General features: G+C 33.7%; 6 protein-coding genes, 1 long non-coding RNA gene and 1 pseudogene across 10 annotated transcripts; 3 read left to right on the top strand and 5 right to left on the bottom strand.

The window, feature by feature from the left end:
* Window positions 1–2,260: 2,260 nt before the first annotated feature.
* On the bottom strand, window positions 2,261–2,642 carry LOC120183325. Its single transcript, XR_005521938.1, has 2 exons — window positions 2,596–2,642; window positions 2,261–2,543 (listed from the first exon to the last, which is right to left on the bottom strand). It is a non-coding gene; the product is annotated as an uncharacterized LOC120183325 (long non-coding RNA).
* A 13-nt stretch (window positions 2,643–2,655) lies between these two features.
* On the bottom strand, window positions 2,656–5,792 carry LOC120183366. The gene is made up of 4 exons (XM_039188082.1): window positions 5,686–5,792; window positions 3,003–3,117; window positions 2,800–2,889; window positions 2,656–2,691 (listed from the first exon to the last, which is right to left on the bottom strand). Exons 1-4 carry the CDS (start codon window positions 5,751–5,753, stop codon window positions 2,656–2,658), a joined length of 309 nt encoding a protein of 102 aa, XP_039044013.1. The 5' UTR covers window positions 5,754–5,792.
* Window positions 5,793–12,540: 6,748 nt separating this feature from the next.
* On the bottom strand, window positions 12,541–13,112 carry LOC120183352 (transcriptional regulator TAC1-like). The gene has a single exon (XM_039188066.1). It carries the CDS (start codon window positions 13,110–13,112, stop codon window positions 12,606–12,608), a length of 507 nt encoding a protein of 168 aa, XP_039043997.1. The 3' UTR covers window positions 12,541–12,605.
* Window positions 13,113–20,078: 6,966 nt separating this feature from the next.
* On the top strand, window positions 20,079–24,229 carry LOC120183329 (annotated as a pseudogene).
* Window positions 24,230–30,623: 6,394 nt separating this feature from the next.
* LOC120183358 (CWF19-like protein 2) lies at window positions 30,624–35,910 on the top strand. 4 transcript variants are annotated; one of them, XM_039188073.1, is made up of 12 exons: window positions 30,624–30,845; window positions 30,946–30,994; window positions 31,082–31,472; window positions 31,571–31,716; window positions 32,071–32,274; window positions 32,377–32,544; window positions 32,671–32,879; window positions 32,964–33,057; window positions 33,455–33,534; window positions 33,837–34,200; window positions 34,491–34,703; window positions 35,545–35,910. In XM_039188073.1, the coding sequence occupies exons 2-12, from the start codon at window positions 30,950–30,952 to the stop codon at window positions 35,872–35,874; spliced, it is 2,244 nt and encodes a 747-aa protein (XP_039044004.1). In that variant the 5' UTR covers window positions 30,624–30,845; window positions 30,946–30,949; the 3' UTR covers window positions 35,875–35,910. The 4 variants fall into 4 exon arrangements, with proteins under 4 accessions (XP_039044004.1, XP_039044002.1, XP_039044003.1 ...); XM_039188071.1 differs by having other exon boundaries at window positions 30,625–30,845; window positions 32,671–33,057; XM_039188072.1 differs by having other exon boundaries at window positions 30,625–30,839; window positions 30,945–30,994; window positions 32,671–33,057.
* A 2,581-nt stretch (window positions 35,911–38,491) lies between these two features.
* Window positions 38,492–41,722, bottom strand: LOC120183320 (DNA repair protein XRCC4-like). Its single transcript, XM_039188044.1, has 5 exons — window positions 41,499–41,722; window positions 41,267–41,409; window positions 40,597–40,725; window positions 40,293–40,415; window positions 38,492–38,938 (listed from the first exon to the last, which is right to left on the bottom strand). Exons 1-5 carry the CDS (start codon window positions 41,650–41,652, stop codon window positions 38,696–38,698), a joined length of 792 nt encoding a protein of 263 aa, XP_039043975.1. The 5' UTR covers window positions 41,653–41,722; the 3' UTR covers window positions 38,492–38,695.
* A 5,143-nt stretch (window positions 41,723–46,865) lies between these two features.
* LOC120183319 (protein WVD2-like 3) lies at window positions 46,866–51,252 on the top strand. The gene is given in 8 exon segments (XM_039188043.1): window positions 46,866–46,929; window positions 48,684–48,973; window positions 48,976–49,205; window positions 49,605–49,690; window positions 50,071–50,164; window positions 50,252–50,323; window positions 50,492–50,602; window positions 50,763–51,252. Coding segments are annotated over 7 exon segments (1,188 nt in total). The 5' UTR covers window positions 46,866–46,929; window positions 48,684–48,687; the 3' UTR covers window positions 51,072–51,252.
* A 15,495-nt stretch (window positions 51,253–66,747) lies between these two features.
* On the bottom strand, window positions 66,748–71,159 carry LOC120183312 (CRM-domain containing factor CFM3A, chloroplastic/mitochondrial-like). The gene is made up of 9 exons (XM_039188036.1): window positions 70,119–71,159; window positions 69,286–69,775; window positions 69,077–69,207; window positions 68,090–68,440; window positions 67,804–67,960; window positions 67,431–67,723; window positions 67,284–67,343; window positions 67,098–67,187; window positions 66,748–66,996 (listed from the first exon to the last, which is right to left on the bottom strand). The coding sequence occupies exons 1-9, from the start codon at window positions 70,989–70,991 to the stop codon at window positions 66,916–66,918; spliced, it is 2,526 nt and encodes an 841-aa protein (XP_039043967.1). The 5' UTR covers window positions 70,992–71,159; the 3' UTR covers window positions 66,748–66,915.
* Window positions 71,160–72,089: the final 930 nt, after the last annotated feature.

Here is a 72,089-nt window from a genome sequence, read left to right on the forward strand (position 1 = left end):
AAAGAAAGTTAACTCAGGGACTGGAATAAAAAAGAAATAGTAATAGATTGATGACTATATATGAAGTTTGCCCTATAGAAAGTATGTGAAGAAATCAAATTGAAAATGAGGAGTTGCTTCACACGTTTGTTATGATTCCCAATACTAAAGTGTCATGCCTCACTTCTTTATTCAATTTTGTTCCCATTAATTGAGAAAAGATGAACCTGGCTTATTACTTTATTACCCACTGGCCTGCGTTCAGATAACTCACCCAAATCAAGCATGCCATATAATTAATGCACATCGAAATCTCATTCAATATCACTTGTTTCATTTTTATTATTAATATTTTCTATTTCAATCCAAAAAATATTAAACATTTAAATTACTTTATTAGGCAATTCTTATCATTTTTAATTTTAATAATTTTAGATTGAATTTAATTTTTTTTTGGGGGCATTCTCAAGATTTTAGTCGCTCACTCTTTGTTATGTGGATTATTTATTATATTTAATATTTATGAATCTAACTTTTTGTTTGAATATATATATATATATATATATCGGTTTGACTTTGGATGTATTTCATTTAATAATTAATTCCATGTCGACCAAACAACAAATAAATAGGGGAGCCAGGGAGGTATTTATGAGAATGGCGTCAATGGCAATTGAGTAGTCAACTGGAATTTAAATGATTTTTTTTATTGTTTGAATTATTGAATTCTAAATGGATTTGATTTTAAATTATTTTATATTTAAATCCAATTAAATGGAATACAAATTATTTACTTATTCAAATGAGGCTATATGGAGTTTGAGTTAATTTTGTTTCGATTGACATGTGTAAAAAGAATTTGGGTAATAATCCAAAAGTCATTAAGATATAGGCTTGATTATATTTGATCATTGAGAAAAATTATCAATTAAGTCACTAAACTATCAAATTGGTGTCAATGAAGTCACCGTCTGCTAACTGTTAACGAAACTATTGACATGATAATTAAGTAAATTTGTATAACAGTAAATTTAGTTATATTTACTTATACATTTTAGTATTTTATCATTTTGATCTTAATTTTTGATTAGAAATAATTCAGTAAATTTAATTCATTGATAGGATGATGTTGTGTCATCATCTCATTGATGAAAAATAAAGAAATAAATAGCAATGAAAAATGGAGATTCAACGTATAGAAGGTTAAGGCACGTCTAACAATTGAGCTAAGTTCAATATTGACCCATAATGGACAATGTTTATATACAAGTTAATATATATTAATGCAATCGGAGGAAAATAAAGAAATAAAATGGAATCTGTCAACAGTATGATCGAATGGAACCCACCGCCGATGGAATGGTACAAGATCAATTCGGATGGAGCCGGAAAACAAGCACGAGTGTAGCAGCTTTTGATGGAGTGATTCGAAATTCAGACGGCCGCTGGATCATGGGATACACGAAAGGTAATAAGAAATACTTTGTCCTAGATGCAGAACTGTGGGGTGTTTACGAGGGTTTACGCATTACATGAGAACTGGGAATAAGGGCTGCCATTGTAGACACAGATAGTAAAGTTCTAGCTCTCCTGGTACAAGGTGAGGCATGAATGGTGCCTCCTCAGTCCTCACTTATTCCTCACATTGTGATCTTATTGAACCAATATTAGCAAATACGTTTCTGTTATAGAGCGCTGGCTAGGCAATAAAGTGGCAGACAAGATCGCGAACTTGACATGGAATCCACCTACCTCATTGGGTGACTTCACCCGACCTGACCCAAAACCCGATTTGTCTTTTATGATAAAACCCAACTCGACCCGACCTATTACCAATACATAAAAGAAATTTAACTTTATTCAATAAAATAAAGATTTAATTGAAAAAATATATAGATATATATTATTATAATTATCCCTAAACATATAAAATATAATTACAATAATTTTAAAGTTGGGTTTTTTTAATCCCAAACCAGAACCTATCCCAAACTTATCCTCTAAAAAATTCAACCCAAACCCTTTTTTTTTTTAAAAAAAGACAACCCAATAAAAATAAGTTAGAACCCGTCTAATTCGAATCCCGTATCCATCCCTAACCTGAGCTAATCAACAAAGTGAAAATGAAGACAAACTGCCAAAGTAGGTCATTGAACAAACCCATCAGTGTTTTAAAATTATAAACAACAGTCCAAATTGTCTATCAAAATGGCTGCATGAAACGTTACAAGTCTAAACAAGGAAATACAAGAATATGATTTAAACCCCACTTCATCTTAAAACAAAATCAAGTCGTCATATAAAATAAACATGGGGCAAGAGATTAAAAAATGTTCAAATGTTTCAGTGAATGAAAGACTGATCAAACCTAAGAATAAAAAAAAAATTCCTATTGCAGAGTATTATCTGGTGTTGCACATCCACTACTGGAGATTGCAAAAAATTTAATTCTTCGTTTACACCTAAGTAGCTTTTTGCTTCGGGGCCTTCTTCCTTAGTTGTCTCTTTGGCATTGAGTTCTTCATCCCCGTAAAGAAAACTAACGCACCGCATTGTGCAACACACTGCGAATCATAATGCCTAGGAACACAACTTTAGGTATGCATTTGTAAATACCTGCAAGAAATCTCCCAGCAGAACACTGTATCTGGCTCATCGGAACTATAATTGTAGAAGTCATGGAGAAGCGGTGCTAGCCACCAAGTAGACAAACTATGGCAAAAGATATGACAATTAAAAGAGACATGAAAACAGAATCAGAAGAAAATGCTAAGTGAAATTTCGAATCAAACAAAAACTGAAAAGAGATGAAATTCTAACCAGTAACAAGGCTCCCAATCCATGGCCAAATACAAATACAATAGCACCAAGTCCTTTCAAAATGATGGCAGTTGAAACTAATTGTCTAACCTGTGTAAACAAGTCTCCATATCAGAAATGAAAGTAAACATAGAGCAAATCAAACTAACATAAACTTGATATTAAAAAAAAAATCATTACATCATATGCAAGATGATTCTTACTTCGATATCTGGAAAATTTACATGGAATCGAGATGATATATGTTTCTTTGCATCATCAAGCTTTGGTATCAACTCCTTCGCAGCAGGCCCGCCATCAACCCCGAATTCATTGAACCTACCAACATGTTGAACGGTCAATAACATTATATCTATAAGATAGTTTCAGTGTACAGACACCAGTGCTGATGAACTCTTTACACAGTCTGGCTACAATCACGAATTAGATAATAGTCGGTAACTATGTGGCACCAACATATAAGACTCAGTACAGGGTCAATCACCGAAATTACATAGGAGAAATGTCCGCTATTTGTGAGTACTATAGATGGGTGCGGATATGTGTGCAAGTATACACAATCGAATAAGTAATAAAGTGATAAGTCGAGTATCGTCTCCACAGGGAATTAGGGAAATCAAATAGGTTTGTCAAGACACTTTACTTTGTCACCTAAGTAAAGTTAGTGATGGTATGTACAAATGAGAATGCTGTGACAAATGGAATAGCTGATGGGGAAATGGAATGATGGTAGGTGATGGTAATTGAAAATTGTGGCAAATTAAATTGTAATACGTGCAAGCAGATGAAAATGTCAAGACAAAATAAATGTAAATATATATTTAATAAATAGGCTTAGCTTTCTCAAATGACAAGCAGCAATGGAAATGAGTGGAAGGAGTTACAAGGAAAATCTAAGTCTATGTCTCTGAATGGTGTTTCTTCTAAGCTTACCCTGCCCGACAGAGTCTACTGAAATGCCCTATGCTATCTCTAGTAAGGGACTCAACAGATTAAAGTTGTCCTGACAAAACCGATTGACGTAAGCCCTTGCAGTGACCCTATTGGTTCAGTTAATAGGATATGTCTCGGCAATACCTTTTTGCGGCAGCATTAACTTCTAACCTATCGTTTATACACACCCTTTTAGTCGAATGAAATCCTATCCTTATCTCTAAGGTGGATTAGGCCTAGTTACTATGTAGAACCTCTTGTTTGTGTAGTTCCTCCCTAGCTTCTCTCAAAGACTAAAGATATTTTGCCAATGCATTCTCTCGAACCCTAAGCACCTTCTAAGGAAAGGCTACTCTCGTAGCTCCTACAACCTTAAAGCATTAAGTCTCACAAACAAAACAGAATAAAGCATAAAACAACAACCATTCATTAAAATAAAAACTTAAACATCCAAGTGAACTCCCACCAAATAGGATTAGTTCATGGTGGGGTTCGAAATCAACAAACACAAAGCAAGATTCATTCGTTCCTTACAACCCAACAACAAAATATAAAAGCAAAGGACTAAGGGGAGGAGAGAAAACCTTCGACGTGCACTGCCCAATGCTTCCCTCGGCCACCAAGATCTGGTCCTAGCGAACTATCTCCTCTCGGATGCTTAGAACGCAATTCCCTTCGGCTTGTCAAAGAGAAATGTCACGGCAAGTGGGATTGACGGAGAAAGATGAGACATTCTCTCTCTAACTTTTTAAGCTCAAAACATTGGGGAACTAAAGTCCTCTTCATTGTGGCTTCCTCCTCTATTTATAGGGGAAAATTAACCCTAAGACTTAGTGTTAACCATCCTAGAAAACCACAAAACCATGGTTGATTTATTAGGGAGTCGGGCAAAGCATAGCAGTGATCCAGCCTGGGTTGCTGGTTGAGACCCGACATAATCCCGTTGCAGGCATCCAATGACAGATAAGATCTGCAGGGTCAGACGGCATCATCAGCAGGATCGACGGTTGCAGCGCCGATCCCTCCAGGCGTATCTTCGAGGTGGATTTCTCGGGCAGAGGGCACGGAGAGTTGGAGACAACTGGCTAAAAAATATCTTCTTTCACCTTTTGCGTTCTCAAAATGCTAGTCGAACTCGGCATTTTCATTTAGCTCAGCAATCTCCTTATGCCACGGCATTTTCTTTCCTCTTTTCCTTGCTTTCAGCTTTCAATACCTGCACATCATCAGACAATGCAACTAAATGCTTCTAAATGCATCTATATGGTTCTAAATGGGTCTTTAAACATTTAATAACTTAAGTAAAAAGTACAAAATATGACCTTTTACGGAGTTATCAAGAAACCAGAATGGTTATGATTACCGAAATTACTTAGGCAAATTACAAGATTTCGGCCCCTAATCGGCAAAGCATAGAGGAATTCAGAGCATTGAATCATCCGCTTGATTCAACAATGACAAGAATCAATACCATCACATCTATTAACATTTCATGAGACTCGTTTTCATCTTCTCGAAAAAAAAATGGCATTGCCTACAGAAAACTATTCTAAAATATTCAGTTCTGGACTTGGAAATGCTAGTCCTATTAAACAAAAAAATGGAGGTAGAAAAGGTTTTTCATAACAATTATGTATCATAACAACTAATAACATTTAAAATACGAAATATAATTTATAAACACGTCAGTTTCCATTTATTCTAAAAAAAATTAACTCACCCGCAACTCACAAATTAACAATATTGTAAATTGGCCCAGATCCTCAACAAAAGTATCATTAACCAGAGATACAGATTAAGGATAATAAATGCAAGACCACCCAAAAACTACTAAATTTAGCACAAACAAAAAGTGAAGAAAGGAACAGATCTAAAAAACATTAAGCATATTTCTTAAACAACCCAACAAATAGATTAAATAGATAAAAAAGAGAGAGAGAGAAGAGTGATTACATTTGCCAATCGGAGAGAATGAAAATAGAAGCGAAGAAAACTCGTCCGGAGAATGAAGCAAAACCCATTGGGTTTCCCCTCCTTTTCAAATTAAGCAAGAAGAAAAAAAATAGAACAAATTTCTGGGTTTTCTTCTCTCAAAGAAGTGTAAGATACAGAAATTTTGTTTCTTTTTTCTTTTTGGCTTTCGAGGTAGTCGGGGACTTGATCGGTCAATTATTCATATAAATTAGGATAAACTACGCAATTGGTACCTAAAGTTTGACTTTTGATAAGTTTTAGTAATGAACTTTTAATTTTTTTTAAAATCATACCTAATATTTAGTTTTTATTTCATTTTAGTACTCGCCATTCATTTTTAATTATTTTTTTAATTTTAAATTATTATTTAATTAATTTTATTCAACTAATAAACAAAACAAATTTTAAACTCCCAAAAGGTGTGCTCACCAAGATCAAACCTGGGTCTCCTAGGAGGAAGAGGAAGTGTTCAACTAACTGAGCTACCAAAGGTAATTGGTTTCAGATGCCAAAGTATATATTTAACTTATATCAAACTATCACAATAAAATGAAAGAAATTTGTTAGATATATGATTCCAACCTAGAATATTTCAAAAATATTCAAGCATTTAATCACTAAATAAGATTAAGAATTAAGTTAATACATACCAAAATTACTATTTAACATATAAAAATATTAAATTAAAATTAAATAAATTCTCATTTTAATTTAAAATAAAAAATAATTAAATAATTATTTATATATTTTATAAAATCAATATTATTTTATTTTAAAAATTACATGTATTGTATCATAAGTAGTTTAAAATATATGTATTTAATTATTTAAAAATTAAATTAAATTATTTTTAAAATTAAACTTCTATTTATAATTATTTATGAAAATAATAAATAATTTTATTTTAAATTACTTTAATAATTTTAAGGATAGAGTATAAATTTTAATTTAATAATTTTCATTAAATATTTAATTAAATAATAAAATAATTATTTTAATTATTTCTTATTTCTAAATAATATTTTAATTGAGGAATTATTTAATTTTAATTTAATTTTTATAATTTAAATGAAATTTTGGTATGTATTAAATCAATTCTTAATCCTATTTAATAATTAAATGCTTGAATATTTTTGAGATGTTTTAAGTTGGAATCATAGATCTATAAAATTTATTTCATTTTATAGTGATAGTTTGGTATAAGTTAAATACATACTTTGTCGTTTAAAACCAACTAATCTGAGTTGAATGAGTCCTTCCCCTACCCACTATGAGACCTAGGGTCAACTCCCGGTGAGCACTCCCTTTGGGAGTCTAAAGTTATTTTCTTTCTAATCAGCTCTGAAGTTAAGGTTTTAACGGTGGAGTATTAAAATGAAACAAAAACTAAACGTTAGATATGATTTTGTAAAAATTAAAAGTTTAGATATTAAAATGTATCAAAAGTGAAATTTAGATACTCAATACGTAGTTATCCTATAAACTATTAATAAACTAAAGAATAATTACACAATTCATCACTTAATTTTATTCTCACTCCTATTTTAGTCACTAAAATTTAAATTTTTTTAATTTAACGATTAAACTTTATACATTAATTTTTTTATCACTCCGTCGTTAACTTTGTACCAATGTTATAACATGGTTAAAAGTTTTATTACCCTTGATTTCAAATCGTTGACTGATTAACAAAGTTGGACCTTGTTGAAACTCCGAATTTCTGAGAGCCCTTCATTTCAGCTTTTTTCTTTCTATTATTCCATGTTGTTCTTTTGAAGGGCTAAACTCTCGACATAACGTTCTCGAACAAATTATTTCACGAGATAATGCTCTCTCAAGATTAATTGCTCAAATATGGTGAAATCTTGCCGTAGGTCGCCATGCCTTCCGAGTGACCTACTACGTGGCCAGCCATGCACGTCCCCAAGCATAGGTCGTCATGCCCTCCGGGCGACCTTGTAGGTCGCCATGCACTCCGGGCGACCTTGTAGGTCGCGATGCACTCCCTCATGCTCCTCGCGTGATTTTTCCTGCTCGGATAGCCTCGGTCGGATGCCCTCGGATGGCCTTGGATGCCCAGCGTGTTGGAACGTGCATGACATACGCAATCTCTCTCATAGCTTACCTGGAAGACATGGCGACCTAGTAGGTCACCCGGATGGCATGGCGACCTACGACCAACACTGTAGATTTCACCCTATTTGAGCAATTAATCTTGAGAGAGCATTATCTCGTGAAATTTGTTCGAGAACGTTATGTCGAGAGTTTAGCCCTTTTGAAGGGTATCTGGATTTAGTTTATTCTCAAATGATTTTCTTTTAAACTTATTTTCTTCTCATCGTCGCATCACCGATAAAGAAATGTTTCTCTTTTTTAATGATAAACTAATCTTAGTAAATTAATCGAAGAGTGATTAAAAAATTTAATATATAAAGTTCAATTATTCAATTGAAATTTTTAAATTTAAGTGACTAAAATAAGAATGAGAAAAATATTGAATGTTAAATTTTGTCATAGATGTGGGCTCTTGGGATTAAGCGCTAAGATTTTATAATAATATTTATAAAATGCTTTTAGGATTTAATATTATATTATTATTATTATTATTATTTGTAGTATAAACTTATACAATCTGTAATTACAATTTATACAACCAAGCATGATAAGATGAATTAAGATGTAATTGTCAAATATATCTACGTAATTAGAATATTTAATAATTACGTGAGAATATAAATAATATGGTAATTTATTAATTTTGCATACGATGACAGTGTGATGTCCAAACATACTCTTAATATGCAACTTAAAATAAATAAAATTAATTTTGTGTAAATATATATTAAATTCTAACTTAATTTAGTATTTTATCTACCTCTAATATTATTATTATTTATTAACGATGTCACTGGCATTTACTTATTTAATAAATAAATAGTTATATTTATCTAATAATTGAAACTTAAAATAAAAGATTTAATTGTGTGTGTCTATATGTATATATATATATATATCTAATAATTGAATTAGAATTATTGATTAACGATGCCACTAATATTTATTTAATATATAAATAGATATATTTATCTAATAATTGATATTTTTAAATATAAAGGTGGAATCAAATTTTATTTTAAGATTTATGATTAATAAAAAAATGGAATATAATTTTAGTAGTAAATATGTAACACCCTAATTCAGTCTGATCCGATCGAAGGATTAAAGTATCACATGGGATCATCGAAGTGGCTAACCCAAAAATTTTCTTTTAAAATCGATTGTAAATCATCATATGAAACCATCCATAGTGAAATAAAATAAAACATAATAATATGAGTTTACAAAATACTAGGGAGCTCCAATACATCTAAAAAATACAAATACTGAGTTTAATCAAAATGGAGTTACGACCGAATACAAAAGGGTCTATAAATAGTACATGTCTTCTAATATAATCAAGATGTACTCTGAAACCTCAGCTAAACTGGAATATATGGTGATGATAACACTCCACGGGCGGTCTCCTAAGAACCTGCTCACGGAAACACATTCCGAACGTTGTGGTTACGAGCTTAGTGCCACACTAATAATTGTATTGTACTACATGCATTCACTACATGAGCATGCTTGTGACATAGGTATGAAGACATAAGAGTGTTGTCAGGAAATGCTGAAATAGGCATCATGGTATGGCGGAGGGTTCTGCATCTCGGAGCACATACCCCTCCAGCTTTCCTAAAATACCCTCAGGTATCTGGGGTGAGATTTGAAACTGCATCGAAAATGTACACCCGACCAATTTACTCCGTTGAGTTTTGGGGCATCTGTGCACGATCGTCAACTAAAATGACTTGGCACTAACTAGGATATATCCACACAAGACGATCGTATTCTACTAAAGTAACTTTGGCGTCCTGGTTGTTTTCTCGAGCATCAAACAAGACTAATTTTATGTAATCCTAAATGTTATTGTTTCTAGCTGTATTGTGCTTGCTATTGTTTCTAGTTGTATTGTGCTTATTATTGTTCTTACTTGTAGTTTTATTACAAGGCATTCTGGTGTTATTGAGCCCCTCAAGTCTAACCCCTTAATCATTTGGATTATTTATCCAAACCTATACATTGGTACCGATACTGAGCCCTGCATTATTAGTATTGGCCCCTGAGTATCGATACCTACCTTTTGGTATCGATATTGTAATAACTATTACACACTGAGAAGGGACGATAGTATCGATACTTTTGTACTAGGGTATCTATATCAAATTTGACTTCGATGTTTTGAAAAGCCTTAGTATTTATATCCCTACTGAGAGTATCAATAACCTACCCCCAGTATCGATACTCCCATGAGTACCAATACCAAAATTGGCTACTAAAATTTGCTAAGTGAACCCGATATTGATACTCCTCCTGATAATATCGATACCCAATGAAGAAGTATCAATACTTGTATCCTAAAAACCCTTGTTTGAACCATTTTACGGATAATATCGGTATTGTTATTTCAGTATTGATACTCAAACCCATAAATACCCTATTTAAACACGAAAATGACTCATTATTACACCCAAAAAACTTACTAAGATTCCCAAACCTTAATAAAGTTTTATGTGTGTTAAACATGGTCATAATAGGTCTATAAACAAGCTGGAAAAAAAATCAAATGTTGAGATCTACCATGAACACGCTTTATAACTCATGCAACCTACCAAAATACACATAGCGATCTACATGTGGTAGAGTTGAGTTAGAAATGAGTTACCTTGAGTCCTAAGCTACTGAGAGCACTCAAAACTTGACCAAATGCTAGCTTCACCTTTCCCTTGACCTTGGAACTTTCTCTAACTTCTCTCATTAAGCAATAATTAAAAACATGAGTTACTAACTGGATTGGAAGATTAGAAAATGATTTAGAACGTTTATAAAGGCTTAAATCTCCTAAAAACATACTAGTTATACTTAGGTTTCTAAACCCTCATTAAAGACCATATTTTGGAAACCATGATGGAACAGAGAGATTGAAGGCTTGAATTGAAACTCTGAAAATGGAGGTTAAGATTCTTACCTTTAGAATCTCAGATCAAGCTTGATAGGTCACAAAGTGATACTTTTCTTAAGTTACAATAAAAGACAAATGAGAGTTTGAATGGAAGAAGAAGATAAGGATGAAGAAAAAGAGATATGAGCGAGGGGTGCAGACGTGAGATCGCCATCCTTAATGGGTATTCAGCCTTTGAAATTAAAATTGATATAATTACTTATTTGCTCCTTCAAGCTTTGGTCAAAATTCAAATATGCCATTTTTAAAGCCAATTGGGCTCAATTCAAATTCAATTCCACTCAAACTAGGGTCAAAATTTCCTACAAACTAAGAGATTAATTCAAGGCCCTCTCGGATTAACTCAAAACTCATAACTCAAGATTTGAGGCGTTACAAAATATTTGATATTGTTTATTTTTATAATTTTCTGTTGTCACAACATAAAGTTGATAATCCTCATAAGTGGGAGTGGTGGGGAGATTTCGAAGTCCAAACTCATCCTACCCGGAACAATGAAAATAAGATAATGGAATTTTAAAACTGGAAAATATATATATTTTTAAGGATTATTATACTTTTTATTGGTTAAAATTCTTAGAATATCTAACTAGATTATTATTTTAATAAATTAATCGAAATTTTTATGTGGAAATTATATGTATATTTTACTAAAAACTAAGTGCTCACCGCCCGAAGTGTGCCAAGATGGTACTAAGGAACATTAGTATAAAGCTATAAAATTGAAATTATACCATTTTTATAGTTGAAAATGGTTCACATGTGTCTCACTCTATACATTTCCAAAGATATCGTGGAGTTAACTCTAGGAACCCTATTTCAAATTACATCAAGTTGGTCTACCATTGAAACAACTTTAAGTTGGGACAATATCAACGGCAACATATCCAAGATTTTATGTTAGTGATAAACTTACAAAATTTTAAAAGATGAATTTATAAAATTTTAAAAATGACGAAAGTAGATTTTCAACATAAATTAAAAATAAGATATCTAAAACATATAGATAATTAAAAATTTTAAGAGGCGATGCACTCATCTGCCTTCACCTCGGTCCATCCCTAAGTATTAGAGATGAAACCATGTAATGCTTGGTAGGGACTCTTGCCCCTCAAATATTTTTATCGAATGACTTTTTAAGTTCTTATTACTTTAAATATTGAGTAAATTAATTTGTCTCCAGTTTTTAGGTTAAACCCTTATTGGGTACTTGTTGTTTTGAAGTTAACCAATTTTTAAGATTCTAAGTTGTATAATATATTGTTTCTATACGTATGTTGCATTTATCACAAATTAATGTTACAAGGTTAAAAACTGTTATGATCACAAAGCAAGGATTTGTAGTTGTGATTTAAGGATGTCTTGTATGACCATTTTTCTTAAATAAAATTCAAACATTGCTGAGAAAAAAATTAAGGATGAGTTAGTTCACTAGCTTTGACAAAACTTATCTAACATTCTATAAATAAACTTCACATGCATGTAAAAACCCTAGGATCGCTAGGCACAACGAATTGAAGACCAAAAATAAAAGAAATTTACAAAAGTTTCATATAATTTGAAGAGAAAACATCAAATGCACATCTTATATACCAAAAAGAAGAAACCAGAACTATGAGTTGATAATAAGAAGTATAAAATGGAATCATCTGTGCAAAATTAAAACTAATAATGATTGGTTTCTACATAAACAAACTTAAACAGCATAATTCCTTTACCAAATCATTAAGGGGCCATTCTTCAATCTCTATAAACATCAAAAGCTTGTTAAATCCAGTGAAACTGTACCTGTCAAAACAATTTCTTCACTGTACAGCATAATTCCTTAGTTATAACGTTATGGATGGTGACCCAGTCGAAGCTCCAAATCGACTTCATCTTCTTTCATGATTCCCTTTATCGTCATTTCAGTGTTATCTACATTTGTAGGGCCAACTTGTAAGCTCAAATTTGCACCCAAAAGCTCTTCATAATGACCATATGAAGAGTACTTTGATGGTTCTTGAAAATACATGTGATCATTCCCTTGAGCTTCAGCCTCCAAAATCGGATAACACTTTGATGGGTCAAGAGTTGGGATTGCTGGAACGTATCTAGGGTCCATGTACTCCTCATTCGGTTGTCGACTCGGAACCGACGAGCTCGTCGGTTGCTTAGCCTTGGCTCGATCTTTCCGATGTATGTTCATGTGGCCTCCCAAGGCTTGAGCGTTGGTGAAACCTCGTTTGCAGAAGATGCACTCGTAGGAGCGTTTGGGGGTCACGGCGTCGCACTTGACTCGATCGACCGGATCGTTTTCTTCGCTCAAAGAATCGGAGCTCGGTTGCTTCATGGCTGATTCCATCCTCAAAGAAAAAAAGAAAGTGGTCAAGGGTTAGAGAGAGAAGAAGAAGGAAACGAGGAGACAATTGGAAGACATAGGCTTTGTCATTGCATTTGCTTTGTATTTGTTGACAAGTGAAGACTAGGTTTTGGCGTTTGTGTTAGGATTTTTCCCTTGAGTCGGCTTTATGATGGATCCATTTTCTCTTATTTTACTTCGTAATATAAAATAGGATAAACTGCACATTTAGTATTCTTACTATCACTTTTATTCCATTTTGATACCCAATTTATTTTCTTTTCAAAATCATACCTAACGTTAAGTTAATGGAGGAAGGTAATGGGCAAGTGTAAAAAAATAACACATACACATACATACATACATACATACATACATACATGCATACATACATACATACATACATACATACATACATAAAGATGCACTCGTAGGAGCGTTTGGGGGTCACGGCGTCGCACTTGACTCGATCGACCGGATCGTTTTCTTCGCTCAAAGAATCGGAGCTCGGTTGCTTCATGGCTGATTCCATCCTCAAAGAAAAAAAGAAAGTGGTCAAGGTTAGAGAGAAGAAGAAGGAAACGAGGAGACAATTGGAAGACATAGGCTTTGTCATTGCATTTGCTTTGTATTTGTTGACAAGTGAAGACTAGGTTTTGGCGTTTGTGTTAGGATTTTTCCCTTGAGTCGGCTTTATGATGGATCCATTTTCTCTTATTTTACTTCGTAATATAAAATAGGATAAACTGCACATTTAGTATTCTTACTATCACTTTTATTCCATTTTGATACCCAATTTATTTTCTTTTCAAAATCATACCTAACGTTAAGTTAATGGAGGAAGGTAATGGGCAAGTGTAAAAAAAATAACACATACATACATACATACATACATACATACATACATGCATACATGCATACATACATACATACATACATACATACATACATACATACATACATACATACATACATACATACATACATACATACATACATACATACATACATACATACATACATGCATACATGCATACATGCATACATGCATACATACATACATACATACATGCATACATGCATACATGCATACATGCATACATACATACATGCATACATATGCATGCATGTATGCATGTATGCATTACATGCATACATGCATACATGCATACATGCATACATGCATACATGCATACATGCATACATGCATACATGCATACATGCATACATGCATACATGCATACATGCATACATGCATACATGCATACATGCATACATGCATACATGCATACATGCATACATGCATACATGCATACATGCATACATGCATACATGCATACATGCATACATGCATACATGCATACATGCATACATGCATACATGCATACATGCATACATGCATACATGCATACATGCATACATGCATACATGCATACATGCATACATGCATACATGCATACATGCATACATGCATACATGCATACATGCATACATGCATACATGCATACATGCATACATGCATACATGCATACATGCATACATGCATACATGCATACATGCATACATGCATACATGCATACATGCATACATGCATACATGCATACATGCATACATGCATACATGCATACATGCATACATGCATACATGCATACATGCATACATGCATACATGCATACATGCATACATGCATACATGCATACATGCATACATGCATACATGCATACATGCATACATGCATACATGCATACATGCATACATGCATACATGCATACATGCATACATGCATACATGCATACATGCATACATGCATACATGCATACATACATACATACATACATAGATACCAAAATGTAACAAAAATAATAGTTTAGGTGCTAAACTTGTAGTTTACCTTATAATATAATCTCTCATTCACACATACTCTTACAAAGAGACTTTGAAGGATATTTTATATTATAATTTTTGGTACAATATTTCTATTTGTAATATGATACTATCGTGAAGGATGATGGGAAACCTAAATAAACCTTTGAGCTTCACATTGTAAAAATATACTTCTTGCATAAAACATTTATAGTTGAAGAGAAAAACTAAAGTCAACAACACGTGAATACAAATGATGAGAAACAAATGCTATCATGAAACCGCGTATAGTTTGATATTATTTTCACGTAGGGTTTGAAGGGCGAGCTAAAATTATCAGAGTTCTTAAACCAAAGGAAAGTGGGGTTCCATGGCCTCCTCCTTTTACCCTATTTAGATTCCCTTCTATGAATTAGGATTTTTCCCTTGAGTCGGCTTTATGATGGATCCATTTTCTCTTATTTTACTTCGTAATATAAAATAGGATAAACTGCACATTTAGTATTCTTACTATCACTTTTATTCCATTTTGATACCCAATTTATTTTCTTTTCAAAATCATACCTAACGTTAAGTTAATGGAGGAAGGTAATGGGCAAGTGTAAAAAAAATACATACATACATACATACATACATACATACATACATACATACATACATACATACATACATACATACATACATACATACATACATACATACATACATACATACATACATACATACATACATACATACATACATACATACATACATACATACATACATACATACATACATACTACATACATACATACATACTACATACATACATACATACATACATACATACATACATACATACATACATACATACATACATACATACATACATACATACATACATACATACATACATACATACATACATACATACATACATACATACATCATACATATATACATACATACATACATACATATACATACATACATACATACATACATACATACATACATACATACATACATACATACATACATACATACATACATACATACATACATACATACATACATACATACATACATACATACATACATACATACATACATACATACATACATACATACATACATACATACATACATACATACATACATACATACATACATACATACATACATACATACATACATACATACATACATACATACATACATACATACATACATACATACATACATACATACATACATACATACATACATACATACATACATACATACATACATACATACATACATACATACATACATACATACATACATACATACATACATACATACTACATACATACATACATACATACATACATACATACATACATACATACATACATACATACATACATACATACATACATACATACATACATACATACATACATACATACATACATACATACATACATACATATAAGTTTAGATACCAAAATGTAACAAAAATAATAGTTTAGGTGCTAAACTTGTAGTTTACCTTATAATATAATCTCTCATTCACACATACTCTTACAAAGAGACTTTGAAGGATATTTTATATATTTTTGGTACAATATTTCTATTTGTAATATGATACTATCGTGAAGGATGATGGGAAACCTAAATAAACCTTTGAGCTTCACATTGTAAAAATATACTTCTTGCATAAAACATTTATAGTTGAAGAGAAAAACTAAAGTCAACAACACGTGAATACAAATGATGAGAAACAAATGCTATCATGAAACCGCGTATAGTTTGATATTATTTTCACGTAGGGTTTGAAGGGCGAGCTAAAATTATCAGAGTTCTTAAACCAAAGGAAAGTGGGGTTCCATGGCCTCCTCCTTTTACCCTATTTAGATTCCCTTCTATGAATTATTGAGTAAAGGGGCATATTTTCCATATTTCAAATTTATCTCTATGAAGTATTCATGTACTATCTAATATAGGGACCGACATAAGATTTTATATTATGAAATAAAGTTAGTAAAACTTTAGGAGACGAATTTATAAAATTTTTGGGAATAAAAACAAATTATCAATAAAAAAATAAAGAAAATACCTACGTTATTTGAGAATTTAAAGTTCGGTGATTCGCATGCAATAACTTAAGTCATTGAAAATATGAAGATATATCAGTACATATCTACTCGTAAGAATTATCTTAAATACACTTATAGTGAACTGTGCCTCTACATTGGCCGTGCACCAAATAAGAATTCATCTTAAATTATTTTTTCAGGCATTGTATTTTAAGGAGCTTTTAATGAGCGCTAGGGTGTGATTCATTGTTAAAATAATTCGTACACGTTGACCGTAGTGACGAAGCAAGAAATTTTATCTCGGGGACAAGATAAAATTTAAAGTCTTTAAGAGGCCAAAGCAAGAAAAAATTATGTTAAAATGACTGAAATTAAATTATTAAAATTTATAAGAGAAGTCAAAAAATGAAAATTAGTCACATAACTAAGAGTTCATAGGGATTGAATTGAATTCTTATATTTTTGGAGGAGCTAAAACACATTTCGACCATTAAAACAGGGAAAGGATACTGCTGGCTGCCTTGGCTATGTCTCTGATTCGCCATGCATAAAAAAGGAACTCATCCTAAATTATGAAAATATTGGGAAAATATCATAAACCCTTCATTGGAAGGATTCATGTCATGCATGACGTAACGGCGTGCTTCATCAGATGGAAGGAGGAAGGGTTCACATCGAGGGCCATGTCTTCTTATATCCACACGCTTTGATGTGATTCATATATGCAAAGCTATCTCCAACTAGACGAGAGGGGAAAAAAGAATAAATTGACGTTAACTCATTTTAATTAATTTTATTTGCATTCTGACGATATCACTTATGTCTTTTGGTGTATGCTAAATTTGAGACACTTTAATTTTTTACCCTTTCCTTAAAACAACTGGTTTTAGTTTAGGAATTGTAATTACAATTAAGAGTTAGTTGTATTCTACATCACCAAACAATAACTCTTATTCTAAATTAGTCCCTAAACTTTTGGACATTCTTACTTCATCCTTAAATTGTGACTCTAATTATGAATTGGTCCCCAAACTTTTGAATATTCCACATTTATTCCTAAACTGTGAAGCTCAATCTAAATTACTCCCTAAAAGTTTGAATATTCCAATTCCGTTCCCAAACTTTTGAACAATCTTGAGAGATGTTATTGGAATGTTTAAATGTTTGAGGATGAATATAGAATGAGTATCATAGTTTGGGGATAATTTGAAATATTCAAATGTTTGCGGACCAATTTAAAATGAGAATCGCAATTTAAGGCAAACGTCTGCCGACCCTAATATAAATAAATCCCACTCCTTTCTTTCTTTCTTTTTTATTGAATAGTACTATTAGATGCAAAATCCAGAATTGAAATTCAACTTTTAAAACGAAACTCTTAAATATTAAGTTCCGTTTGATTCTAAGAAACAGAAATTATTTTTAAAAAAATAAAAATACTGAAGCAAATTTATTTAATTAAAAATTTTGAAAATGTTTTTAAATAAAAATAAATAACAATTTAAAATAACAATTTTTATTATTTAAAAATTATTTATAAATTGAAAAATATAAACAATGAAATGTTAACTTAATAATTTTAAGGTGATTCAAAATAAATGTAAAATATTCTTTTTTAAGCAACTCTTAAATATCAAACTTATAATTTTACTTCAAATTCATATAAATATAAATAAAATACAAAGTTATATCTCATATTTTTGTTAACAGAAAAATTTCTTTATGTATTATATATTTTTATTTCTAATTATAAAACATTTTTTAATCTTCAAAAATAAAAATAAAAAGAAGAATTTTTTTAAAAATGAAAATGAAAATTTAGAAATCAAACAAACCTATTTGCCCTTTTCTTAATGCTAACATTCGTTTATTTATTACCCAAAATTATTTTGATTCATCAAACCCGCTTATGAGAATTTTGTCGCCCTGGGAAACTAAAAATTTAGATCTTAATCAAATATTTAAATTATAATTTGTATTTGTGTCTTCAATCGCATTTTGTTTATCATTATTGTGAACATAACAAATGATATTGTGGTTATGTATTTTTAATAACATATACTATTGTGGACATAACAATTGTTGATATCGCAGTTTTTGACAATGTCGTTACAACTGCATAACATTCATTGTTGTGATTACATACCATTATTAAATAATTGTTCATAATAATAAGTGTCAAAAAATAATTTGTAAGGGTACCTTCATAATATTAAGTATAGGAAAAAATGAGTCCCTAATAACAAATATCAAAAAAAAATAAATTTTAAGAGTATGATCATAATAACAAATATTAAAAAATTGAACTTCCAATAAAAAATAATGAAAAAAATTAGATTCATAACAACAAATAAATACTAGAAAAAATTGAATTTTAAAAGTGTGCCCCTAATAATAAATATTAAAAAAATTAGACTCTTGATAATAAGTATTGAAAAAATTGAGCCTTTACTAACAAATGTTAAAAAAAAATATTGGCAAAAAATTATACACTTTACTAATATTAGAAAAAAAATAAATTATTAAAACAAGTCTCTAATAATAAATATTAAAAAAATTATTAATATGCATCTGATATTTTGTGATTAAAATGGACCTCTCTCTGTTTTTCCTAGACGTTTTCTTTGAAAATTGCAAATTTTAGAATTGTGTACTAAATGAAGGCTGAAATTTCTTCATTGGGACTTTGGGATTTGCATTCGCATTCTCTTACATAATGCATCTGTATATCTGCATGATGTGTCCAGTTGACATGAGAACTCTATCCGAGATAGTATAGAACAAAAGTGTGTTCCTACCAGCTAAATATATTTGTTCTAGAAATAGGGCATTGTCTTGTTTCTGATGGACGTTTATGTGCACAAATTTTGGTGGTAATGCGCAGTTACACTTGATTTTGTACTCCTTTATATGACTTTTTCTGTCAGCTTAATGGAAAGCTTTGATTCTTATTTTTCAGTGTTTCGAACTTCTTTTCAGCCATCTCTGTAGGATATTACTGAATGATAGTGATGCTTATTGGTACCCATAGATGCCCTAATTTTTTGTGATTACATACAGCAACAAGATTGAAGTTGCCTATCAGGAAGCTGTTGCTTTGAAAATGCAAGAAGAACTCATTCGTGAAGAAGAAGCTGCCTGGATGGCTGAAAGCGAGCAGAAGGCTAAACGAGCACAATCTGAAAAGGAGAAAAAATCAAAGAAAAAACAGGTATAATCCTCGTTTATGGCATGATAGAATCTTGGCAATATCCTGATATACTCTCCATGGACCACCTGAGCGAACCTAATCTAATAAAATAATGTTTTGCATATTCAAATTATTTTATTTGGTTATTATCTGAAACATTCCCTAATTTACTTTGGAAGCAATTTGAAGTGTGTGTGTGTGATGTTCATATATGTATATATATATTCCATTTTGAAAAAAAGATAAGATCGTGGAGATTAATTTTGTGTCGCAACCGTCTTTCGGTTGGGCCCCGGAATTGAGCTTCGACTTGAAAAATGTGATTGGAGTCGCCACCGATTATTTATTTAAAAAAAAATAGGTTAATCGGATACCTTATATCTTACCTGATCTGCGTCTTACCAAAGATATGTCGGATTCGGGAGTCGGTTACGATTAAGGAAGGATTAGCACCCTTGAACCGCCCTTTCGGTACTACGTAATTTCCAGTTGTTTTAAATTAAGAAAATTGTAAGTTTAAATTAAAAGGTAAAATTTGACCTTGATTACTTACCTCTGATTGTTTTAAAAAACACCCTTGAAAAGTCAAGAAACACGTTAGATAAAAAAAAAGATAAAACACAACAAAAATGAAGATGTACATAGTATTAAATAAAAATAATAATAGAAAAATAAGAAATATATATAGAAACATATAGAACAAAATATAATAACAAAAAATATCTACTTATACATATAAATAATGACATAATATATATATATATAAGAAAAATTTTAATATAATATAAATAATTCGAAACAAAAATAGAGAAATATTTAAATGAAAAGAAAAGTATACTTAAATATATATATATATATATATATATATATATATATATATATATATACTAATATTATTAATAAAATAAATAAAGGTAAGAAAAGAGAAAAATATATATACATGTGTAATAAACACTAGGAAGACAAAATAAATAAAAATATATATATACATGAGAAAATAATAATAAAAAATAGTAAACATAAAAAAATGTGTATATAATAACGTGAAAGTAAATAAATATAATAAAAATATAATAAATAAAATGAGGGAAAAAAGTTGGATTTCAAAAAGTGACTAAATCAAAAGAATCGAAACGTGAAGGTCCAATTTTGAAGAGAAAACATTGATTTTGGGGGGCAATTAAATACTTTAAAAAACAGAGGGGACTAAGAGTGAGATTACCCTTTTTCACACCCATTCCGAAAATCAAAGTATTTTTTCAAGAAAAGAAGCCTCAGGGGCTAAATCTATAAAAATAGATCTCGAAAAATGCCCCTGTTCATCGGCAAAAAAAAATCGTTTTCTTTGGTATTTTTCGAATACAAAATGTAACAAGACACAAGCATGCAAGCATAAACTCGAAAAAGATACTATATTTACCTTGTATTTCTCTTCGAAAATTTGCAACAACAAAAAAAACTCTAATTTCACTCTAAGATTGCTCGTAATTTCTGCTTGTATTTCGTATCACAATCCGTGTCTTACAAATGGGGAGGATTACATGTATTTATAGTGAAAAAAACCTAACTATTCTTAGAATCCTATCAACAATAGAATCTTAATGTAACTAGACTCATTGCCCGGTTGTTGCACGTTTGTTGGTGTAATTGTTGATTTAAAAGATATGGTGGTGGAAAAGTCCCCTTAGGAGAGAAACTCTTGCTAGTTATATCTTTTAATAAAATAGGTGTCTACATTTTGTAAAGTTCTTTTCTGAATACGATGCATTTCCAATGCTTACATACTGCAGTCTAGGCAAAAACGGAATAATCGGAAAAGCAAATATAAGGGGAGGGAGGAGAAGGCTATTGTGGCAGCACGGGAGAAACACCAAGAGGACCACCACAATGATGAAAATGAAGCCTCCGTGATGGTGGAGCTGACGCTAGTGCCTGTAATGGTTGATGTTCTGTGTGATGTTTCTGATTCAGTTGATGCTGCCACGGACGTTCTTCAGCCAGACTCAGAAGACAGAGATGCTAGTCCTGTTAATTGGGATACAAATACATCAGAAATTCATCCTCCTGCAGAAGTCTGTACCAGTGGAATAAGTGGACTGTCATGTGTACAGAATGGAGTAGCTGATAAGAGGAGCCCCTCTATAATGGATGATAGTTCATCGACGTGTTCGACAGACTCAGTACCATCAGTGGTAATGAGTGTTACCTATAAAGGGAACTCGTTTTCAAACCACAATAAACAATCACTGAGCAGGTAAAGTATTGCTTAGGTTTATTTCATTTCTTCTAGATGATAAGACAAGGTATTTATCTCATCCGGGTCTTCAAATTTGTAGAGGAAGGAACCAGGGAAGTAAAACAGTAAGCGATTGCAGTAGTTGGACTACAGAATCTGATAATCAGCCTTGTCCGGCATTAGATTCAGGGCATCAAAATGATGTTTCTGAAAGTAGTAAGGCTGGTGAGTTGGAGTTCGAGCCTGCTGGTTCCTTGTCAGATCAGAAAATTGGGCCGAGCAGGATACTATTTGGAAGGTGGTGTATATTTATGTTCCATCTCAGTGAGTATTTCTGCCATTACAAAAGTTGTATTTTTATGATTGACATTTATATTCTCAATGTGATTCAGGAAGAAGTTTTGTTACAAAAGAAACCAAGTGCCCAAGATTCAGTTGATTTAGAAAGACCTAAAGAGAACATGGCTCCTATACCATCCTCTCTAAGAAGCCCTCCCAGAAATCTGCCATCCGTTCAGTATAGGTCAGAGTACAAGAGTGCAGGTAGAGTAGATTCTCTGCCGGTTAGGAAGACTTCATCAAACTGCATGCAACATAGTGGTCAACCTGCATCTTCAAGTATATCGGTCCAAATAGCTAGTGTATTAAAATCAGAGACTCAGAAGGCTGCAACTCTGAAATCAACTGAAAAACCTACAACCCCACAACTCCCTGTGATGTCAAGGCCCTCCAGTGCTCCTCTAATTCCTTGTACTAGGCATACTGCTCCTTTTATTTCTATGGTTCAAACAACGCCTTTACTTGCTCGATCAGTTAATGTTGTTGGCCGTTTAGGTCATGATCCATCCCCAGAGGCTATTTATGTTCCTCAATGTTATAGAAATGCTATAATAAGTAACCATAATGTTGTTTCTAGTTCAGCTGGTTTTACTCATTCCAACTCCCCTAGCTCAGCAGTCAACCCATCACCAATATACTAGCAATCGCCTGCCTTTGTTTCTACTCCAATGTATATGCCCTAGAGTTCTGAGAGGATGGAGAGAGATTCTATCCAATCAGGCCTTCCATTAGACATGGTAATTGAGGAAGCCTTTCGTGATGTTCCCCATTCGATGGAGAGGTTTCGTAGGGGTAGCACTAGAAGCATGCACTCCGATCCTTCTTTACTTGGTGAGATTGAAAATCTTGTTTTGTACAAGTCTGTGCATGATGGATCCAGGGAACACTTGACATCAATGGAGTTTCCATCCTGTACTTCCAGGCGCCAGACCCAAGGTGTGTTGGCAGATGAGTTTCCACATCTTGACATCATCAATGAGTTGCTTGATGAGGAACACAATGTTGATGGGGCAGGAACATGCTTCCCTACACTTAGAAATGGGTCACATTTATTAAATCAGCAATTTTCTTTTCCATCCAATTTTGGCTTGTCAGGTGAAACGGGATCTTGAGTGTCTCATGCAGGTTTGAGCGAGTACGGGGTTACCACTGTGGCAGATTCAAACGAGGTTATAGTAGTTCCGCGAGCAACCATTTCGATACACTGAGGGAGTTTATTCCACAAGCTAGCCCCCTACCTTATGCCGGTGTCCAACAAATTGATGGACTGGTCCCAACCCAGTGGAAAATGTCATCCGCCGATCTGTCTTTATATGGCATGACGAATGGAGATGGTGGAAGTTAACCATACTACAGCCCAGAGTATCAGAATATGGCATGTGACATTGATGACTATGCCATATTTCGACCTTCGAATGGGCACTGAATGTTGCGAAAGACGGCTATCGGATAGAGCAAAATCGCAACTGATAATTTGAGAAAATAAAAATGAAGATAAAAGAGACAAAATTTACGTGGAAAACCCCTAAATAATATAGGGTAAAAACCACGGGTAACGGTAGAAGAATTTCATTATGAGAAAATAAGAATTACAACTTCTCTCGATCTAACAAGGAGAAAACAATAATAATTCTCTCTTGATAAAAAGGAGAAAACAACTCTCAAGAAACTCTCTAAATTCTCTAGTATTGGAAGAAAGCTAGAATGCTTTAGGATGGTCTTTGCTGCTATCTTTTAGCCTTTCATCACCACGAGCGCTCCACGGAATACCTTCATGATTCCTTTCTGTGTTTCAATCTTGCTTGCATTATTATCCAACAATCTGTAGGATAATTAATTTTTCTTTAGGCCTTTCACGTGTCGCACATCTCGGACAACTTTAATCGTTTCATCATACATCTTCAATTTGATGGTTCCCGCGCCAACGATCTCTAAGGCGTGATCATTGCAACTATACACAGATCCTCCTGAGACAGGTTCATAATGATGAAACCATTCTCTTCTTGAGGTCATGTGATATGTTGCTCCCGAATCAATGAGTCATATATCTGCAAATCTTTTTCTGCCTTCTACGGTGGTTGATGCTTCACAACATAGAGCATCTCCATCATCTGAAGTGTTTGCGGTATTGCCTTGTGGGTTGGAGTTTTTATTTAGACTCCAACAATCCTTCTTTGAGTGACCATTCTTTCCACAGTTGTAGCACTTTAAATTTTTTTTGCTCCTCGACTTTGATCTACCATGTTTGTGACTGCTGCTTTGGCCACGTTCTGTTGATATCCCTCTCATCGTTGTTAACGCTTCTGCTTGTTGCATATTTACTTGTCTGTCTTCCTTGTTCTTGCGCCGATTTTCTTCTTGGAGAACAACAGCTGCAACGTCATCGAAGACTAGACTGGTGACATTACTGTTTGTCAAGTTGATGATGTGTTGATCATACGAATCAGGTAGACTTTGAAGTAGAAGTTTAGCATATTCTTGTTCTCCTATTGTACATCTTAAGGATGTAGGCTGAGAAAATAACGTGTTCAGTGTGTTTAAGTGCTCCGTTACTGAAGTAGATTCTGACATATGGAGAGTGTACAATTTCCTCTTAAGTAAAATTTTATTGTGCATCGATGTGACCTTATACAATTTGGTGAGATGATCTCATATCTCCTTAGTTGCCTTCTTCTCCTCGATGCTTGACAATACTTCATCTGCTAATGCTAGATGAAAGTTTGCCATAGCATTCCCATCCATTTTGATCTATTTGTTGTCATCTGTGAAATCCACCGACCTTTCACTGATAGATGCTAGACAACCGTCTTTCCTCAGGATGGCCTTCATCTTCAATTTCCACAATGAGAAATTTCTCCCATTGAATTTTTCAATATCAAATTTCGTTGTCATAGCTTCTTTTACGGATAGCTCCCACTATTTCACTATCGTGAATAGTTCTCTGGAACCTTCAAAGAATGGGTAATAACTTCTTACTTTATTATGTTGGAGGATCTACCTTTTGGTGGTAACCACAAAGACAATAAGCAGATATTACACACTCTAATCTGGCTCGGATACCAATTGTTGCGGAAGAAGGCTATCGGATAGAGCAAAATCGCAATTGATAATTTTGTTAAAATAAAAATAAAGATAAAAGAGACACAAAATTTACGTGAAAAACCCCTAAATAATATAGGGGTAAAAACCACGGGCAACGGTAGAAGAATTTCACTATGAGAAAATATGAATTACAACTTTTCTCGATCTAACAAGGAGAAAACAATGATAATTCTCTCTTGATAAAAATGAGAAAACAACTCTTAAGAGACTCTCTAAATTCTCTAGTATTGGAAGAAAGCTAGAATGCTTTGAGATGGTTTTGAAGCTAAATGAGCTAGGGTATTTATAGTTGAAGCTTAAGGACTAATTTGTAAATACCCTAAATTACAATAACTAAAATTAAGATTTTACCATCCATGAAATTCAACAATTTCATGCGCCTAATTTTGACAATTTCGATTGCTTTTCCACCGAAAGTGGCCAACAATTCCACCGAAAGTTGGCTTTACTTTTCAATACTGAAGATATAGGTAAACAATAGAGCTTGTCTACAAATTTGAATGGTGTCTGATATAATAATTGATTCGAGGAAAATTTGATGGGGTCTTAGATTTGGAGTGAGTTTGTAATCTTTTCTTTTCTCAAGGAAAACATTATGTAAAGTGTTCTTACAGCTACCTTCTTTTTCTAGTTTTTAATCTTATTTTATAGTCTCTCTTCAACCCAAAGTTACCCAAAACTATCATGCTTTATTGATCTCCCTTACTAAATATCAAAATCATTCCATCGGAGATAGTGATTAAGATAAGAAAATTTCTTATTGTTTTAGATTTCTTGTTGACTTTCATTCTCTGTACTTTTTTATTTTCTATGCTTGTCTTTCTTTTCTCTGTTCATTCTTATTATGTAAAATTCTTTCAATTTCTTACCAAATTTATTTGGGTTCGTTCTTCATATTTTCCTCTATTCTATAAAAAAATTCTTTAAATTTGATTAATTACTAAGGATTTTGAGATTTGTCTCATCGTTGCATTGGGCATCTTGTTATGTGAAGAATTTCGTTAATAGATTTTTATATCTTCACCCCAAGCTTAGATAATTACTATTTAGATTAAACTTACTATCCATTTCCCTTAGATTTATATTATAGCAACCTAATTCGATTCTACCCAAAATTCGAAGGGTCAATGTGTCATATGAAACCAACAAAGTAACTAACCATTTTTTCTGAAACATGTATCATATTCATAAATTCAAAATCATAGTTCAAAACATAGTATACTCAGTCTACAAATGTGAAGAGCTCCTAAAATTACATCCCAAAATAAAAGAAGTATATTCAAAATAGAGTTATGACTCAAATACATATAAGGTGAAAAGTACATGACCACCAAAAATATCCAAGATGTACTCTGATCATTAAACCCACACTGGAAACTCGTACTGGCGATAAGTTCCTCGATCTGTCCTCCTAAGAACCTACGGACGAAAACACATTCCCAACATTGAGCTCACAAGCTCGATCTCACACAAATAACTTTACTATACTATATGCATTTGTTACATAAGCGTGTGAGCAAGTATAGTCATGAACATATAAGAACATTAACACACAAACATGGGTAGGTATCATGGTGTAGTAGGAGGGTCACTTAACATCTCGGGACTCACACCCTCTATCCTACACAAGATACCCAAGATAAGACCCAAGTCTCTTAGCATTGAAACCTTCATCTAGAAAGGCTCTCATTGCCCAATACCTAGGACGCTTATGGGGTCACTTAACATCAGAGCCTACGTCCTGTTAGTCTACTCCTTGAGATGCCTCCAGGGTCACTTAGCATCAAGGTCTACACCCAACTAGCTTAAAAGTATCTCAATATTGAGATGCCTCCAGGGTCACTTAGCATCAAGGTCTACACCCAATTGGCGTGTACATGCAAGTAACTCAAGTGTCCTTATCGTTTCTTGAGCGTTAAACAATGGAATTTTTATGGCATTATTCTTCGTAATGTTCTTATACATATTACAAATTCTTTGACGTTTCCACATATAATATTTATTGAGTAATTATGTTGATCCTTGAATCCCTCTCAAGTCCTTATATCGAACTTAGATTTTTTTTCTATTTTAGTCTGATGGTACTGATACTAAGCCATTCAGTATCGATACCAATTCTTGGGTATTAGTACTCTCCCCTGGTACTGATACCAATCATATATTTGATGTTTTGAGAAAGACTAATAGTATCGATACTACTGTATGGAGCATCGATACTTCCCTCCTTGGGCGTCGATACCAAATTTGGATTCAAAGTTTGGAAAATTAACGTAGTATTGATACTCCTATTTATAGTATCGATACTTCTTCTTTAGAGGGTATCGTTATTGTTCGAGTACTAATACCAAAATCGGCTATTGGAATTTGCAATCTAACGATGGTACTAATACCTAAATCCTTAATATTGATACCCTAAGAGCAGTACAAATACTCTATGAACAGAGTATTGACACTACCCAATTAAAAACCCTTAGTTTTTTACAGTCTGACGAACATTATCAATTTTGTTCATCTAGTACTAATATCTAAACCCAGAAATACTACGTTTTTACACGAGTTTGACACCTCACTAAACCCCTAAGTCCTTTTAAGGCCCTTAAACACTATGTGAAGCTTATGTGAGTTAGAATGGATCATGGTAAGTCATTTTCATGCTTTAATAACATATAATTCATCAATAATCATATTTAAATCCAAATGCACTTATACGCTCCATGCACTTATACAAGCTTAGCAATTATAATAGAATGATCTACATATGGTATAGATGAGTTAGAAGTGTGTTACCTTACTCCTAAGCTGTAAGAAAACACTCTAAGCTCACCAAAGAAGAAGCTTATATTTGCCTTTGCCTTTGGAGCTTTCTCTCACCTTTTTCAGTAATCAAAGAACAAGGAACGAATTAATAACTTGTTTATAAACTCAATAAGAAGATAATTGACTTCCTAAAGGTTCCATTTACCAAATAATAAGTTGGTTTTATCAGATTTGCTAAAACCTCTCTAAACCCCCAACTATGGCGTTTCATGGTCAAAACTTGAGGGATAAAGCTTGAATGGAAGCTTAAGAGGCAAGGATTCCACTATTTACCTTACAATATTGAAATAGGGAAGAAATGATCTCAAAACTATTACTATGGATGGGTATGGCACCCGAATCCGATGGGTTCTAACACGATTGGGTTTTTTTTAAAAAAAAATTCGGGTTCGGGTTAGGTTTTTTAAATGTAATGTTCGGGTCGGGTCGGGTTTAGGGTGAAAAATACCCGACCCGACCCGAAAAAATATATAATTTTACCTTATATATTTAGGTATAATTACAATAATACCTCTCTATATATTATTTTTTTCAATTAAGTCACTATTTTTATTGAATAAAATGATATTTTTTATTATTTCAGGTCAGATAAAATCTTGTTTCATACGGGTCAGATCTCAAGTGGAGGACTTATTGTTCTCGAGTCGGGTGGATCAAAAATCCAACCCAACCTGACCTATGCCTATCCCTAACTATTACTTTTGCCCAATCCACAAGAGAGAAGCTGAAGTTTGAAAAGAAGAAGACAACTTTGTAAAAAAAAATGAGATATGAGAAAAGAGTTCAACCTTCTCCCGTTTTCTTTGCCAAGTGACATCATAAAATTGAATGAATTTCAGTCTTAGGCCATCTCCAGCCCTCATCTCTACTCTACAGCATCTCTATCTCTACTCTAAAGATGAAACAATAATTCATCTCCAACACTATCTCTACATTACCACAAACTCTACTTTATTCACAATATTTAACTATTATAATATTGATTTTGCAAATATAAAATAAAATAAAATTCATTAAATTACCGTTCAGTATGAATGAGAAGTTTCGAGTTGGGATTCATTCATATTCTTCTCGTTTGAAAACTATTTTTTATTTGTGTTCCATGTAATTACAAGTTTAATATTTATTTTATAACTTTTAAAAGTTAACTGATCAAAATATTATTGTAGAATAGTTCAGTGATCGATTTTGAACTTTACCCAAGAAATAAACACATACGTTTACCACGTCTGCTTTAAAATTCTTTCTTCTTTGTTCTTCTTCTTCTAACCTCAGAAAAATTTGCAGAATAACAACCACACTCTTTTCCTTTTCCTTTGAACTTCCTCAAAAAAAACATTTTTCTCTCTTTTTTCCTCAAAACCACCTATTTCTTCCTCAAAACAAAGTTACACAAATTTTCAAACCCAAAAAAAAATATAACGCAACTACAGTGCAACGCCAATTGTAACGTGCAACTGTAACTGTCACCAAATCGCAATCCAACATTAAAATGACGATGGGCGAGAGTTAAAATTCTTCTCCAAAATGGAGATTACAGCCACTTCAGTGATACGTTAGAGTTGATCTTAGAAACAAATAATGGATGAATCACTCCTTGATATGTAATGGGGTAAGGGGAGATAGGGTAGTAGGCTGTCCCCAACATTGAGTTGAGAGCAGCTTTCGTAGAAGACCTCCTGCAGTCAGAATTATGAATTGCCCACCATGAGACTCGATCCCACGACCCCAAAATTAAAAACCTTGTACTCTACCAACTGAGCTGGACGGACAGTTCAACATTACAACTCTTCCTTTCTTTAAAAAAAATTGTCATTCAAAAATTACCTTAAAAAATGGTCATATTGCAAAAACCAAACGATCTATAAATGCAGAAACTTCATCAAATACATAGAAGCGCCATCCACTGCGAGAAACAAGACAACCACCGCTCTTCGCCTTCTTGACCGCCATTATCCTCCAACATATGAACTAAATTTCACTTGGCTAGAATCCCCCAAATCCTACGAATACAACCCCGCCCCCTCCCCTCTTCAAAACACAAGCCAAAAATCCAAATTAACCGCTGCAACCTCCCTGCCCAAACCCTAACCACAGGCGCTGTCTTCCTCCTCTTTGCTACGGTGAGTTTGCTTATTTTTTTTAAAATACACTTCTCTAATTTGGTAGCAATATATGATGTCATAAAAATTAATTCAATTAAAACTTTCCTTAATTCTGTAGGAAAATGCTTTCTGGGGTTAGGATTGTACCTCGTGATCAGATTGATAAGGTATAATCATCAATTTCTTTTTCTTCTGCTATTTTGATTATTGAAGTTTGCTCATTTGATTTTTTGTTTCTCCATATTTGGTACTAGGAAGAAGATGAGATCTCAGACGCGAAGAAGAAAAAGTATGGTAGTAAAAAGGAAAAGCATAAAAGGAAAAAGAAAAGTTCAGGGTATAGTGGTTCTTCTGACGATGATCTTGAGAGAATAGGAAAAGGGTCTAGAAGAAATAAGAAGTGGTATTCATCTGAGGAGTATTCGGACAAAAGCGAGAGCGAAGGGAGTTCTGATTCAGATGAAAAGAGGCATAGGAAGAGGAGAAAGGATAAGAGGGTTAGAAATGATAGTTCAGGTGATGAACTCAGCGGTAGGTCTAAGAAACGATCAAGGCGTAAAAAGAAACGATATTCTCCTGCATCAGAGGAATATTCATCCGAAGAAGAGGATCAAAGACGAAATTCAGGAGTCGGAAAGAAAAAGGGTAGGGAAAGACAATTTTTTGTTTTGAATGATTGATTATTAGTTCATCTGGGACATTTATCAATTATTATTATTATTATAATTGCTTTTGGTTTGCAGATGATGGTAGAGAATATTCTTCTTTGAAAGAGAATGAGATTGAAAGGAAAGAAATTGGATTAGAGTGGATGCTTAAACCTGCATGTAAGCCTGATAAGAATCCTTCAGTGCCTGTTGAACAACTTGAGGAGCCTCCTACTAAGGAGGTACAACACTTGAACTATTATTATGATGTCTGTTTTCCCTTTTATTTTATTTAACAAATGCTTGCTGCCGGAGATATACATTTTTACTTTAAAGTAAAAGAATATCTTATTAGTTTTTCGGTTCCTTTCGTGTTTAGAAAAAATTCCTACTTTTTATATGAGGATTTGATAAGCTTCATTCTCTTGTATATTTCTGAAAATTGCTTTAGTTATGTTCCACTTAGGAGTGTTCGAAGCGAGTTTGAATGTATATTATGATTCATTTTTTATGGGTTATGCATTCTTTAGCTTCTGCCTTTTTATTTTATGAGTGCATGAAACTTTAGGTGACAATAGTACATATACTTTTGCCAGATAAAGACAACACATCCTAGAGAGTTGAATCCATATCTGAAAGATAATGGAACTGGTTATCCAGAGGAAGCAGATGAAAAGAGAGCTTCTGTAGACAGGCTTTTATCTTCTTCGGTTGTAGGGGATGGAGGTGCTAGTTGGAGACTTAAATCTTTGAAGCGTGCAGAAGAGCAAGCTGCTCGAGAAGGACGAAGCATTGAGGAGGTAATGTTTCTGCGGTCTCTATTAATCTTCAGGGAAAATTCGTATCATGGAAGGGTGCTATACTTTATTAATCTTTATTAATCAACTGTCAAAACTATACAGGTTGTACTAGAACGTTGGGGTTCTCTTGATATATTGGCCGAGTATGGAAAATCTCGTAGAGCTGCTGCACCTCGAGCCCATCTTCATGCCATAAGAAATAGAAAGCAGGGCCCAGACGATGAGAAGCAAAATGTTGCAGACAATCAAAGTGAAAGAAATTCTAAAAGGGTACTTGCAATGACACCTAGCTCGGTTTCGCAATATGTTAGTTTAAATAAAAAAAAGGTAGTGCTTGCACTCCAGTAATCAAGGAACAGCAGATGTTCTAATCTTTATTATGGTTTTGATTGCCAGAACACTAATCGAGACTATCTGCGGGATGTATCTCTTCGACATTCTGAGATGAGGGCCCCAAAAGTCCGTGATTCATTATCCTGGGGAAAACGAAAACATCATGATAGTCCTGCTAAAAATGCTGTTGCTACATCAACTGCAAATAAGTTTACCGATGATGGAAATTTCATGCAAGAATTTCTTCGTAAGCAGAGGAATGATACTATTGCATCTGGTTCACATGCAAATGATGATGGAAATGTGGATTCCAAAGTTATAGCATCAGAGACAAAAGAACGTTGTGAAGCTACTACAATTTCAAAGGAAACTTTGAGCATAAATCAATTGGCAGCTAAGGCTTTGCAGCTTCAGTTGAAGGGAAAGCATGAAGAAGCTGAGAAACTTCTGGTAAGACAACTTTTTGCTTTCATACAATACTTTGATTTAATTGAGGAGTCTATTGATCCAATGCTTACCGATAAATTCCAAAGTTTTGTTATTGCATTAATAGAAAGATAATCTCAAGCAAATCATCACATGTTGAGATTATAACGGTCAAATGTTTCCTGGATCTTGAAAATATAGGTAGTTAAAGCCTTTTGTTGAGGTATGCTACAACCTATTGTCCAAGTATTAAAACCCTGTTTAACTTTACACTAAACTAAAAGATCATAAGTTTTAGTTGTTTCCATATACACCTTATGCACTTGAACATTTCTTTTCTCTCCTATTTAAAGTTTCAAGTATGGGGCTTAAGTTTGTCTATAGTTAATGTAATTTGTTTTGGTGGTTTTTTTTTTATTAGCTGGAAGTTGAGAACTTGAAGGCTAAGCAGAGCACTGGAGATCATGCCACTATGCAGCAGAATGTTGACAACAGAAGCAGGTAATTTTTCATCTTTATATTTCATTGGTAATTTGGTACTCCCAATTCTGAAACTGCTGTTTCAAATAAGCTTAATATAGTGAGCTTATAGCTCTCTAAGAGAGTATCATTCAGTATTTCAAACTTGGCAAATTGCAAAGTGATTTGTTTCTCTTTTCAGTGACTTTTTTAATAAAGTAAAAACGAATTCCCTTCTATAACGTTGCATTCTAACTTCCATTTCAATATCCTTTTACATTTTCTCCCTTTGCATCTTACAAATAATTATTCTCTTCTGATAATAATTTTTGTATTTTATCTAGATTTGTAGTTCATGATGTATCGGTTAGGAAAGGGAAGGATGATGATGATTCCGATAGGCATCTAGCCCAAAGAATAATGCAGAACAAAAAATTCAGTTTATCTGGTCAGGCAGATGATGAATACGACTATGAAGATGGTCCAAGCAGGAAATCCCAAAAGAAGGGCAGGGAAAGCAATCAGAAGGTCTCTGGAAACAATCATTTGGCTAGACGTATATTGACTCAGCAAGAGCGCTGTCTGTTCTGCTTTGAGAACCCCAACAGACCAAAGCATCTTGTTGTTGCTATAGCAAATTTCACATACTTGATGCTGCCACAGTGGCAGCCTGTTGTGCCAGGTCACTGCTGCATCTTACCAATGCAGGTACTGTCTATGGTGTCGTCATATATCTCTTTGCTTTAGTCCTTAAATGTTAACTGCATCAGACTGGTTATAAAATGTGATCTTTTTAACTACAGTTCATGGCTTTGAAAGATTTTAGTATTATTAATAGGGTCTTTCCATTTGCATTTCATGCCACCTAAGCTAAACAGTGTTGATTTTGATATGTTTATATGGGATGTATAGATCAAATGACGAAAACAAGTCTATATCTTCTGCTTTACTGTTTGATGTATCCTTATTCAGAATGCAAACTCTTTTTCCCTTGACAGCATGAGTCGGCCACGAGAACAATCGACAACAATGTGTGGGATGAAATTCGCAACTTCAAGAAATGCTTAATTATGATGTTTGCCAAGCAAGACAAGGAGATGGTTTTCCTAGAAACTGTTATGGGATTGGCACAACAGCGTCGTCATTGTACGATTGAATGCATTCCGGTGCCACGGGAAATTGCAAAGCAGGCTCCTGTGTATTTTAAAAAGGTAAGGTTCTATTCATTTAGGGTAAATTAAACAAATAGTTCCCCGACTATAGGATGTTGTTTTGTTGAGCCTCCTGACTATCAAAAGTTACAAAATGGTTATTTAACTATTAAAAGTAACAAAAAAGTCACCAGACTATTTATATACTTCAAATTCGTTTTTTTCTATTAAAAAATTGCATGTCATCTGAGCTAGATGCTAATTCGTTGACTGAGATAGGATAAAATTTGATATCATAACTTTTTGAGTTGCATTTTGAGAATCGACTCTCCGTTTGTATTGCGTCGTCGAGCCGGTGCTTGAAATATTATGTCTTTGAGCCAGTGCTTGAAACATTATATCGTCGAGTCAATGCTTGAAAACAACAGTGGTGTCGGTAAACATTATTAAAATATGATTTTATCATATCACAATCTTCAAGTTAACTTTTAGCTCAAACAATCGTCAATTTTTTAACGGAAAATGACAAGTTTAAAACATATGAATAGTCGGATGACCATTTTATAAGTTCTAGTATTCAAGGGACTCAACAAAATAACATCCTATAGTCATGGGATCATTTTGTAACCTTTAATAGTTAGAAGAGTCAACAAAACAGCGCCCTATAATCTGGGATTATTTGTATGCTTTACCCTTTCATTTTATCTATTAACATTTGTGTCCAAAATAGTTCACATTAACACCGGTGGCGGAGATAGAACCTTCTGTTGTTCGTGACATATGAAGTTGGTTAAAGATCTAGTTAGCTGAGTAGCAATAAGTTGTACATTTTCATGTTATAATATATTGTTCGAATGCATTTGTTTTCCGTGTGATTCTAAAACAAGGTTTTTTTTTTCAGGCAATTGATGAAGCTGAAGATGAGTGGAGCCAGCACAACGCAAAGAAGCTGATAGACACGAGTGAGAAGGGATTGCGCGGTTCGATCCCGAAAAATTTTCCCTACTTCCATGTGGAATTTGGTCTAAACAAAGGGTTTGTTCATGTTATCGACGATGAGAGCCAGTTCAAGAGTAGCCTTGGCCTCAACGTTATAAGAGGGATGCTACAATTGGCAGAGGAGGACATGTACCGGCGCCGGAGGCACCAATCTGTGGAGGAGCAGAAGCAGGCCGTTGCGAATTTCACTCGCGACTGGGAACCTTTTGACTGGACAAAACAACTCGACTAGATTGAAAACTCGACCATGTGTATTTACGTTGTGTTTGGATTATTTTTTTAGGCTTAATATCACTTGTGTTCCATGTATTCTTCCTAAATTCTCAGCTCAACTCTTGTACTACTTTTTCCTTCATATCGACTCTTGTAATATAATTTAGATTCTACCAACACATCCAAAAAAAGTCCTTTAAATTTCATTTTAGAAATTCAAAATATTTTATTGGATTTTTTTTTCACCTTAGATTAAGAATTTTCACGTAGAATTTTATTCCGGACCCCAAAAACCCACTTTCTACATACATGAAATAGGGTGCCCCTCTGTACTTCCGATCATGCCTTCAATTACTGTGACGCTACAAGGCTGAGTATTTCTTTGATCGTTTGAAATCCTAGAAAAGTGCCAAAAATTAGGGGGAATTTAATACATAGTTCATACCCAATGTTTAGAGGCATTTGGGTGTTTCTTGAATCTAGGCATTCCCCAACCCACCGCATTCTCTGTATCGATGGCTTCAAATCCTTGGAAAATGGGTGAAGTATACAAATGTCGTGCGATTTAAGTGATTAAAGGAAATGTTATTCTCTTTTTTGAGGTCTGAGTTCGAACGGATACGTCTGCAGGGTGTGTATTGTCAATGATTAAGAAAAATTATGAACATATATTATTTCAGATTATTAAAAAATTACAAAGTGTTAATAAACTTGTCGGGTTGTTATAAAATGATCTTTGCACACCATAAAATAGTAAAAGATTTAATAAATTCAAAGAGCATTTTATTATAATTTGATAAGTTTAATGACCATTTTGTTATATTTTGATAAAATTTAATGACAATTTTATAATTTTTGAAACTTTAGTGATTAATAAGATTATCTCAATATATTTTAGTGATTATTTTTGTCATTTATCCAAAGTAAAAAATAAAAGAAATTAATAAATGGCTTAATACCTAAATAAGTGCCCAAACTATGCCTTTTTACCAAATAAGTGCCTATGTTTTTTTGTCCATTTAGGTGCCTAACGTTATAAACGTTACCTTTTTAGGTGCCCGAGCCGTTAACGGTGTTAATTTTCCCGTTAAGTGACACGTGTCACAACCTGATAATTTTAAAAAAATTATAAAAATTTTATAAAAAAATAAAATTACATTTTAAAAAAGAAAACACATTTTGAAATAACCTTAAACTTTGAAAATCTTCATTTCAAACACTAACCCGTGCCTACCGCCTTCCTTTCTTGTCGAAGAAGCTCCACCCGACCACCCCTCCCCCGGTGACCAAAACCCCTATGAAATCGTGATCGGTCGACGACCGATTGACGACAAATCGTTGTTTTAAATCCCGCGAACCCTAGGATGAAAATTGTGATCTCACGCGATTCCGATGGTGAATTGGCGACAACTATGGCGGCATATAACTAGAATGATGACAAGGACTACGTCGGCGACAGTGGTCGTGGCCAGAGAGGGTGGCGACAGTAGATTAAGGTTAAGATTTGGGATTTTAGGTTTTTTTATAATATAAGAAAAGTTAGGGTTTTTTTATATAAATACAATAATATTTTTAATATTTTTTATAAAAAAATTCAAAATTATGGCATGTGTCACTTAAACGTTCAAAACTAACGGTGTTGATGGCTCGGGCACCTAAAGTGATAACGTTTGTAACGTTAGGCACCTAGATGAGCCGAAAAAAACGTAGGCATTTATTTGGCATAAAAAAGCATAATTTGGGCACTTTTGGACATTAAGACTTGATAAATAAAGCTAAATAAAAATGCTTGCGAGCATTGAAACTAGAGTGGGCTGATTTCTGTCAATTTTGATCATGCAAAGGAAGATTGAGAAGCAAGCACTGTGTAATTCGTTCAAATATTTTCAACTTGAACTCAAAAAGTAAAGATCCTGAATATGAAATTTTGAAATACCTCCTCTCTTTCCATTTTAGAGCTTCTGATTAAATTAATTTCTAAGTTTTCAATTATTCATTTCTGAAACTAACCTTATAATGACTAATTAGTCCTTGTCAACCCATAAAGAGAGCATCAATAAACCATTTATAAAATGGCAACGTCCACGAAAAGCAAGCAAACGGCAATAAACAATTGGTTCGAAATTTTACTGTAACTGGTTTTCCGAAAACCTTTGTTTGACATAAATATATATATAATTCATTTTTTTCTAAATAATATAATTTTCTTTGTATTTTCTGAAAAATAACTTACGGATTATTTTTTCATAAATCATTTTTTGAACTTTTCACTTCAAACCATAAATACTCAAAATACTATTATTTTATATATTTAATGTGAATATTATATTTTAGTATTATTTTAATAAAAATATTAATTATTAAAATATATTTATCAATAAATTTAATAATATAGTATTACATTTTTATTATGATAATAATAACACATATGATATTATACTCTTATTTTAATCATACATATTAATTTATTAATAAAATTAATATTATTTTTTAATTTTCAGAATCAGTTTTCCAAAAAAATGTAATTAACTGTACAAAATTATTTTCGAAAATCTGTTTTTCGTGAAATAATCTGACCTCAAGATTCAAAATTACTCAAATTAGAACAATTAATTTGACAACATGAGAGAATGTGGTGCACGAAAAGAGCCATCGGGTTTTGACATAATTACTTTAAAAAAAATACACAAAATTCTGTTTCTCATAAAGAAGGAGATCTGGACTTCTGTTAACATGGTATAGATGTTAAAGAATCTACAGATATTCCCATTCGAGGCTAAGAAACAAAAAAGAAAAAGGGAGAGGGCATACCATTGGGTTATAACATGCTCAACTACACGCTACTTGCGTGTAGATCTCTTTCGACCCCGACCTCTGCCTGCCCGAATATCCTTTGATGTGCTTGTCATGTTCTTTGCAGCTTCTTCTTCACTTTCCTTACCATCACTTCCACTATCATAGCTCTCTGTTTTCTCACTACATTCTTCCTCATCCACCGAAGCTTTTCCCTCGATTTCTTGTTTCGAGAGCTGATCTCGATGCTCCCTGAGTTTTGCCTTCTTCGAATTCAACACCCCAAGGAACTGGAGACGGGAGAAAACCCAATTCAGTCATAACGTCAGGAGAATGAAGTGAAAACCGACAATAATATTTTTATGTATTAAAAGTATATGTGGTGAGGAACACAATTTTGATACTAACAGAGTCCGGCAAAAGACTCGATTGGGAAAGACTTTCGACAAACGGCCTACTTTCTGGAAGATAACATGGGATGTTCTGATACAATATCATATTCATCCTTACTCTTCTAAAGCAACAGCTGAAAATTGAAAATGAGAGGCAGAAACTGAGATTTCTACTTCACTAGCTAACCGGATGATAGCATCAAACATGCATATCAACTGAAAGTAGTCATAAATGTTTGAAACCTGAGGGAAATTGACAACATGATAACACCAAGAGAAAACTGCCAGCCCAAGGAAGACTACTAGAACATATATATCAGACATGTCCGGCCATGTTGCTTGGCTCCGTAAGGCGTAAACTGTTGGAGCAGTGTTGATGTTCACAAGCCGAACTTTGTCATTCTAAACTAAGGATCCCATTCCTCTCAAGTTCACTAAAATGACCAGAGAGGTCAGTTCATTCTTCAAAATTTGAAAGCTCCTTTATTTTAACACTAGTGTGCAGTAATTACCAATGTTTATGATTTTTCTTCGAAGTTTTACTAACAAAACACAGTTTTAACTTGCAACAAACATAATACACTGTTTTTAAGTCTAATAAACGTGGTTCTCCCTGATCTAAAATTGGCTAAGATTTATAGGTGATGGTTTTTCAGATATATTCTTGCTAGTATGGTTTAAGTCAGATAAGATCTAACAAGCGGAGGGAAAAAATGAATCAAATCAAAACACAGTTCAGCTTAATATATGCTCTAGAATTCATCAAAGAGATCATGAAAAAACGAGCTGAAATATGAAAAGGAATATTCCTATACAAGAAATATTTACAATTTAACAATCATAACCAAACGAATGTTATTTATCAACTATATTGCTACATCGAAGAAATTACCAATCCCAAAAAGAGAACATAAAAAAACCCGAATAGAAAACAAGAAGGTGAAGGAAGAAAAATTAGAAACATAGCAGGTATCTATAACATGATCAAATGAAACCAGAAGTAGCTAAGGAATCCAGTGCTCTGTCCTAACAAATACTCATCCATCTTTGTATTCATTTTAAAAATTCCCTTATTTCATTAGCTTGCCTTTGAAATAACAGAATGGTTTAAACATGGAGAGGGATGCAGAGGACCATCTGAAACGGTTGCTTTATATCATTTTACTCTGTTAAAACAATTAAGAAAACAAGGATTTTGCATTTGATTATGTGGATGGACCGACATGAACATGCCAATATTTTAGTAGCACACCTTTGCATAGATTCCGGATTCAAATTCCATCTTGTCATTGGTATGCCTCTCACTTTGTTCTAAACATTTCTCTGCTTCCACTTTTAGCTTCTCAAAAGATTGAGTTTTCCTAACCACTTCTTCCTGTAAAATTCTCAATAATTAATTACCTGCCATAGTATCATTATGGCATAAAACTAAATATATATATATATATACCATTGCCATTGTAATTAACAAACGACAAAAAGCTGAAGAGCTTATGATTGAACTAATGGAAAGCGACAAGAAAATAAGACAATGGAAAAAAAAGGGAAAATACTACACTTAGATTAATGTTTGCATCCATAAGAAATTCCAAAATTCCTGCAGTAATCTTTCTGCTATCAGGCGATGGCTGGAATTTCCATCGCCATTCAAGCTTAGTTCCTTCCTTTTCGAAAGTCCATGAAAGCTGCAACAACAAAAGGAGAAAAAATAAACACGTCATATGAGTTTGAAATTTATTAGTTACTATTGCATTTTATACCACTGTTACCAGAAGTGAGTTCACAAACTTCATAATATATTTATTTAGAATTATTTTTTAATAATCTGGGTGATTACAAGTTAGTATTTGTTCATAATCTTACCTAATTATTGACAACACACAAGCCTTGCTAACACAACTGCTCGAACCCGAAACTTCAAACGAGAACAACACTCCTTTTAACCTCGAGGTCACTCAATGGGTTGTATTTATTTAGAATTATGGATATATGTAAACACAAAAACTATATATATAAAGATTCAAAAACACGTTTTACATTCCAACAAATCATATAATTTACTATAAAGTTTCACAACTATTGAATTACGTTTCATATAAGTAGTGATTTCCCTTCTATATTTCTTTCCTTGTACCTACTGGTAACATTATTTTGTACTCTGAAGGAAAAAAACAGATTCAAATCAAATTCTTCTAAGTTCAAATTCATAGAAAAGGGAACGCTAACTCTTTTGTGATCATCGCCGGCGTCCACGAACCGGTAGACTGAACCGGGCTGTTGAAACCCTAAATACCGTTCGGCTAACTCAATATACTTAGCGACCGGGTGGTCCCACTGAGCCGCTCTTTCCTGCACCTCCTCCTCCGTCGCTGCCACAAATTCAAAAATCATTTAACTGAAAATAGAAGACATCCGTGTTAAAATCGGGGGAAATTTTGTCAAAGAGGCAGAGAAGTACCGTTGCAGACCCAAGCGCGGAGGCCGTCGGTGACGGAGAGATCGAAGTGTGTATCGAACCACGTGCCTTTTACGAAGAGGGGACCGGTGTTTGGAATTTCGAGCTTGAGGCAAGTGTGTCTCGCCGTTTCCGTTGCCGTTGAGCTGCTTTCCATTGCTTTCGTGGTTAAAGAGTTAGTTAATTTATGTTTGTTTCCACAAGGGTTTTATGGCGTCTTCCCGCTTTCTCTTCGCTGGTGCTTTTGAAAAAACCAAAGGATACTTACTCTGCGATCTTTTATTTGTTTTAAATTTAGGCTAAACTATACGTTTAGTACATAATCTATTATTTTTTCCGTTTTGGTACCCAAATTTTATTTTTTTAAAATCAGACATAATGTTTAGTTTAGGTTTCAATTTGGTATCCCGCTGTTAAAAAAATAATAAAATCGCTGACATGACATTTTTCAATGATGATATCATATTATCTTATGGTAACACGTCAACATCACCGTTAAGTTTTTAACTGGGTACCAAAATGAAACATAAATTAAACGCTAGGTTTGATTTTGAAGCAATAAAATAAAGTCTGGGCACCAAAGTGAAACAAACATAATAGTTTAGGTATTAAACATGTAGTTTACCATTGAATTTATGTATAAAAGAAATGGGTAAACTATCTAACTAGTCACTAAACTATAGGTTGATTCTATTTTGACAAAATTTCCAAAGTTCTTATTCCTCTGCGGTGTTCTTCGGGGAGAGTATGAAAGAATTTTTCAAGAGGGAATCTAAAGAAAAGATCTTTGATTGCTGGATCTTTGGGTTAGATTTGCAGTTATTGATGCAGGATGATGGGATGATATGTTTAAGGATTACATTGATAAGATTTTGAAATATTAAGAGTTAAATTTATTGAATTATTCTAAATTATTATTAAATTGACAGAATGTACAGATAAAACTATTAATTATACTAGGCCATGTCCTCATCACTATTAATTCAATTGATAAAATTGATAGTTGAGATATTAAAAATGTAATTTACCCTAAACATAGACAATTAACAGAAAAAATTCAGATTTTAATATAAACACTTGCTCATCCCATCTATAACCTGGATCCGCTAGTGGTTAAGGTCGACAAGAGTGAAGAGCCTCCTGGTTCACCAAACTGCTTGGGTATTGCGTGTGGGGTGAAATTGGGAAATTCAAAGCAAATAAAGGAGTGGGTATCAAATCAAATTTAATGGAGAGGGTGTTAGGGCTTTATCAAAAGGGGATCGGAAGGAATAATCAAAGGTGGGGATGGGTGGGCTCGTCAATTATTGTAAACCTCCTCCTCTTTCGTAACGTTTTGGTTAAGATATGAGCATCTAAACTCACCAACTAATCCCCATATGTTATAACCCCTTGTGATGGTGTTATTAGTGAGAGGTCTCTATCTAGCAAATATTTTGTCACAATGCATCTTATTTTGTGATTAATTTTTGGTTAACGGAAGCTTAATGATACTCGCACCAAATTGTTCACGATTTCCCCTTTTTGGTGCATGGTTAACTACAACTATCAAACCCATAGATGATGGGTCGAGAGAAGAGCGAGTAGAGACGGTTGTTCCTCCTAAACATTTTAAAATATTATCCTTTAAAATTTTATAAATTCGTCATCTAACATAAAATTACGCATTTCACTTACTCGGTTATCACACCAAATGTTCATGATCTCCCTTTTTGTTACTAGTTTTAACCCTAAATTTTAATTTAGGTTTTATTTAAAAAAAAAGGAGAATTTTTTTTAAAAGGTTTCACGGTATTGTGGAAATAATAATAATATATAACATAAATTTGATGCTAAAGTGCAGATAAATACAAAGAACAATTCTTCAAGCTGTTATATCAATGATACTCCAAGCTTCATTCCTATACATTTAATTAAATCGAGTCTTAAAATTAATTGCCCGATAGTCTCCATCTAATTTAAATTAAGTTTATTAATCTTTTTTATAGAAATTCTATCAACCATAAGTTCATCTTTACACTTCTCGCCAACTGCCAAGTAACCGAAATAAATAAACTAGACATATTTTCTCCCTTTTCTTAATGTAGATGTACATACGTATAAGCTTGATAATACAAAGAATGTAGAATCTCATAGCAAGTGGGGGAAATATTCTAAAAAGGATATATATATATATGTCCGTCCTAAAATCTGAATTTTTTTTATATTAGTTATTCATTTTACTGAATGTATTCACTCTGAAATTTTATTTGTATTTGTCTAATACAATTTTTTTGTTATTAATATATATATGTCCACCTTAAAAATATTTTTGGATACGCCTTTATTAATATATATATATATATATATATTCTCTTTAGTTGAATATTAGAAAATATATGTTTTGTATGTGTACACTCGTCTATTCGATTTATATCTATGTTCATATTGACACAAGTCTTTGACACGTGTTCCACTTATATATTTTAAACCTATAAATAACAGCCTCTCCAGCTCGTTTTAATACACAACAATCAAATTGACTCCTTTTCTTTTATTCTTCTACCTTGCTTTCAACTTTTTGATATATTTTAATTCATAAAATTATAGATTAAATTTCAAAATAATCTTTATACTTTTAAATGTTCTAATTAAATTGTTAAGATATAAATATTATATCAATTAAATTTTTTATTCCTTTATATCGATCTAAATATAAAATGTAAGATAAATTTTAAAGTAAATTATATTTAAAATACATAAATCAAAATTTAAACACGCAAAAAAATAAATTTATGTGAAAAATGAACGAAAAGAATGATCAAACGGTCGGAAAAAACTTAATATAAAAATAAGTGTCTAAAGTATACCTCGAAATATGATTAAGTGTCTAAAGAATTTTTCGCTAAAAATAGATGCCTAACGTTTTATTCGTTATACTTTTATGTGCTTACCATTTATTTTGTAATAATAAAAAATATCAAACTCCTTTCTCTCTCGTCGTCCCTTTCCCTCCTGTCGTCCCACCTCCAACGGCGAACGATCATCGTTAATTGTTTTTTTTTTCGGAGCACGACGAAGAATACAACAAAATCGCCGAAAAATATAAACGAAAATAACTAAAAATTAGGAAATACTTCGCGACGTTTTTCACGACGATCGACACGGATTTACGGTGGTGGGAGATTAGGTTTTGGACGTGACGGCGAGACGGTTTTGATGATGTCAATAGTGAGGGCCATTGACCGACCGTGGCTGATCGACGACGAAAAATGTAAAATTTGGGGGGGGTTTAATTTTTAAATTATGATATTAATTTTTTAAATAAAATATTTTTTGAAATTTTATATGTATGATACTAGTCAAATAACAATAAATTTAACAACTATTACAATCCATACATCTAAAAATGTAACGTTGAAAACGTTAGACACCTATTTTTAATAAAAAATTATTTAGGTACAAAATCTCATTTTTGTACTAGGCAAAAAAAAAGTCAGAAAGGAAGAGAAAACCGTAAATGTTATTATAAACAAAACAAAAAGGGTAAACAACACATTTAGTACATAAATTATTAATTTTAGCATGTTTTAGTACTAAATTTTAATTTTTTTCAAAATCACACCTAAAATTTAGTTTTGGTTTCATTTTAGTATCTCGTCATTAAAAACTTAACGCGTTTAATACATGAAGTTTTTTCCCGTTTCAGTACTTAAACTTTTAATTTTTTTTCAAAATTTAACGTTAAATTTTAAACAGTATACTAAAATGAATCATAGACGCACAACTTACCAAAATAACAAAGCTGCAAGATAAAAAAAAAAAAATCAATAACAACAACCAACACTAAGATGGTTATGCCGCCCGCCAACTAAACATAGGGAAAAAAAGGAAGCGGCAATATCGAATTTGTACTGTACAAAACATCCAATGTAATACATCAATGATCATCATGTGTATTATTATGGTATTTGAAAATTTTCATTGCTTGATTTAATACTTATCGATAATGTTAATTCTTATATCAAAATAATACATGAAATAATTATTCATGAATGAAACTTACAAACAATTTAAACCGAAGTACAATAATAATAATAATATACGAAATGATAATTTCTGTATTATATTGAATGTTTAGGAAAATATATAAATACTAAATTATATATTTTATCAAAAAAATATTTCAAAATTTTCAAAGTACATTTAATAAATTAGATATCATATAAAAATATAGTTACATAATGTTAAATTAACCCTTTTAAATATGTTTAATATTAAAATCTAAATTATCATTTAATACTAAAATTATATATAATTAAAAATATATTACCCCTTTGCTATATGTTTAATGGATTAAGCTCAATAATGATGCTAGTGTTGTAAATGAGACGAGACATATCGTGACCTACTCGAGAACGATTCAATCAAAACTCGATTCAAATGGATTTGACTCGAGTTCTTAACGAGCAGAAACGGACTACTTAATACTCGACTTGAAAAGCTCGCTAGCAACTCGAAAATATAATATATTAAGATTTTGTTTTTTAAAAAATAAATTATTAGTCATATTAACATTTATGTGTTGATTTTTTTTAAAATGCAATATAAAATTTTCATGCATTTAAGGTTCATGTTCGAGTTTGAGTTTCAATCGAGTTAATTTTTTTTTGACTTTTCTCGAGCTTCAATTCATGGTTTCGAGTACAAGTCGAGTTTGAAAATTTTAGGCTTGTGAGTTTTCGAACCAAGTCAAACTCTTTTTTTTAGTTTCTTGAGTCGAGTCGAGCTTGACTCCACTCGTTTACAACCCTAATTGAAAAATAGAGACTCGTTTACACATGAACATACATATATAATTTTTATTTTTATTAGATAAAATAAAGACCTAATAGAAAATTATAAAATAGAAATATCATTATCACTAAATATATAAAATATCAATTATACTATTATTCTCGGATAGGTTCAGGTTAGGTACTTTTCACCTTAAACTTGAACTCTAATCAAATTTGAATTTTCAAAAAAATCTTGATTTCATAAAATTAAGCAAGGATAAAACCCGTCGAATTCGGTCTAAATTAGTTGGGGTAAAATGATGTGAATCAGAAATGCAACCAAAAAATATAATGAGATACTGCCAAATGTAATTAACCCAAAATATTAGCAAAGTTAAGAGACAGCCAAAATTTAGGGAAATATGTTTTTAGAAAAGATTATATTATTCCAACGTCAATCTCACCTTTCTTATTATTTTGGCCATTTTGAAAAATAAATTAAAAAAGAGAGATAAACAGCGTTAAGTGTCAACGTTAGCACCGACGAAGCAGCTTACATATATTAATAGTGATAAATAAACAGAAACATTCTCAAACACATGACCAAAAGGAGCACAGACACGGAGGGAAGAATCAAAGAGAGTTCTGTTGTTCATCAAACCTGACCAAAAGCGTGAGTAATTTACCACTCATTCCCCCTTTCCCATTTCATAACTTCTGATCCCTTCTTCTTCTTTGATTAATTCACGTTAAAAATGTCCTTTTTTATTTCAAATCTGTCTTTGAATGTTTTTTTTTTTTGTTTCATTGTTTGATCTGACCTTAGATTTAACTTATTTTCCTGCATTTAGAAAATGGGTGTTTATGTTTTAGTTTTCTTTAGGGATATGGACGTTGTTTTTCGCTTTACAATATTCACACAAATCCAGAAGGCACTTTTTTCTTTTTTAAGTGATTTCGAGGCATATTGCCGTGATGTGAAAAAAAATGAAAATTTAAGGCCAGTTTAGTTGAGTTGAAGTATTGGATTGTTTATGTATAGCATTTTAGGTTCTCTTTTGCTTTTGCTTTACCAGGAACCAAATGGAGGATCAATAACCATTGCTGGTACAATCATCATTTTTCTTGTCCTTTTTGGTGTGTTGAATGAGATTCCTAAGCCTCGAAAGTACATATCTGTGTTTTTATGTAGATATCATACCGTTTCTCATTCGTGACATTTATGATTACATGTTAAAATCTTGGTGTAGATAGAATTGATTTTGGAATCAATCTGGGATTTGTCAATTTCCTTTGATTCTAAATTCAAATGATAGGAATATTCTTTTGTTCTATCAAAACAAAGTTCTCCGTTCTTTTGACCTATGATTGTTGCTTTATGCTCTCTTGTGCGTATAACTGAGTTGACTTATTGGACTTTTATGATAGTTAGGGACAAAGCAAGACCTCTAATAGATGCAAATGATTCCTTTTTTCCTTTAATTTTTACAAGCAAGGCGTAGCCTGTGAAGGGTCGCTGCACGAATAAGATCAATTGATTTTTTCCCTAAAGAAATCAAAGATGTCTTTCCAGGCCGGTGAAGCCGATTTCTTTTTATGAAAAATGTATTTTCATGTTAATTGTCAAGGTTTTTTTGGCTTAGTTTGAATGTCTTTGGTATTTGCAGGTTCTTATTCTCTTTCACCTTGAAAGAACTATTCATCTTTCACAAAATCTGTTCTTTGATTCCCTTTTAGTGATTAGTTTCATTCCAGATGGTAATTGAGCTTAGTTTACGGGAGAGGAAAAGCCATGGTCTTCTACTCTTGTATGGAGCTATCTTACATGGATATTTCATTTTCTCTATAACAGTGTCCAATGCATATCAAACATGGGTATCGGAGTATAATCCTTCAAGTATATAGAAAGATATCCTATAAATGAGCATATGATCTTAGACACATACCCTTATCTAACATTAACTAATACCGTGGATAATGTAGGTATGGAGCAGGGTAGCATACCTAAAAATTGATTAATAAGCCTATATAAAGAACAGTCCTGTCAAAGTGCAGGGCTTTGTTAGTTCTGAGGAAGAGAGATACTGTCATGAAGTCTTTCTCTAATTGCAAAGTGTTGACTTTTCCCTTGATATCATATCTGATATTCTCTTTATGTGCCATTTGAATTGCAATCGAAGAAATTACGTTTTAACTACTATATTTGGGTTCCATAGAATCTATACTATTCCTCCCGTTCTATTCTTCATTGAGATGATTGAGATAAAACTTTGTAATATGCCATTGCATCTAAAGATGATTGATTGATTGCTCTGAAACAGCATGATTTCCATCAATCTAATGGTGATTAAACTTGTTTATGGTTTTCTGTAAATAAGCATCAATATGAGGTTTCTGATGGCATTTTGGATGTTGCAATTGAAATGTGCAGCTCAATGGGGGTAGAAGTTACTGATATCTGCATGGACAAGCAATCAGATTCTATAATAGTTCAGTCAAATGGTGTTTCGCTTGATTCGAATGATGAAACATTTCAGAGTCAGCACGATGCCATGCAGTCATATGTGAACAGGGATCCTGATCTCCAAGGTACAGAAGAAGGCTCTGAAGCAAAAGAATATGAGGTAAAGGAATGCACAACTGAAAAATCAGTGGTGAAATCTGAACTAAGTCATATTGAGAACACTAAGGAAGAGCAAAGCGTGTTAAGCTCCAATCTTGACACTGCAAACCAAAGTATAACAAATCAAGAGTATCCAAGCATGTATCAAAACATGCTGCGGCTAATATTCGAACAAAGCACACTGTTCCGCATCCATTTGCCCTTGCAACTGAAAAGCGTGCTTCATCTGGAACTCGTCTGGCATCAGCTGAAGCTTGCACTGGGACTGGTTTGAACAAATATTCTAACACAATCGGTGCACTTCATCCAGACACTAAAAAACAGAATCAGGTAACCTTCCTCTTAAATATATATCTTTCTTTGAAGTCCCCGGTTCATGCGAGTGCAAACTTAAGGAACAGGCTTAGGTCAAGTTATATATGTTAGAATCTGTATAAATTGATGAAAACTATTTTGATTGGTAATATCTGCAAAATTTTCTTTCTCTGGGATCTTTAATTTATTTTGACATCAGTTTTTGGTACATGCTCACAATGAAAACCTGAAGGAATAGCATTGTGCCACAATTTATAGCCTGCACTTTTTTTTAAGTAAAAATTCAGAAATGGAGATGTTGACAACAGGGAATAATATACTCAGAAGTGAATCATAGACTGATCAACTACAAGCTTAGAAATTTCTTTTTTTTCTCCCTCATAGTTGCTCATTAAGTGTTTATATGTTTGTCAGCAGCCACAATCGGTCTTGAGGAAACCTCTGCAACCTAATAACAAGAAGCATCCTGATGACGATGAATCTTATTCTGTTAATTCCATGTATCCTCTTTCTACTTGTATTTTAAGCTCACTTATATTTTTTCTACACTTGTTTGTTGTTATCTTTGACATGCTTTCTTTTGTTCAAATTCATACGTTCTTATATGTTGGGTATTTTCTGTTTGAAAATTCGGTATCGCGAATGGTTGATATTATCTTCCAAAATGTCCACACGTTCTGCTGTTGTAATTGAGAAAAAATTACTCAAATAAAAAAAAATTGTCGTCAAATTATGAACACTAAACATGGTTAAATGGAAATGTTTATTGTTAAAAATTTGTAAAAAAATGCATTAGATTGGATGGCACTACAAGCCCATGGCAAAGCATGAATTCATCTCTGTCCAGAAATCACAGATGTTATCCCTTGACTATAAAAAGCACTTTGGAGTCTTCCCAGACTGATAAGCTGAAGTCAACTGTTGCATCAGCTCCTACATTTCGATGTTCTGAGCGTGCAGAGAAGAGGAAGGAGGTATTGCCGTGATTTTGACATGATATATGCATTTACCTTCATATTAGCATTTGCAAAATCCTTGTCTCACTTTATTTTTTCTTGTAGTTCTATTCAAAACTGGAGGAGAAACACCAAGCTCTGGAGGCTAAAAAAACCCAAAGTGAAGCCCGGACAAAGGTTCAACAGCTCACCATGCTGCCTACATCTCTCTATCTCTGTCTCATGTCTACCAGTTCTAGTTTTCTGTCCGAGGCAGATGATTAAGTTTCAAAATAACCCAACAATGGTAATTCTATTATTTCCCCTTTGCGTCTTACTTGATAATTTTTTTTGAAAATTTTCAAGGAAGAGAGTGAGGCAGCCATCAAGCAATTCAGGAAGAGTTTGGCATTCAAGGCAAGTCCAATGCCAAGCTTCTACCATGAGGGACCACCACCAAAAGTTGAGCTAAAAAAGGTATAGTGCTGAATTTCATTAATCTTTATCCATAATTAGCCTGGCCAAACAGTTAATTCACTATTTAATTAGCTATCAGCAACAATAAGTGTATGATTCATTGTCAATGAAATATATACTCCACATTTTTTTGCTTAAATCTGTTTTGTGTGCATGCCAGATGCCACCAACTCGTGCAAAGTCTCCGAAGCTAGGTCGGAGGAAAAGTTGTCGCGGTCCAGTCAATTCAAGTCAGGGCGAGAAGGTAAAAGGTGCTTATCACAAAAATCGTCACAGTTTGGGTAGTCAGGGAGAAGACATTATTGTCGCCGCTTTTGGTTCAGCAAACGAAAAGAATCCAAACAACGTCCAGAATGGCAACGCTCCTTTGAAATTCAAAGATGAATCCTTGAAAGCACAAGAGATGAGTGAGTCAATTCCACCAAAGGCAAATGGCCACACTGACTCGGACATTGATTTCCTATCTTGAGTTTCTGGTGAGTTTTCTAATTTAAGGGGAATGTCTCTTTCCTTGTTTTCTTGTGATTGCTCTAAAGAATGTTTATTTTGTTATCTTAAAGCTGCAAAGACTTGTTGCTTTTTTCGGTATTGTTATTAAGTGTAAATTTATGTAAGTTATGTCATCTATAGATGTCCCTGATTTGCTGTAATCTTTCACAGTCAAGAGAATCCAATTCACTTATTTGAACAATTCAATAAAATTTGATCATATGTTTCAATCTCTTTGTTTAGAGGGCTCACCGCTCATGGTCAATGGAGAGGAGGCAAAGACCGCTACCTCTATATTTCTTCATTCTTGCCATCCTTTAGCTTGCTGTTATCTTTCACTAACACTGATAATCTTGATACATATTTTTCTTGGTGTTTATTTCCCAAAACAGACATTGGTTGCTTGGGTTACTGGTTGAATAGATGCTATGTGAAATTGTAAAAGGGCAAAGCCAGTAATCAGGGACATACACATGATCTTTTGTTAGAGGATACGGACTTATAAAATTTTAGGGACAAAAATCGATTATCAATAAAAAAAATACAAAGAAAATACAAATATCTAGGGAGGCGACTGCCCCTGGCTTCCACTCGGTCCATCCTTGGCGGTAACCGTTATCAGAACTTATGAACCAAGTGAAGACTGTGTACTCAACTTGCAAGTTATTCTTCCTCTTCGCCTTCTTTGCGAAGATTTATGGTTGTTGCTGCCGGTAAGAGATGAAAAATGAAGGGAAAGGTAGAGGGGGCATTAAAGGGGGCGCTTTGTTAGGGTGGAAGCTGTGCCTTTTATGGAATGGAAATATACATTTTTTAGCTTAGTTATGGTAAGCTTCATCATGGAAAGGTCATAAAGTAAAAGAGAAGAATGCCCATGAAGCTTAAAGGGTTTTGTATGTTTCTTTTTAGCGATTCAGCAGCAAAGAGATTAGAGAAGGTTCCAGTCGTGGACAATTTACAACCCAATGCGCTACATTATTTCTCGTTCGGTGGACATAGCTAAATTGGACAGAAATGATAGAACTAGTTCAAGACTATGCCTCACTGAGTAGGCCTAACTGAGAAGGATCCGGTCGTGGTCTCTTCAATTTGCTCACAATCCTACCAGCGTCGGCCTCTATGATTAGGGATGGGCATGGAACTGACCAACATTGGGTTTGGGATCTGATTTTGCAGAAGTTGTTGCAATTAAAATAAGGGTAAAGTAAAGTAATGGTCACTGAACTTTTCTAAAACTTTCATTTAGGTCTCCCAACTTTTAAAACTTGCAATACAGTCATTTAACATTTAGTCCGTTTGTAATATGGTCTCTGACGTTACACTGTCGTTAGTACGTTTGCAATATGATCATTGAACTTTTTAGACGCTTGCATTTAGGTCCCCCAACTTTTAAAACTTGCAACATAATCCTCAATTTCATTCTAAACCCTATATTCCTTTTCGACCTTGAATTTTCTTTTTCGCTTCTATCTTCTCATTTCCAGAGTAATTTTTCAGTCGGGGATGCATTGGAAATTCTAATATAACTTTGAATTATGTGGAGGTGTTGACTTGAATAAGGGTTCATTGAGAGAAGACCAGACCAAGGAACTATTGGGACTATCAACGATTTAAGGTGTAATGTTAGATACAAGTCTGTTGAAAACATTTTGATATTTCGATATAACAAATTAAGTTAAATGAATTTTAAGATTTTCCAAAAAGGTTTTCTAAGTATATTCGATAAATTATTTGAATATCAAAATATTACTCTAAATCTTTCAAATGTCATTTTTAATCCTTACTCAAGTGTAAAATTAAGTTTTAATCTTAAAATAATTTCAAAACGATTTTACAAAATATTTCGAACCATCTCAAAGCCAAAAATTCCATATTGCTCATAGGGAACCGATCCCCCCCAATGGGGTACCGATTCCCCCTGAATGGTTTGGCTCAGAGAATTCCAGTATGCTCGGAGGGAACCGATTCCCCCCCAGGGGGTACCGATTCCCCCCGTGTAACGGTCGAAATATTTGAATTTTACACTTAGGGAATTGATTCCCCTTAAGGGGTACCGATTCCCCCCACGCTCCAAACTGTTTTATTAATTGATTTCACACTAAAACAACTATATTATCTTCATTAATGATCCCCAACGTTCAGAAGTGATTCAAGGGTATTTAAGCAAGCTTAGAAGCCATTGATCAACAACAAGAAACATCAAGCAACTAGAATCAAGAGAGAATCAAAGAGAAAGCATCAAACCTCAAATCTGAGAATTTCAAGCTTATTTTTCATTCAATATTCATTTTGCTTTCAAGAACACTTATTGTGCTCAATTGTATTCATTCTTGAGTGTTCTTTTCTTTGTTCTAGAATTGTGCAAACAATCTACCTTGTGAGGATTTCCTTGTAAGTTTGTAAATTTGTATTGTTCTCTTTGGGAGAGAGTGTTCTCAAGAATTTGGGGTATAATTCTTGAGGGTTTGTAAGGTTACTCTTTGTCCTCAAAAGAAAGACAAATTAGTGAATTTGTGGAAAATCCTTAGTGTGGATAGCTAAGGTAGTGGACGTAGACTTTGGTTGAGAAAGTCGAACCACTTTAAATCGCTGTGCAATTTCTTTCAATTTTCTGCAAAAGCTTCCACCAAAATTTTTATTGCCAATTCACCCCCTCTTGGCCAATTCCGTCAATCGATTAACTCAACAATTGGTATCAGAGCCTAACTCATTTGAAGGTTTAATCGCCTCTTGAGTCGATTCGGGAAGAGTTACATCGATAATCAAAGTCATCAATGGCCTCTACTTCAAACTTCGACTCCGGTCTCGATTCGATGCCCGTCAACGAGTCTCCTTTCTTCAATGGGGCTAATTATGCCTATAGAAAAAATAAGATGTACTTCATTCAAGCAAGTGATATGGGAGCATGGAATATCGTAGAAGAATGATACTTCAAGCCTCTCACTCATCCAAGATTATGGAGTGAAGGAGAGACAAAAATGTTACAGCTCAACTCCAAAGCCATCCATATCATATTTTGTGCTCTTGGACCAGATAAATACGGAAGAGTATCATCTTGTACAACCCCAAAGAAATATGGGACAAACTTCAAGTCATTCATGAAGGTACGATGAGGTAAAGAAATCTAAAATAGTATTCTAACGCATAGCTATGAAAATTTCAGGATGAAACCAAATAAAGATATCAAAGCTATGACGGATAGATTCTCAATGATTGTCAATGGTCTCAAATCATATGGAGAGATCATTTCAAATGAAAAGCTTGTGAGGAAGTTAGTCTACTCCCTCCCAAAATCGTGGCAATCAAAGAAGACAGCAATCATCGAGTTTAAGGATCTAACATCCTTAACTCTTGCAGAGCTAATCGGTTCACTCCTCACTCATGAAATGATGCTTGAAGATGAGGTGGACCTTGATAAGATTGAAGAGACACCAAAGGAGAAGGAGAAGAATAAAAACATTGGAGTTGCTCTCAAAAAATGAGAGTGATTCGGATGAAGATGACGATGAAGAGGAAATGGCATTGTTTGCCAAACGGTTCAGAAAAATGATGAGACCTTACTGAGGAAGAAAATTCAAACGAAATGAAGGCCTAAAAAATGAACTAAAAGAGAATGACCCGATCATTTGCTATGAATGCAAAAAGCCGGGCATGTCAAATATGATTGCCCACAACTGAAGAGAAAGGGTCAATCAAAAATTAAGCACAAGACTCATATGGCTACATGGAGCGATGAAGAAGGTTTGATGAAGAGGAACAAGAAGTAGCAAACTTGTGCTTGATGGCATTCGGGAAGATTCTAAGGAAACCTCTAACTCATATGATTTTGATGATTTATCCTATGATGAGTTATTAGAGGAATATAATGGGTTGCCTACGGATTATGAGAAATTGTTTTTAAAATATAAAAATGATGTTTCAAAATTAAAAAATGAAAATAAACTCATATCCAAAACCAACAACGATCTTGAAAGTAAAATCAAAGATTTGCAAATCAAACTAGAAGAGTTTGAATAGAAAATTTTGGATTTGCAAAATTTACTTTCAAAGGTCAATGATGATCATCAAAAGAAAATTGATGATCTTAAAACTTCTTTTGATAAAGTTGGAACAAAATATTTTGAAAATGGAGAAAATTCAAAATCTAACTTTGTTAGAAAAAGTTTTAAAAACTACAATCATAGAGGTCCCCAAAGAACCTCTAATGGAAAAATCGTTAGAAGTATATGGGTTCCTAAAGAGCTCATTACTACTAAAGATAAGGATATCCTACACAAATGGATACTTAAGGGGACTAGGATTTTGGAAACTAATGAATATGGATCCAAAAGAATTTGGGTACCAAAAATTAGAAATTAATCTATGTTTGTAGGAAAAGGAGCATTGCTACAAGGCACGGAAACAAATCCAAATTCATGGTACCTTGATAGTGGATGCTCAAGACACATGACCGGAGATAAAAACCGGTTCATTGAGCTTAATGCCAAAAATGGAGGAGAAGTGACTTTTGGTGATGATTCAAAAGGTCACATTGAAGGTATTTGTACTATTGGTAATACCTCTTCCATACAAATTAAGAATGTTTTATATGTGAATGGATTAAAGCATAATCTATTGAGTATTAGTCAATTTTGTGATAAAGGATTTAATGTCATGTTTGATATTAATGGTTGTAAAGTCATTAACATTGCATCTAATCGGATTATGCTTGTTGGTCATAGAATAGGAAACATATACATGGTGCATTTAGATTCTATTAATATGACTAATTTGTGCCTAGTTGCTAAGGATGAACATGATAGTTGGTTATGGCATAGGAGACTAGGACATGCTAGTATGAGTGTTTTGCAAAGGCTAACTCAAGGTGATTTAGTTCGAGGGTTGCCTAAGCTTAAATTTGATAATGATAAAATATGTGATGCTTGTGCTAAAGGAAAACAAAAGCGAGTTTCTTTTAAATCCATTAATGACGTATCAACTAGTAGAGTATTACAATTGATCCATATAGATATTTTTTGGGCCAACTAGGACTACTAGCTTGGGTGGAAAATAATATGCATTTGTCTTGGTAGATGACTATTCTAGATATACTTAGGTTCTATTCTTAAGTACTAAAGATGAAGCATTAGAAAAATTCATCACGTTTTCAAAAGTAATTCAAAACGATAAAGGTTACTCTATAACTAGTGTTAGGAGTGATCATGGTACTGAATTTGAAAATCTTGGATTTACTTAGTTTTGTAATTCTAATGGTATTAGTCACAATTTTTCAGCACCTAGAATCCCTCAACAAAATGGAGTTGTTGAGAGGAAAAATCAAACTTTAGAAGAAATGGCTAGAACCATGCTTTGTGAAAATAATTTGCCAAAATATTTTTGGGCAGAAGCCACAAATATCGCTTGTTATGTTATAAATAGAGTAATGATTAGGCCAATTTTAAATAAAACTCCATATGAAATTTTCAAAAATAAAAAGCCTAACATTAGCTATTTTCATCCTTTTGGATGTAAATGTTTTGTTTTGAACAACGGTAAAGAAAACCTTGGCAAATTTGATGCTAAAAGTGATGAAGGAATTTTTCTGGGTTATTCCTTAAATTCTAAAGCTTATCGAGTATTTAATAAAAGAACTTTAGTTGTAGAAGAGTCTATACATGTTGTTTTCGATGATAATCCCCTTCCGAGGAAGGATTCTTGTGTTAATGATGATGTAGGTATTATAAATACAAATGACGTTAGACATGACGTTGGAGAATCATCATCAAAAGAAGAAACGAAAGATAAGGAAACTCATGATCCCTTCGAGAATCCAACCATTGAAGAAAGGGAAGTATCTTATCCAAGAGAGTACAACTATGTCAAGGATGGTGAGATTATATGTGATCCATCCAAAGGGGTAACAACTCGATCTTCTCTTAGAAATATTTGTAATTATGTTGCTTTTATTTCATGCATAGATCCTAAAAATATTAAAGAAGTATTAAATGATGAACATTGGATTATGGCTATGCAGGAAGAATTAAATCAATTTGAGAGAAGTAAAGTATGGACATTAGTTGAAAGGCCTAGTAATAAATCTACTGTAGGTACTAGATGGGTATTTAGGAATAAGTTTGATGAGAGTGATAATATAGTGAGAAACAAGGCTAGACTTGTTGCTCAAGGGTATACTCAAGAAGAGGGCATAGACTATGATGAAACATACGCTCCCGTAGCTAGGATGGAAGCAATTAGAATATTATTAGCATTTGCATGTTTTCATGAATTTAAATTATATCAAATGGATGTTAAAAGTGCATTTTTAAATGGTTTATAAAGGAAGAAGTGTATGTGGAACAACCTCCAGGTTTTGAAGATTCAAAATTTCCAGATCATGTTCTTAAATTGACAAAAGCGCTTTATGGTTTAAAACAAGCTCCTAGAGCTTGGTATGAAAGATTGTCAAATTTTTTAATTGAAAAAGGTTTTTCAAAAGGGAAGGTTGACACTATATTGTTTTTAAAGCATAAAGGTAAAGATTTATTAGTAGTTCAAATTTATGTTGATGATATAATATTTTGTTCTACTAATGATGTTCTTTGCCAAGAATTTTCTAAGCTAATGCAAAGTGAATTCGAAATGAGCATGATGGGGGAGCTCTCATTTTTCTTGGGACTCCAAATCAAGCAAAGAAAAGATGACATCTTCATCAATCAAGCTAAATACGTCAAAGACATGCTTAAGAAGTTTGGACTGAAAATGGCAAACCTCATGACACTCCAATGAGCTCTTCAACAAAGCTTGACTTAGATGAAGGAGGTAAATGTGTAGATGTTAAATTATATAGGTCAATGATTGGATCTCTACTTTATCTAACTGCAAGTAGACCGGACATTATGTTTAGTGTTTGTTTATGTGCTAGATTTCAATCATGCCCTAAGGAATCACATTTACTAGCTGTTAAGAGAATCTTTAGATACCTTAAGGACACCCCTAGTTTAGGACTTTGGTATCCTAGAGACTCTAGCTTTAGCTTGCATGCTTTTTCTGATGCGGATTATGGAGGATGCAAATTAGATAGGAAAAGCACCTCCGGTACTTGCCAATTCCTTGGAAATATGCTGATTTCTTGGTTTTCAAAGAAACAAAATTGTATTGCATTATCTACCACTGAAGTCGAATACATTTTAGCTGGTAGTTGTTGTGCACAAGTTTTATGGATGAAACAACAACTTTTTTATTATGGAATTGAAGTTGGTTCCATTCCTATCAAGTGTGACAATACTAGTGTTATTTGTCTCACTAAAAATCTCATCCAACACTCTAGAACTAAGCACATTGAAATAAGACATCACTTCATTAAAGACCATGTCACTAAGGAAGATGTAGTTCTAGAATTTGTTGATACTTTGCACCAATTAGCGGATATCTTTACAAAACCTTTAGACAAGGAAATATTTTGGACACTTAGGAAAGAATTAGGTTTGACCAACCTATCTTCACTTAGTGTTTAAAATAATTTTAGCACTTTTAAGACTAAATGAAAAATGCTAATTTTTGATTGCATTCATTGCTATTAGTTAGGGGGAGTTTATGATTCTTGTTGAAAAATTAATTTTATGTTCAAATATCGTTTAAAGAATAATTTGATTGTTTGAACATGATTAATTTTCAATATATGAGTTGCCAATACCACTAGAGAAAATTAATTTAGCATTTTGTGTGTGTTTAAAATCGGATTTTAGCATTTTGGTACAGAGGGAATCGATACCCCCATGAGGGAACCGATTCCCCATTTGAAGGGGAACCGATTCCCCCCACAGGGGAATCAATACCCCCCGGGGTTCTGGTTTTATCGGGCAGAACCTCACATTTTTGCTCAAACCCTCTCTTTTCTCTTCTCATTGCTGCCGTTCTCCTCCTCTACTCTCTCAAATCTCTATTTTGCCTCAAATCAAGGATTTTAATCAGAATTCACTTCAAACATCATCTTCTAAACCTGCTAGCATCATTAAAATCATGCAAACAACATCAAAATCCACTCAATCTCATCTTTCAAGGTAAAATTTTCTAAACTCTCTCTATTTCATTGATTTTGAGCATATGACTAGTTTTAATTAGTTCTAGGCAGAAATAATGATCGGGCATTGATTGTTTGTGATTAGAAACTAGATATTACAACTAATTTCATCAAAAACACAAGAATTTTCCAAAATATTTGAAATTTTCGAAATAATAAATAAATAAATAATTTGTTTTTCAAATTATTGTGTTTTGATTGAATTATGTTGTTGTTATGAAAACTATATTGTTTTTCAAAATCTTATTTTTCAATAGTTTTCAAAAACTTTGCCCAATAGGATTGAATTAGAGAACCTTGAAATATTGAGGACTCAATTGAGTTTTGGGATTGATTGAATTGCATACATGTGTTTTCTAAATTGCAGGTTATCCATTCTATTCCGATTTCCTAAACCATGTCCAATCCTAAATGTGCTAGGTCATCATCTAGTCGCTTACACCGTCAACCAAATCCACCTCCAAATCCACCTCCTATTCCTGAAATTCCAATTCCTAATCCTAATCCAGTTGATCCCAATATAACGATCCAAAACTCGTGCTTCAATCATCCTAGTCCTAGAAATCATCGTTTTTGATATTATCAAATTTTGACTCTTACAAAATTAGAGAAGAACGTATCCCTTCTCGTCAAGCTATGTTAGATATTAATTTTAAATATCTTCCTCTTTTACAAGAGTGGAAATTTGACAAACTCTTTGAACTTGAACCCATTGTCTACCATCAACTTGTTCGTATCTTATATTCTAATGTCGTTTGTGTTAAAAACCAAACTGAAACCGAAACTATAGGAGTTCGTTCCTACCTCCTAGGACAATTCTTATATATTGACTCGGCTTACATAACCAATGCATTCGGATTAGATAATGATGGTATTTCAAATGAAAAACAAATCTTAGGATCTCGTTATAAAAGAAGGGATAGTACAAGTGTCTTAGACCTTCATGAACGTTTTCTTCATCTAATGATTTCTTGGTGGTTTCGACCATCCGGAGGTCGTTATTCTACTCTTAGAGCCTTGGATCTTTGGTGGTTACATTGTTTCGAAAACAGTATTAAAATAAACCTACATCAGATCATTTTTGCTGAAATTGTTGAAACCGTAAATCTTGTTCCTAACAAGAAACTCTGTTCATCTCTAGTTTACGGTTGCATTTTGAGTAATCTATTTTCGAAAGCCAGGCTTAGAGTAGGTCTAGATGCCTCATTTCCTCTAAAGAAACAAATTAATCTTCTTTCTTTAACGAGAGCAGGATGGATAAAGGATAAAGAAACTAGTGAATGGGTTCGATCGTCTGAAAATACTCCGGGAGCTAGTTCTTCATGAGCTCAACCAGAAGCTAACGACGATCCCGAGCTTCAACAATTAATGTGAGACATCGATGAAGCCGAAGATGAGCATGAACAGCCCGAGGAGCAAGCACAACAAACGCATCAAATGCCTCCATATTTTCAATCTTTTATGGAGACATTCGATTTCCGATATGCTACCATGGATTCGCGCTTTACTTCTATAGAGTCTCATTTATCCACAATGGGAGCTCAACAATTAGAAATCCTCCGAGAGATGCGCACAAACAACGCTTCGATGAATGAACGTATTGATGCACTCTCACACGAGATGGCCACTATGCGAGCTCGTTTTCCTCCCCCCGATCCGGATGTTTAATTCTGTGTTTAGCTTTAAAATTTTGAACTAAAAGATTATTGTTTCAACATTTTGAATATTTTGGATTGTTTGATTTTGTGGATTGTTAGACTTTGGATTTGTTTGGATGTTTGAACTTATATATTGTGTGGTTAAATTTATTCATTATTGCATTATTTACATCATGTTAGATATATGACCAATTTTGTCATGGCACATTAATTATGAATATTGATTATGGAACTAATGGCTAATATTTCTCTTGATTGTGATCTTAGCAGCTTAAACTATATATATTCAATTGGCTATATGATTTAAAAACCTTGTTTAAAATCTTTTTGATTTAACAAAAAGGGGAGAAGTGTTAAGTGTTTTAAAGGGGGAGAAGTGTTAAAGTAAGGGGGAGTAATTTTTCAAAAACGTGTCGTTTTTTATTTCAAAATCTTAAAATTACTAAAATGTTTTGTTATATCAAAAAGGGGGAGATTATTGAAAACATTTTGATATTTCGATATAACAAATTAAGTTAAATGAATTTTAAGATTTTCCAAAAGGTTTTCTAAGTATATTCGATATAATTATTCGAATATCAAAATATTACTCTAAATCTTTCAAATGTCATTTTTAATCCTTACTCAAGTGTAAAATTAAGTTTTAATCTTAAAATAATTTCAAAACGATTTTACAAAATATTTCGAACCATCTCAAAGCCAAAAATTCCAGATTGCTCATAGGGAACCGATTCCCCCTGAATGGGTTGGCTCCGAGAATTCCAGTATGCTCGGAGGAAACCGATTCCCCCCAGGGGGTACCGATTTCCCCCTGTGTAACAGTTGAAATATTTGAATTTTACACTTAGGGAACCGATTCCCCCCACGCTCCAAACTGTTTTATTAATTGATTTCACACTAAAACGGCTATATTATCTTCATTAATGATCCCCAACGTTCATAAGTGATTCAAGGTGTATTTAAGCAAGCTTAGAAGCCATTGATCAACAACAAGAAACATCAAGCAACTAGAATCAAGAGAGAATCAAAGAGAAAGCATCAAACCTCAAGTTTGAGCATTTCAAGCCTATTTTTCATTCAATATTCATTTTGCTTTCAAGAACACTTATTGTGCTCAATTGTATTCATTCTTGAGTGTTCTTTTCCTTGTTCTAGAATTGTGCAAACAATCTATCTTGTGAGGATTTCCTTGTAAGTTTGTAAATTTGTATTGTTCTATTTGGGAGAGAGTGTTCTTAAGAATTTTGGGTATAATTCTTGAGGGTTTGTAAGGTTACTCTTTGTCCTCAAAAGAAAGACAAATTAGTGAATTTGTGGAAAATCCTTAGTGTGGATAGCTAAGGTAGTGGACGTAGACTTTGGTTGAGAAAGTCGAACCACTCTAAATCGCTGTGCAATTTCTATCAATTTTCTGCAAAAGCTTCCACCAAAATTTTTATTGCCAATTCACCCCCTTCTTGGCTAATTCCGTCAATCGATTGACTCAACAAGGTCATCTCAGGTGAAACACAGATGTTCGATGAAATGCTTGTGAGAAAAAAATGGGGTTAGAAATGCAGAGTTGACAAATACTATTAACATAAACTAAGTATCATTGTTGAAAGTCACCAACAAAGCTGGAATTATTTTGTATAAATGACATATAATAATTTATTCGTTTAATCCTTGTGGTTAAAATTTTTCCAACAGATGATCAAATATAATAAAATCCCGAACAACACAATCACCTCTCAGTCTCTTTCGCTCACATGCATTCTCGCTTGGTTTTTGTTCTTCAATTTTCCACCATGTAAAATTGTAAATCTAAGGAGTGCTCTGTCTTTCATCTTTTTTTTTACAAAGAAAAAATGGAGGAAGAATTGTTGGAACGCAACACTGATTATGTTTATTTCTTAGTCTCTCCCCTCACTTGCAAGAAGGTATTTATTTTCTCTTTTGGGCTATTCAGAAGTAAGATTTTCCTCTTTCTCATTTTCAGCTCGCACTTTGTGTTTTTTGTTGAAATTTTTATGTTTCTGGAACTGCATGTCAATGATCTGGATATTCAGTGTTAGTTTGAACCAAAATCATCTAATTTTCTTTTTTTCTTCTTAATCAAAACTTTTAGTACTCCTTATGAAAGATATTCAATCTATCAGAATAGAAGTGAAAAATGGTCATGGGCTAAATTTTTTTTATCTTCTTGTTTGGTTTTTCTTTAAATCAGGGAATTGATTGTGAGTATCGACATAGTAAAATCGCCAGGCTCAATCCGAGAGACTGTTGGTACTAGTTTACTGGGAATTGTGTTGATTCGACATGTGGTTTTCGACGTCCTGCAAGCTCTTATTCTTTTTAATAAGTTCATGTTGATTATAAGACTGATATATCGTGAACGAATTAGGTTTTTTACATGTTTTGGAAATTTTACAATTGAATTGTATTGAATTATAACTTTAGAAGATAATTATGAATGCACACAACTCGAAAGGCATCATGACAGGGTAGTATATTTGGAGCAGCTACTTGACCCTGTGTTGGAAAATCTTTAACCATAAGGATTAAACGAATAAATTATTATATGCCATTTATACAAAATAATTCCATCTTTGTTGGTGACTTTCAACAATGATATTTAGTTCTCTTAGTAGTATTTGTCAACTCTACATTTCTAACTCCATTTTTTTCTCATAAACATTTCATCGAACATCTATGTTTCACCTGAGATGACCTGTATCTAACATTACACCTTGAATCGTTGATGGTCCCGATAGTCCATTGGTCGGGTCATCTCTCAATGGACCCTTATTCAAGTCAACACCTCCACATAATTCAAAGTTGGACTAGAATTTCTCATGCATCATCGATTGAAAAGTTACACTGGAAACGAAAAGAGAGAAGCGAAAAAGGAAATTCGAGATCAAAAAGTAATTTAGGTTGTAGAATGAAATTGAGGACTATGTTGCAAGTTTTAAAAGTTATGGGACCTAAATGCAAGCGCATGAAAAATTCAGTGACCATATTGCAAACGTACTAACAGCAGTGTAATGTCGAGGACCATATTGCAAACAAACTAAATGTTAGAGGACTGTATTGTAAGTTTTAAAAGTTGGGAGACCTAAATGAAAGTTTTAGAAAAGTTCAGTGACCATTACTATACTTACCCTTAAAATAACGATGCAAGTGTTTGTACAGGCTAATTGGGTGGGAAAGGTTGCGTTGTTGATAGCATCTAGTTCTAAAGTGGCTTTGAATTGTATTGACAATCCACTTCAACGTCCGTGGAGTCGGTGGTCGACCTTTTTCGATATTGATTGATTGATCCGCAAGATTGACTAGATCCACTTTGCTCCATCATGTGTACAGAAACTGCAATGTAATGCCAGCCTGCCTTGCAAAACCAGAGATGGTGATAGCTGCTTCAGCACATCTTTACTTCATCGTGGGTGTGGCCTCTGATTAAAATCAGTCCTCAGCTTTCAATTCACCTAGTAAATATGAGTGGTTGGCTTGTATCAACATTGAAATAGGAGTTGTCTGTTGAATTTGATCTGTGATACAACTTTTTTTATATATGTTTCATTTAAATGATAGAATAACATGGCAATAATTTTATTTTATATATATGTAGTACACCAGTAGGAGATGTATAAATTTAATACAAGAGCACTAGAGCTTTCATGGTAAATAATGATGGTAATTAAGCATTCCAAGGGAAACAAAGATCATAATTGGTTAAACAGGGACCATCGGACCTCACACTCCACACGCACTGCCTACAAAGAGCTTTATCCCTCGCCTCTACGTAAATGTCGAACCAATGTGTTGTTCCATTCCACTGAAAACTGCAGTAAAAAAAGGTGTTCATAAAGATGCTCGGGAGGAGTCTGAACTCGAAAGAGTTGCGGTAACCGATATGTTGTTCGCCCAAATCGTTATAGATTGATTAATACGTCTGTTTTTTTTAGCATCAACGAAAAGGCTTCGGACACGACCAAAAGCAAGAACAGATGGAGCAAGTAGGTGACGGGTGAAGGATTCATGTTTTGTTCTGATGGTCAACAGAATGGCACAGAAGCCGGTGCTACTCATTCTTCCAGGTTCATTCCTCTGAAATGAACTCTCCATTTCTGCATCTTCAATTCTTCATCTTGGTGTTCACTTTGCATGCTGCACCTTCGGTATTTTCAGTTGACGGAAATTTTATATGCTTAAGTTGTTAGATTTTGAGACTTTCATTTGCTCATGTTTTGAACAGAGGCTCTGAATGTTTCATTTACTAGTTGAAGATGGTTTGGTAATTTGATTAATCTTCACTGATTTGATCTATAACCAGAAAGTGTATAAATGCATTGAAAGTTTGTCCGCCAGGTAACTTTGGTAGTGAAAGATACGATCTTTGGATTCTTAATCCCAAAAAACTCTTTCTTGTTCATGGTTTAGATAAGCTTGAATAGAACCACCTTCTATTATTACTTATAAAGGTGAGTAAAATTCGATTTAAAAAATTACAATTTTTTTATTTGAACTGGATATTGAACTAAATTTTTTTTTACTGAGTTATAAAATAAAATTTTATTAATACAAAATTTTTTAATAATTAGTGAAATCATTTTTAAATTTCGAATCCCTCGATTTTGTATCATGTATATCTATTTTATATTGTTATAAAAATTTGTTTAAATTAAAATAAAATAAAATAAAAATATTTATAATTAAATTCAAATAAAAATTTGAATAATTCATCTTAATTAGTCGCATCAAAAGTTTCGTGCTTTCTGACTGCACTGAACGTGTTTTACCAAAATATATTCAGTGATGGCTTTGACTTCAAGAACATTTTTAGAAAGTAGAATGGAAAATGATCTGAACGAAAATATATTTTGATTTGGGTTAATATCAAAATAAGTGGCTAAACTATACTTAACATCTCAAATAGGTGCCTAAATTATTTTTTTGACTCGTCTAGGTGCCAAATATTACAAATGTTACCCATTTAAATGCCTTGGCCGTCAACGGCATTAATTTTCCCCGTTAAGTGACATGTGTCACAATCTGGTGATTTTTTTTAATATTATTATATTTATAAAAAATCTAATTTCTCTTAAATTATAAAAAGGCCCTCAAATACCTAAAAGCCACAAATCCTATCCTTAATCAGTCGTCGCCCCCTTTTCGGCCACGACGATCGCCGCTGACGTATTCCCTGCCATCCTCTTAGCCATAGGTCGTCGTAGTTGCAGTCGATTGGCCATCGAGATTGCGTGGGATCACGATTTTTATCATAGGGTTCGTTGGTATAAAACGTCGATTCGCTGTCGACCGGCCGACGATCGGTCACGAATTCATGGGGGTTTTGGTCGCCGGGAGGAGATGAGGTCGGGTGGAGTTTCGTCGACGGCAAAGGGTGATGGTCCGCATGGGTTTAAGGGTTGAAATGAAAGTTTTCAAAGTTTTTGGATTATTTCAAAATATTTATTTTTTCTTTAAAAATATAAATATTTTTAATTTTTAATTTTAAATAAAAGTTTTAAAAGCACCAGATTGTGACATGTGTCACTTAACGGAAAAATTAACACCCCGAGCACTTAAATGAGTAACGTTTGTAAGATACCTTGATGCGTCAAAATATAGTTTAGGCACCTATTTGAAAATTAATTTAGGTATAATCCGAACACTTATTTTGGTATTAGCCTTTTGATTTCACTACAATATCATCCGTCCGAAAATAAATTGTGATCTGTCAAGATATTTAAAAAGCCTAGAATTTAAGAGGAAAATTCTAAAGAATTTAGTTGATAAGCTAATTGTTGGCGGGTATCAATCAATATTAGTTTTGAGCCTTGAAAAAAAGCTTTATCTGCTAAATAAGTACTTAATTTTAAATAACAGTGGGGTTAGCAGGGCGCTGTTTAACCTCATTATTCTTAAATATTCTCGCAATACATGATAGATTTGTGCATATTATTGCCTTGCAATTCCCCAGTATTGTTCATTATTGCTCTTTAGCTACTTCCCAGTAATTTAACCCTCATCTCTTTTCTCGCTTCATCGGTTTCTCTCTCGATGCAAGGCAAAATGTGTATACAAGTGCTCCAAGGGACTCTGTTAATGACTCTTGATGTTTGTTATGGAGTGGGAAATTGGGTTTCGTCTTCACCATCATCTTCGCTCTCATATGTCCCAAGGTAGGTCTCATCCCCTTCCTCCTGTAGACACCGGAAAATTTTCGAAAGAAAACAAAGCATTAGATCAAATATCTTACATCAAGCGGCAGCAGCAGATCGAGCGTGAGAATAAAAGGCTATACCTCGGTGTCATCGTCATCAGTAGGATATGAAGAATCTACTCTGTCATAGAATTCCTCGTCTCCTCGGCCGTCCATGCTGTGCATTTGATCCTACCAAAGTTGCATGCAAGGTTAATGCATTATATCCATGGTCACACCCATGAACGAAGAAGAAGAAAAGCTAATACGGTACAGAAGAAAACATACTATCTCAGATCTTATTTTCTCCACCCTAGCCTGCAGTGCTGAAATATGCTTCAAGAGTGCCTGTTTAACAGAATGAGTAGAAAAGATGAGCCCTTTCGGAGGTGTATGCGATGCCAATCGGTAAATTAAGGAGTTGTCGAGAGATACCTCGTGTCTTTGAAGCTCAATAGAACGTGCCAAAGCCCTCCTCTTTGTCAAAAGATTCTTAGGCCTTATTGTAGAAGGCCGCTCATAATCCTTTCCTCGGTAAACAATTATGGCATATCCTTTGGAGATTTTATCAACGGAAACCAAAACTCCACCGCTTTCAGCTTCGAGCGCTATGGCGACCTTTTTTACCTGATCAAAATTTTTAGCCTTCAAAATGATCTTAATCAACTCCCTGTATTTCCAGTGCAAGTGCATGTTCTCTATAGTACCATCGAAAACTCCACGTCTACCTGAAGTGAGGATCAAACTCCCATAAAAATCTCGAATTCTAAAAATGAAGACTATGACAACTCTTGTAGAAGAGAAATACCAAGAAGTAAGAAAGCTTTCATCCTCAACCCGAGCTTGCGAAACATAAACCTTTCCTCATCAGTTATGCTTTCCGGATCAGCCTGTCTATCAGCTGGTTTTAAATAAACTTCAACCTTAGATAAAGCTCGTTCAGCTTTCAATAGCTTTCGCTCAGCCTGAAATGGAAAAAAACTCACATTCAAGCCTATGTAAGTTTAAATATACAACTTACTAGCGGCAGCATTCAGAGTATAAAACTAAGAAAACTTGTGAAAACATAGCTAATGACTATTCAAGGAACTCACAAAAGCTAAGTTCTTTTCAAGTTTCCTGACTAGGTTGGCATGCCTCAACATTTCTGCTTCCTTCATAACTTTTTCCTTATGATGATCGTCCAACGTCTTTCCCCATCTAGCATCTGCATCCAAAGTTTCTCCGAGGGTACCTGCAGCCCCCGATTGCTCGGTTACTTCAGTGCTTGGTACAAACAAAGCTGAGGCTCTTAACCGTGCTTGCTCCTCTTCATCTTGCAAGGACTTCGCCGTTCTTTCCCTTTCTGATAAAGCTTCAGCAACATCCGCTGACAAAAAGTTCTTTCCCCGGTAGAAGACCAAGAAGTCCTTGTTTCTGGAGAGAAGCATGCCCCCTGTTAATTTCTGAAGCCAATCATAAAACAGTAAGTGATCAACAGTTCAATCTGGTGTTTCGGAGCCCAAATAGTTGAACATAACATGTTTATGAAATATAACTGATATGGACTACCTATTCAGCCTCGACACTAGTGTATCACCAGCACATTGTTAGAATGATTACGAGATGATGATAACCAAAACAGAAGAACGGGGGAAGTTCGATCGCGTTGTCTAATTTAGTTGAATGAATTCATTGATTACTGAAGGAATGCTGAATTATTATGGCGCATAAAATAGCATAAATATTTCATATTCAAATTGATTCAACTTATTCCTCATGGCTTCAATCACAAGGAATTCAAAAGCTGGATTGCTAGCAAAAGAAGGCAGGTATGCAATAAGATCATAGTAGGGACAATTGGACAAGGTCCACTAACATATTCCTATTAGTCGGAACGACTCAACATAGGCTATGTTCTTGAACAGAAAACAAAATACATTCATGTTTGATTCATTAACTTTACAAAAAGCTAAGCTTTTTACCAAAAACTTTCACATCTCAGAGGATAAAGACAGAACACCAAAAAAAGGATAGGAAGCATTGGATACTAGTTGACACAAAGATACAACGAAATGGCTGAGAAAATTTAGTTCAATTACCTTGAGATCTTCAGCCATTCTCTCACTAGTAGTTAGTTGCACTCCTCGTTTGAGTGCAATCTTCGCAATAGAACTTTTCTCCCACAATTTAATCATGGCCACCGCCAGACCTTGGAGCTGCCTACTTCTACCTGGAGATGTATACTTCATTAGACATTCGAAAGAACCGTATTTAGATCATATGCAGTGACACAATAACTGTAGCATACCTAAAGCGAAATGCGGAGGAAGAACTCTGGCAAGTCTCCTCAAAGACGTTGCTTCCTTTACTCCGAGAGAAGATCTTACCCCGTAAGGAAGTACTCTAAATGGAGGCCGATACCCAGGAACTATTCCAGGAAGCAAATCAGCATCAACTGGTAAGGGATTACATCCTGGCCAATCAGCATACCTAGGACCCAGGCCCTCTAAAAACTTGTCCACTTCATCCTCGTACTTTACTTCTGGCAATGGCTCTGCATTTTTATGCTCCTCAGCTGCAGTTTCAGAGTTTGCCTTCGGTGGAGCCACTTCATTTTGAGAACCCGAGTCAGAAGGATCCTTAGTTTTATTAGAAACTGGGGATGATGAATATGTAGACATCTCATTTTTCTTATATATATTTTTGTTGAGGTGCACCGAGGGAACCTCATAGCTAACACCTCTATATAAAGAAACGGATGTCCCGGACCTCCAAACTACCAATCCACCGGTTTTTCTCTGCACAAATGAGAAGACAAAACAGCCTAATTAGCAACAGATAGATAACTAACAATTTCATTCCGACTCAGAGAGATAGGAGTTATAACATTCTTACATATTATCATCCCCTGAAATTACATTATTATTTATACTTCCTTTGGTTTTGTACAACAGTCCGCATGTGAGATGATATCATTCCCCAACCAAACGAACTAGGGAATAAACACAGCAACAGGATATGCATATACATATTTTCAAAGAGGTTTATTCTTCAAATATTTCTACTTTCAAGAGCAAAAATGGTAAAGAATTTTCTACAAATACTAAAAACAAAAATAATGAAAGTTTATCAGAAGCAAACCTCCAATATTTCGTGCATCCTTTTCATATTAAGCGCAGGTGCCCCTTCAACCTTTAACCTCACAATCTCCGTAGTCTTCCACTTGTCATGAATTGTATCCACCACTTCTTGAGTAACACCAGAGCCCTTAATTCTCATTTTACTCTTGGTCCGAAATGTCAAGTTCTTTAACCTTCTGAGTTCAGACTCAGGCAGGGTCAACTCAGCCACTGAAGTCTTAACATCTCTTCTGGCTGTCCACTTCTCTTCTTCTTCTTCTTCTTCCTTCCTTTTCTCCCATGGAAACCTTACTTCCCCATCACTTTCAGACACACTTTCGACCCCCAAAGGCGACTCCTTTGAGAACCCACCTCTGGTATTTGGTAACATTCCTTCTTCCACATAAAACATATCCTCTACAGACCCTCTTTCATTATCTCTCCTTGTTTGTCCTTCACCCTTTCTTTTCTGTTCAGTTTCCTCTCCAACATACCCAAACTTCTTCAATTTCTCCACTATTTTCTCCATTGTACTACTGCTGCTGCTGCTCCCATTGTTACCACTATTTGAATAAGACAAGCTCCATGAATTCCCGTTTTTCCTATAGTTGAACACTGTTTTCGGTGGTTTTGGTCCATTTCTTTTGTGGGTTTTGTTCCAATTATCTAACCAATTACTTCTCACGATGGGAAAAGCTTTGGTTTGGCTTTCTGGGTATCGGTGAACATGTGAGCTTGAAGCGATGGTATGGTTAGCAGCACAAAAATTTAGGGCTTTTAGAGGAAGATTAGACCTGAAAAAAGGGAGAGGGAGGCCATTGAACCTGGAGAGAGAGGCTTGAAATGAATCCAGGAAGGTTGATTTGGTGGTCGTTGTTGGATGAAATAGAGTCATTGATTAGATGAAGAAACAAAAAGATGCACAAACTAATCAGCAGAAGAAGAAGTAGAAAGATAGGGTAATTTAACAAAGGATGTTTTGATTAATTTAAACTGGAGATGCATGTTATAGTATCCATGGCTGGCGGGGAAGAAATATACGTGCTCTGTTTTCGCCGGTGTTGTAATCAAAACTTGGAGATGCTTATAGGTCAATTTGGGTGAGGCTCCTCCAATACTTTTAGGATAAACTTAATACCCCTGAATTTTAAAATTTGTATCGGTTTCACCATGAAATTTTAACAAATTTCAATTTAGCATTATATTTTTGTCTTGGTTTCAATTAGAGCATTGGGTTGTTAACCCATTAATATATTGATTACACGGTAGTTTAGTGCTGAGATAAGACTAAAATGTGTTAGAAGTCGAAATTCAAAATACTTTTTATTCCATCTTATCATTTTCTTTGTTAAAGTTAGGAATTTTGCACATATTTTTAGTTATAGTTTAAAATCATCATTCTTTGACGTCTTTTACGTCTCTAGATATTGATGAATTTGTCATATTTGAGGAATTTGATGTTCATTAAAAAATTCGAACGGTGAGAAACATTCTTTTGAGAAGACAAATTACATACCTAAAACAGTAGCAGGTTCTGCTTTTATTTCCTTGGGTTAGTCGTTGGAAGGTTGGTAAGGGTAGCTCGTCAATGGTAAGTTGTAGGGACTGTGTTTGTATTGAAAGAGCTAATATATTTTCACTGTATAATGATCCATACTGTTTCAAGGCACACTCTTTTTCCTCCATTTAGGTCTAGGGAGGTTTTTTTAATAAAGTCCTTAAGGTGGTGTACTTTGTAACTGATTATAATGCAAAGTACCTTCTTTCAAAAAAAAAAAAAACTAGTCTACTTGGACAATCGTTAGAGGAAATTTAAGTACTAGAACACCGAACCTTTAGATAGATTTTCATCACTTTTAAATGAGTTTTGTGGAAAACTAATCTAAGCAGAAAAAAAATGTATGAAATACAAACTTTTCGATACCAATTTTTTTTGTGAATGAAAACTAGTGATAGGTGGTGATTGACAAATAATGACGATTTAAGTAACTAT

This window comes from Hibiscus syriacus, unplaced genomic scaffold (genome assembly GCF_006381635.1).
Source record: "Hibiscus syriacus cultivar Baekdansim isolate YM2019G1 unplaced genomic scaffold, ASM638163v2 tig00112758_pilon, whole genome shotgun sequence".
NCBI lineage: Eukaryota > Viridiplantae > Streptophyta > Magnoliopsida > Malvales > Malvaceae > Hibiscus > Hibiscus syriacus.

What these genes read in the sequence shown, in the direction of transcription:
- LOC120183312 (XM_039188036.1), bottom strand. Translation starts at nt 70,991, where the DNA reads ATGACTCTATTTCATCCAACAACGACCACCAAATCAACCTTCCTGGAT. An exon ending in GAATGGCTGAAGATCTCAAG is followed by an intron (nt 68,441 to 69,076) that starts GTAATTGAACTA and finishes GATTGGCTTCAG; the next exon opens with AAATTAACAGGGGGCATGCT. An exon ending in GAAAGCTTTCTTACTTCTTG is followed by an intron (nt 67,724 to 67,803) that starts GTATTTCTCTTC and finishes TCCTCACTTCAG; the next exon opens with GTAGACGTGGAGTTTTCGAT.
- LOC120183358 (XM_039188071.1), top strand. Translation starts at nt 30,950, where the DNA reads ATGCTTTCTGGGGTTAGGATTGTACCTCGTGATCAGATTGATAAG. An exon ending in AAGAAGCTGAGAAACTTCTG is followed by an intron (nt 33,058 to 33,454) that starts GTAAGACAACTT and finishes TTTTTTTATTAG; the next exon opens with CTGGAAGTTGAGAACTTGAA. An exon ending in GCTGCATCTTACCAATGCAG is followed by an intron (nt 34,201 to 34,490) that starts GTACTGTCTATG and finishes TTCCCTTGACAG; the next exon opens with CATGAGTCGGCCACGAGAAC.
- LOC120183352 (XM_039188066.1), bottom strand. Translation starts at nt 13,112, where the DNA reads ATGGAATCAGCCATGAAGCAACCGAGCTCCGATTCTTTGAGCGAAGAA.
- LOC120183320 (XM_039188044.1), bottom strand. Translation starts at nt 41,652, where the DNA reads ATGGAAAGCAGCTCAACGGCAACGGAAACGGCGAGACACACTTGCCTC. An exon ending in CCGGCGATGATCACAAAAGA is followed by an intron (nt 40,726 to 41,266) that starts GTTAGCGTTCCC and finishes TTGTTGTTGCAG; the next exon opens with CTTTCATGGACTTTCGAAAA. An exon ending in AATCCGGAATCTATGCAAAG is followed by an intron (nt 38,939 to 40,292) that starts GTGTGCTACTAA and finishes TCCCGTCTCCAG; the next exon opens with TTCCTTGGGGTGTTGAATTC.
- LOC120183366 (XM_039188082.1), bottom strand. Translation starts at nt 5,753, where the DNA reads ATGGGTTTTGCTTCATTCTCCGGACGAGTTTTCTTCGCTTCTATTTTC. An exon ending in TAAATTTTCCAGATATCGAA is followed by an intron (nt 2,890 to 3,002) that starts GTAAGAATCATC and finishes TTGTTTACACAG; the next exon opens with GTTAGACAATTAGTTTCAAC. An exon ending in GATTGGGAGCCTTGTTACTG is followed by an intron (nt 2,692 to 2,799) that starts GTTAGAATTTCA and finishes CTTTTGCCATAG; the next exon opens with TTTGTCTACTTGGTGGCTAG.